General features: G+C 39.7%; 2 protein-coding genes and 1 long non-coding RNA gene across 6 annotated transcripts; 2 read left to right on the top strand and 1 right to left on the bottom strand.

Moving 5' to 3' along the window:
* The first annotated feature begins 11,302 nt into the window (after window positions 1–11,302).
* Window positions 11,303–19,888, top strand: ENPP5 (ectonucleotide pyrophosphatase/phosphodiesterase family member 5). Of its 2 annotated transcripts, none has more exons than XM_045543672.1 (4): window positions 11,303–11,360; window positions 13,621–14,484; window positions 15,977–16,153; window positions 18,549–19,888. In XM_045543672.1, the coding sequence occupies exons 2-4, from the start codon at window positions 13,656–13,658 to the stop codon at window positions 18,974–18,976; spliced, it is 1,434 nt and encodes a 477-aa protein (XP_045399628.1). In that variant the 5' UTR covers window positions 11,303–11,360; window positions 13,621–13,655; the 3' UTR covers window positions 18,977–19,888. The 2 variants fall into 2 exon arrangements, with proteins under 2 accessions (XP_045399628.1, XP_045399627.1); XM_045543671.1 differs by having other exon boundaries at window positions 11,324–11,482.
* Window positions 19,889–32,748: 12,860 nt separating this feature from the next.
* On the bottom strand, window positions 32,749–48,552 carry ENPP4 (ectonucleotide pyrophosphatase/phosphodiesterase 4). Its single transcript, XM_045543670.1, has 5 exons — window positions 48,326–48,552; window positions 47,564–47,746; window positions 38,764–39,622; window positions 37,966–38,136; window positions 32,749–35,974 (listed from the first exon to the last, which is right to left on the bottom strand). Exons 3-5 carry the CDS (start codon window positions 39,587–39,589, stop codon window positions 35,610–35,612), a joined length of 1,362 nt encoding a protein of 453 aa, XP_045399626.1. The 5' UTR covers window positions 39,590–39,622; window positions 47,564–47,746; window positions 48,326–48,552; the 3' UTR covers window positions 32,749–35,609.
* Window positions 48,510–61,402, top strand: LOC123632910. 3 transcript variants are annotated; one of them, XR_006733502.1, is made up of 4 exons: window positions 48,510–48,682; window positions 60,064–60,131; window positions 60,999–61,150; window positions 61,282–61,402. It is a non-coding gene; the product is annotated as an uncharacterized LOC123632910 (long non-coding RNA). The 3 variants fall into 3 exon arrangements; XR_006733503.1 differs by lacking the exon at window positions 48,510–48,682 and adding an exon at window positions 48,818–49,000; XR_006733501.1 differs by lacking the exon at window positions 48,510–48,682 and having other exon boundaries at window positions 59,843–60,131.
* Window positions 61,403–71,464: the final 10,062 nt, after the last annotated feature.

Here is a 71,464-nt window from a genome sequence, read left to right as displayed (position 1 = left end):
TACCTAAAAGGTTGGGGACCACTGCTTTAAAGCAACACTTCCTAGGTTCAAATCTCAGTTCTGATACCTCTGAGCTGTGTAAACTAGGCAAGTTGTTTAATACCCCTGAGCCAGATTCCTCATACATAAAATGGGGAATAATGTCAGTATCCACCTCACTAGGGCCATTGTGAGAACTAAAGAAATTAATAGGAGGAAAACTGCTTAAGCAAGTGTTTGAAACAGGCTTTCTGTCAATTTTAAATCAATGAGTAGCTGCCTTCAGTAGAATTTTGCCAAGCTCTACAGCAAGTCATGTTTCCCGGGTCCTGGAATACTGTCAGTGTGGAAGAATAGGAGTGGAATGCAGTCAGCAGACCACATCCAGGTCACTTTGGGGATTCCGCATGGCCCCTTGGTGAGCTTACACTGCAGTTGCACTTTTCTTTAGAACATTTTCACAACTTAGCTAAGAGCTGAAGCAGTAGGGAAAGTACAGCATCAATACATTTTCCCCACATCACGTTCAATTCAAATACCCACAGTCATCCTTGCCAGTTTCACTTGCTCCTTGTCAGATAATACCCATGGGGTTTCCTGTATTTTACTGAGCCAGTGACTGCACTAGATAACTCACAGTGGGAGCTATTTTACCTGCCTGATTGTGTGTGTGTGTGTGTTTGTGTGTGTGTGAGCATTACTTAAGCCCCTGATTTCATTTCTATCTTCTTCCAGGCATAGGTTCCTTCCCTCTCTAATGTTAGAGCATTGAGATAATGAATCTAATGTGCAGCACTTTGAAATTTCTCTGGAAAATTGTGAACCAATGAATAGGAGATATGAGAATCCTGAAATAAGGTAAGTCCTGCTTATTTGGGTTTTTGGCCCACTTTTATACAGAGGAAGATAATTCATCATTCGCATGTAAGCAGAGCTCCAAATAGGTTCATATAGTCCTTATCTGGAGTGTCAGAGCTATTATGTAGCATCACTTATAAATATAGAAATCTCTATGGCCAGCTCTGGGGTATGAAACCCATCACTGGCTGTTCTTCCCAACGATGCTAAGATCCCACAGAGGAAATTAAATGCCATGAAATGTCATGCCCTTAATCAATGGCATTGAGAAAATTGTTCTTCCCAGAGTAAACAGCAGGATAAAAGGCACCTCATGGGGGAGAGAGAAGAGCACATAAAAGGCATTGTAGGAGATCAGAGTTCTGGGGGAACTTTATAGGAGTGATGGTTAATTTTATGTGTCCATTTGACTGGGCTAAGGGTTGCCCAGATAGCTGGGGGCATCTGTGAGGGCGTTTCTAGAAGAGATTAACATTTGAATCAGTAGACTGAGTAAAGAAGGTTTGCTCTCACCAGTGTGGGGAGGCATCATCCAATCCACTGAGGGCCCAATATAACACAAGGCAGAGAAAGGGTGATTTTTATCTCTCCTTCTTCTTGATCTGGGACATCCATCTTCTCCTGCCCTTGGCTACTGGAACTCCTAATTCTTGAACCTTCAGTCTACAGGACCTACACCAGTGCCTGCCCTCCTCAACCTCCTGGTCCTCAGGCCTTTGGCCTTGGACAGGGAGTTACACCATTGGTTTCCTTAGTTCTAGGGCCTTTGGACTCAGACTGGATTACACCATCAGCTTTCCAGGTTCTCCAGCTTGCAGACAGCATATCATGGGACTTCTCAGCCTCCATAATCATGTGAGCCAATCCCCTAATAAATCTTTTCCTATATATCTACATGTATGTGCTATGGTTTGAGTATTTGTCCCCCTCCAAACCTCATGCTGAAATTTGATCCCCAGTGCTGGAGGTGGGGCCTAATGGGAGGTGTCTGGGTCATGGGGCGGATCCCTCATGAATAGATCAGTGCTGTCCCTCAAGGGTGAGTTCTCACTGTGTTAGTTCCCACAAGAGCCCAGCACCTCCCCTCTCTCTCTTGCTTCCTCCCTCACTGTGTGATCTCTGCACACACCAGCTCCGCCTCACTTTCCACCATGAATGGAAGCAGCCCAAGGCTGTCACCAGATGCAGATGCTCAATCTCGAACTTTTCCACTTATCAGAATCGTGAACCAAATAAACCTTTTTGTTTATAAATTACCCAATCACAGGAATTCCTTTACAGCAATATAAACTGGGCTAAGACAATATCCTGTTGGTTCTGTTTCTCTGGAGAACCCTGATTAATACAATAGGTGACATGACTTTGCAGTAATGATCTGAGAGAGAGAGAGAGAGAGATCCTGAGATTTTATTTTGCCTGCCCATCTACTGCAGAAAGAGTTACACACTCCAATTCACGCAGTTCCCAAGAGGATGTTCGTTGCTTCAGAGTTTGGCACAGTTTGTCCTGTTTTCCTTCCCCTGCCTTCCTGCGAGTTCACTTCACTGTTGAACACCATTCTGGGTGTGTAGTTCAGGACACAAAGAAATATGTTCACAAAGCATAGTTGGTGGGGAAGGCGGTGTCACAGCAGAATTGCCTGGTGACAAAGCCACCGGGGGTGGAGGAGTGTAAAGTAGTATCTGTGTTTGTGCTGTCTTTGCTGTATGTGCACCTTACACAGTAGACTGGGGTGGGGGATTGTGGACCACAGAAAGCTATAGAGTGGATAGTTAGAAGCCCAAGAATATAAATATTAATATTATAAATACCAGAATAATTCTATACACACACAGTCCCCAACTTACTACCTTTTGACTTTACAATGGTGCAAGTGAAACACATTCAGTATAAACCACACTTTGAGTACCCATACAACCATTCTGTTTGCCACTTTCAGTATAGTAGTCAATAAATTACATGAGATATTCAACACTTTATTATAAAATAGTATTTGTGTGAGATGATTTTGCCCAACTGTGGCTAATGTAAGTGTCCTGAGCGCATTTAAGGTAGGCTAAGCTAAGCTATGATGTTTGGGAGGTTAGGAGTATTAAATGCATTTTCAATCTACAATATTCTCAACTTATGATGGTTTATAGGGACGTAACCCCATTGTAAGTCATGGAGCATCTGTAGAGTTTTATAACTTGCTTTTCTCTTTTAATATTTGATCATAAGAGTTTCTACTTCTTATTAAATATTTTTGGAAAATGTGCTTTATCATGACTGAATAGTAGCCATTACATGAAGATACCAAATGTTCTTAATCATTTCTTTTTTATGAGACACTTAGATTGTTTCCCACTGGGGAGTAGTAGTATTAAAACTATGATGAATATTGTCATACCAAAATCTTTGTCCCCATTTCTGACAGGATAAATTCTTAAAAATAGAATCACTAAGTTAAGATTTATATTCTTTATGTAAATTATTTAATTATAACAACAAGCTCTATTGGAAAAATTAGATACTGACCCTAAATGAACCTAAAATTTAGCCGACAGAAGCATAATTGTTAGACAGAAATAGAGTAGTCAACAAAGTTTACAATGCCTAGGGTAGCAGATAGTATTATTTGCAGAGGGAAAAAAGAGTGCAGGCCATTGTGGTGAGTCAATTAATTGTAAATCGATTAAGCGACCTTCTGCTGCTTTTAGGTTTATAACCTTAGGAAGACATCTAGGCTTTCTAAACCTCAGTTTGAAAACTGGGGATATTTACCACATTAATGCACTGGAGTACTCTATATTGTAAAGTTGAATGTTCTCTCTAAATTGGTCTATAGATCTGATGTCATCCCAATCATTATCTAGGCCAGTATACAGCAATGGACAAGCTGATTTTAAAATTTACATGAAAAGGCAAAGGCCCTAGCATAGCCAAAACAATCTTGAAAAAGAAAGACAATGTAGGAGGATTCACACTGCCTTACCTCCAGACTTACTGCAAAGCTTTGGTAATCAAGTCAGTGTAGGACAGACATAAAGACAGATAGTGGATCAGTGGGCTAGAATTGAGTCCAGAAATAGATCCATACTTATAAGGTAAATTGTTTCTGACAAAGGAACCAAAGCAATTTAAAAGCAAAGAAAATACTTTTCAACAAACGGTGCTGGAATAACTGGTTATCCTTAGTTCCTAGGGAGCTAAGGTCATGTCCATCTGAAGATCAAGTCTGTCACCAGAATGCCTCTTTCATGTCCCCCCTTTGGGGTCTTAATGAGGTGAATGAAGTCTGGTCCTGCTATTTGCTAGTTGAACGATGTTCAATGAGCTACTTCATCTCTCTGAGGTTCTCTTTCTTAACCTGGCATAAGAAAGATCCCAGGGTTGTGGTGAAGACTAAATGAGTCAAGATATTGTATTGCTTGGCACAGTGCCTGGTATCTGGCTGCCACTAAATAATAAGCATTATTATTATAATTCTAGTAATATTATTATTTACTCGATTTCACACTCACTTCATCTCCCATGCAGACCGTTGTTCCAGCTTTACAAGCGTCTCTCTGCCACCCATCCCTTCTCTGCTCCCCCTACTCCTGCGCACAGCTGCCTAGTGGGGTAGATTTGTTATTTCCTTCAACGAGATTATAGCACCCATTCTGGCAAGTTTTTAAATGCCCCTCCAACTTTTCCCCTTGTTTTGCACACCACCGTTTTTTCTATTGACTTTGTGATTAAACAAAAATTGCAAACAAACTTGCAGCTTGTGACAATGACGTCACCTCCCTAAGGGATTGGAAAGTACACATCCACTCATACTGACATGCCTGTTTCTTCTGACTCTCAGAGCTGCAATTTAGTGACAGGTTCCTATCCCAAAATTGGGGTGGCACTGAAAACACAAAACCTGACAGCATGTACCATACAGTGCACTAGGAATAGGCCAATAGATGTAGCCAAGAAGAAACAGGAAAAGAAATGCATAGTGCCTCTCACTGTGCACTTAACAGAGAACCAAAGCACTTTACATCTTTCAGGAGAAGGGTCGTGATAGTGGATTAGCCTGGGCTACCTAATGAGAATGGGCAGTTCCTGCCAAGTGAGTTAGTCAAAAACTCAATGTCAGTCTCAATGCCAGTTAAACATTGATATTAATTAAATGTCAAGGTGCTAGAACACTATGCCACCTGGCACCACTGGTGATTCAAAAATTATCTTGATGGCTCTGGTCATGATGTGCCCCTCCTCAAGAACCTTCCACTGCCCCCCACTGCCCATAGAGCTGACTCCAAATTCCTGGCCCAGTTTTCAAGGCCCTACAGGATGGGGTCTCTACTCACCATTCCCAAGTGTACGTTGGCCCTTCTCACTGCTGTTCCACCTGCTCTGTGGAAATCCCACCTGCTGGAAACCCAGCCTCTCCATAACCCACTTTTCACTCCTCCACTGCCGTGGAATCCCAATGTCTTCTCCAGTCAGAGCTAATTTCTCTGTCCTGTGTATTTCTGTATCACTTTTGTTTGGTCCTCTCTTGTGGAAATTACTATATTTTGCCCTGAATTCAAATGTTTAGATATGTAGCTTTGGTTAAGCCACTCATTCTCACTGAACATAGCACATAAGTAGCCATGAGAAAAAAACTCACAGTGGTGACGTCTTCAAAATGTATTTCAAAAACTATGGAGCACTGCACAAATGTAAAATAGTCTCATGACTCCATTTTTACCCTGTGAATGAACATATGGGCAATTTCATAGAATGATCATTCTCAGTTACATCACTTGGTTAAAATAGGCCAATGAGGCCTTAGATGGCCAGTTAACACTGAACTGTATACCTCAAATGGGTCAATTTTATGTTAAGTGATCACATTTCAATAAAACTGTTATTTTAAAAAAACCAACAGGTTAAACTGCCGTATAGATGGGTCAGTAGGTTTACTCTGCCCTAGTACCATGAGTAGCTCAGCTGACTCTAACCGGTGAACCCAGACTCGTGTATGTCTTTGGTACTAAGCAAAAACAGATGAGTCAATGAGCAAAAATCCCTTCACACAGAATGGACTTTCCTATGAAATACAGTCCCCATTAGTGACTAGGGAAGGAAATAGGCCAGCAGAAGCGAGGTATAGGAGGAGAGAGTGCTTCGTGAAATCAGACCACAGGCGACAACACATGCAGAGGAATAAGGATAAAGGTGACTTGAAGAATAGCAAAGATCACAAGGATTGTATATTTCCTGTTAATTTTCTAGACAAAGGCCATTCAAACTTTAGTACAAGACACACGTGGAGCCAGGTGTCCTCTGTTGCTATGACTGCATACCTCCCTGGAGTGAACCGCCGCCGAATGACAGTCAAAACGCAGAACTGGCTTTGAGCAAATCATGAGGATGTCAGCTCTGGGTTTGTTCCCCTTCCTTCCTCTTTCTGTCTTCACTTTCCTCTAGAGGGGCCCCCTCTATTTACCTACTTTCAAAAGACAATGTCCATCTGCCTTCCTCTCACGGCTTTTCTCCCCAACGATTATGCTAATTGGAGTGAATGAGATAGACTTAGTTATACACACATGCACATAAATGGCTAAGAGAAGTGAATATGGCATCACTCCTGGGAGAAGATCCTTAAGACTAACAGGTTAATTTCCAATTATGAAATTGCAGCCATCCAGAAATGGAGCAGGCAGAACCCTCCCATGACTTAACTCCCACCCCTTCCATGCCAAGAAATCCATAAAGGCATAAAGCAGTTGCTACCTGCTTCGCTTGTTCACGAAGTTTAGTACTCACCAAAGAACTCGGTGTACCCTCAAGCTACAAAATAGGAGCAAAGGATGTCAACATTTACATTTTAAATGCAAATACTTAGATTGGAAAAAAAATTGTTTTTTGATCTGGGAATAGGACAATGTTTTTAGGTTCTTCCATGATGATAGTAAATTTGCTGAATTACGAAACCCATAAGAAGCCAATACTTTTCGAAATGAATAGTGATATTACACTAAGTACATTCAGGCTTCTAAGAGGTGATGTTATGTGCTTTACAAAGAACACATGGTTTGACTAAATGTTTTCACCCCATATACCACAAATACATGTGCAATTTTGTATTTGGCCTCTTCTGAAAATACATCTTACAAAATGGGCCTAAAAACCAAATACTAAAAGACAACTGCCCCTTCTGCTGTATTAGTACATCCTAGACTATTTAGTTATTCAACAAATGGCATTCAGTTATATCCCAGAAAATAATTTTTTTTTCCTGCATAGTTTCCAGACTTCATTCATGAGGTAAAAGGACACAAAAGCCAGCAGAGCAGGCTTCCAGAGTTCCTGCCCCTGCAAGCGCTCCCATCCTGCGGGCTGCACTGGGATGTTGTCACACACAGAGGAAAAGGACACAGGGAGTCAAACACTACCAGAGCTAATTCACAGACTTCAGTGGGGGACAGGAGGTGATCACAGAGCATATTTATTGTTGCATTGTTTATTAAGTTATAATTTCCCCACAGTAAAATTAAACAATTTCAGGTGTATAGTTCTCTGAATTTTGACAAACAGTGATGTAACCACCACAGCAATCAAGATTACATCACATAAAAAATTCCCTGTGTCCCTTTACAGCCAGTCCCCTCTCCTTACCCCTCAGCCCCTGGCACCCACCGATCTGATTTCTGTTCCCATCATTTTGCCTTTGTTAAGAACATCATATAGATGAAATCATATAGTATATAACCATGTGCCTGGATTCATTCACTTCACAAAATGCTTTTGAGACTCATCCATGTTGTTGCACGTATTAGTTCTTTATTCCTTCTTATTGAATAGTATTCCATTTATGGCTATACTATAATTTGTTTATGCATTCATGAGTTGAGGGACATTTTTTGAGGGTTGTTTCCAGCTTTTAGTGATTATGAATAAAGCTGCTATAAAAATTTATTTATAAATTTTTCAGTAAACATCTGTCTTCATTTCTCTTAGTAAATATTTAGGAGTGGGATTCCTGGATTGTATGATATATGTATGTTTAACTTTATCAGAGACTTCCGACCTTATTTCCATAGTGGTTGTACCATTCCCAGCAGCAATGCACGATAGTCCTAGTTGCTCTGAATCCTCTTCAGTACTAGATGTTGTCAGTTTCCTTGATTTGAGCCATTTTAATAATAATCCGTGAACTTTTGATATAGGCTAGGCTATAAAATTAAACTTTGTGCTAGCTATATGTAGGGAGTTGAATAGTATCCTTTCAAAATGCACATTCACTTGGGACCCCAGAATGTGATCTTATTTGGAACTGAGATCTTTGCATATGTAATTAAGTTTAGAGGAGGCCATACTGGATTAAAGTGGGCCTTAATTATGATGACTTATGTCCTTATAAGAAGGCCATGGGAAGACACAGAGACTCACCCTGTGATGGGGGAGGCAGAGATTGGAGCTATGCTGCAACAGATTAAGGAACACCAAAATCCCCAGAAGCTGGAAAGAACAAGCAAGAATTCTTCCTTGGAGTCTCTGGAGGGAGCATGGCCCCAACTCCATCTTCATTCCAGACTTCTGGTCTCCAGGACTATAAGAGAATAAATTTCTATTGTAAGCCATACAGTTTGTGGTGATTCATTAGGGCAGTCCTAGACAACTAGCACACTATGAATGCAATTTCCATAATACAATAACACAAAGAAGTTTATAATGTTATGTTTGACTTATACAAAGCTTTCTGAGGATAAAGGCATGACAATTATTTGTGTAAAATTAGTTCTAATTAGTACAAATATATCATTAGACACCTGAATTACTAATAGGCATAAAAATTCTTAGGCTAAGTTTTTTCCTATTCTATAATTCAACTCTGCATTCACTGGGCTGAAATTCTGCTAATGAGTCCAAATTAGTGAAGACCTACTATTTATTGTGAATTAAGATCAGTCCAGAACCAGAGTCCTGGTGGTTCCTAGCTATGGCTGTTAAATATGTGAGACTCACATTTTGCAGAATGTTCTACAAAAGATTAAGAGATGAACTTTGTTTTAGTTTAGTCATTTGTGGTGTAATATACTGGAATGCAACCTTAAAGATTTTTTACATTGTAGAATAATTTGTTCATTTTCCATATCACGGGGTCTAGTTCTAAAAATAAGACTTCAGTTGTTGAGCCAGTTTTGGTCATTTTGTAAAAAACAGATCATATTTCAGTTTTAGCATAAAGCTCTTGCAGCACCCGAGGAAGAAAATAATCCAGCCCTCAGATGTCTACATTACTTCCCCACCCTACCCTGAAACCTTTGAAAGAAAGAAGCTGATTCTTCTATTAGTCCATTATTCAGAAACATATTACTAGCTCAATTATAATTCCACTAATTCCATAATATATCAATAGAATAAAGGAACAGTTACAGCCAATAGCAATAATAGGTTGTGGCTTATGCTGCCATAACTTTCTGAGTACCTGGACAGAAATTGAGACAACAGGCAAGGCAGGAGGGCAGGTACAGATGCATAAGCAGGAATTCCATGTTTTTACAATCATTCTTCTATTTATACCAGATTTTTCCCCATTTACGACACGAGTTACATAATAATCCTATCAGTTGCACATTAGATTTTGTTATATGGAGAAGATCTGGGAGGTATCTGGCACTTTCTGAGCCTCTTGGGAGCCGTTTCCTGTGTTGTGTGCGGTAGCTAACAGCTCTGTGTGCCTATTTCACGGGGCTGGCTGGTGGACACAATCATGACTTCCACAGAAAGTTTGCAAAGCAAGACACGTCATCTGAACAGAGTCCAGCAATGTTCAGTGACCCATGTAAAAGACCCATTTGCACTACCTCTGCTCTATGATAAGTATAAGTTGTTCTTTGTTTGGGGAGAACACAGGGTTGGCTTATTTTGGGGGGACAAGAACTTACAAGTTTAGACCACCCTGTTCCAAGTTTGGGCAATTTCAAAGGATAAGGTTTTGGGAACTCAGAACAACGTGTACAACTTTATTGTCTTTGGGTCTGGCTAAATGCAGAAGCCAGCCTCCCTCTTAATCCCCATCCCACGTGTTGAAAACCATAAACTCGAGTTACCACAAACACAAGGCCATGGCAGAGTGCCCAGATGCCCTTCGGGATGGCATGACCCGATTAGGAGGTAGTGATGGTTGGGGTTGTGACTGTCCCTCTATTAGAAGCTGACAGAGAAAAAGCTATGACCAAAATGTCTGCCTTGTTTAATCAAATATCAGCAGGAATGTCTATTCACTTTATAGCTCCAGTACACCAGACATGCGATGTGAGCTCCAGGTAGGAGCCAAAGCCACTGTCGCAGATACGCTCCCAGATTTACCAGTTAATTAGATGTTAAAACTTAAATTGTGACAATCAAGCAGATGTTATTGCCCATTGCAGTTTGAATCAGAATTCTATCTAATTATGTCAGAATGAGGGCCGGGAATTGTGTAGGTGGACAAATCCTTTCAGAGCAGTTCAATGTCACTGCTATAGTTTATGGTAAAGACAGTTGGGATCAAATTGGTAAACTATGCACCTGCCCACATTCCCTCAGGCCTAAACATATCATTGATTATTTTTAAAAATCGAAAAATCAATCCACTACAGTACAGGAAAAGAAGAAACAGGGCCATTAACAAACCAAAAGTGTTGAAGATTTCCTGAAAGAGAAATCAGGCCTGAAGCTGGTAGTTTTGATGACTATTTGGTAGCAACACAAGAAGCAGAGTCTGGAGCCCAGATGCGACCCTGGAAGTAGCTGTTCAGCCTCTCTGCCTGCGCAAATGAAACCAAGCCTGAGTCTGGCTTGGTTCAGTTTGTGCATTTTCCTGTGCCATGCTAGGTATATCGAACACCTAAACTGCAAAAACTTGAACAAACGTAAGGGCTGCCGCGGTTATTAGATTAATAAATCCTTTCAGAGGTAAATCTGATAACACTAATTAATGAAGAAAAAGAATGAAAGAAAAATTCATCATCCCACCGACATCCTCAGGTGCTCAGGTCAGAAGAAAGGCCATGGTGTGGCCAACACCTATATGTAATAAGGGGTTGGGTGGGGAGGACTTGAGATAAGAGATCAGAGAATACAAAGTATCTTTAAAAAAAAACAGTGAGTGTAAGAGTATAGAACCACCATTGGGGTAGCACGGAATCATCTGTCAGCACCACTGGCCACAGCACCACTGCCGTGTGGGAGAGGCACTCTGCAAAGACTGGGTGTCACCAGGCAGTGACAGGCCCTGCTGGAGCGTCAATCGACCGTCCCGGTAGCCTCCCCACCTCTCTGACCTCCCAGCTGGGTCCCTCCCGGCCCTCTGTCCCCGCGGGCTCCTCCCCCCGCATCCTTCGAACCCAGGCAGCACCCGCCCCCGCTCCTGCTGACTGACAGGCGCTGCAGCCACTCCGCGGAGCCTGGCTTTCGCCCGGCGCCCCGGGCGTAGGTGACCATCTCCGCCGTAGCCAATGGGAGCCAAGAGGCCGGGCGAGCGGCGGGAGGCGGCGCGGGTCAGGTGCTCCGCGCGAGGTCGCGTGCAGGTGAGCTGCTGCGGTCCGTGGGGCGCCCCTCGCTCCCGTCTCCCCGCGGTCAGCCCCGGCCTGCGGGAGGGAGCCTCCTCCAGGCCCGTCCTCCCACCGCCCCAGACCGGATCGCCGCGAGGGTAAGAGCCCAGGGGGCGGGCGGCTTGCCTCCCGGGGACCCACACCGCCGCTCTGGGCCCCCAAGGCTGTCGCGCCCTCGCCTTGCCATTGCATATTTATCTAAAGAGCCCACGGAGGCATCTGCCGGCCTCGGCGGGCGAGAGGTCCGGGAATTAGGAACCTACCCTGCCCCGCGACCCTTCCTGGCGGAGAAGATGGGGCGATGCATCCCCTGTCGTGACGCCTACCCGCTCTACACAGACCTACTCCTTTACTTTTCCTCTTCTTCCCTTTTTTTTCCCCCCAGGTATTTCTTTTTATTTATTTATTTATTTATTTTTATTTTTATTTCAGCTTATTATGGAGGTACAAAAGTTCAGGTTATATATATTGCCCATGCCCCCCATCCCCCCCCCAGTCAGAGCTTCAAGCGTGTCCATTCCCCAGACAGTGCGCATCGCACTTGTCATTCTTCTTCCCTTTAATTGGCGCCCCTACCCTCCAGATTTCCAAAGCTGTGGAAGAAGGATTAGAGGGGAAGGAGAATTGGAAAGCAGCACAGAGAAATCTGGACCTAGATCTAAGAATTCCACTGCTTTGTGCATTTTCTGCATGGAAAAGGAAAAAAAAAATGTGATTTCTTTCATCCCCACCCCCACCTCTCTGTTCATTGCTTTATGTCATCCATGTGATAATAGTGTTGGTTCTTCTTGCCAAACATTCCTAAGCTTTAGACAGCACTGGATCTTTGCTTTTGTTGGTCCCAGGAAAGCAGTTCTCGCCTGCTTACCCCATTTGCTGACTTAATTTGCTAAGATAGATGAAAATCAGGTGTTTCATGTAGTTGATTCTCTCTCTTTTTAGCCTTAAATTACATTTGGTTGATACTAGCCTTCCTTGTATTAGGAAGGTGGGGGAGAAGGGAAGGAGAAGGAGGAACCACCATCCTCTGCCGGATATTTAGTAAACATACTTGCAGTTCCCTATTTGCAAATTCCCTGTTGCAACTATTTTTAATGTTCCTTCCAAATGGGAAAAGTTGTTGCCAAGCCAAAACCATTAAGAAATAGTTTTAAATTTAAATTTAATTTTTGAACCATTGTCTTTGAGGCCCCCCAGTACCTAAAACAATTAAAGTTTAAGTAAGTAATATCTAGATATGGTGAAATTACAGTTAAAAAACAAAGTAATTACTGCCCTCAGCTCATACACATAGTTTACACATAGTTTGTGCTCCCCAAAGCAAAGCAAGCCTGCCAAGCAGTTTTTACTTCTCTATGCCTATAATATAGCAAGGCAAAGCAGGATCTATTTTTGAGGTTTAAAAATATCTTCAGCATTTTCAAATTAGGAAGATGTCAAAAGCTGAGTTCAAGAGATTTCTTTGCCCAAAGTATGGTTAGATCCAGGTTTTGGTGGGCTTATAAATACCTTCATGCAAGAATGGACAGGAAAAGGAGAGAACAAAAGATCCTTGATGTGCACCCTAATGAGAACTGACAAAATTTACATGTCCATCGGGTTTATCATGTTGCCCCTTAGTAGCTTTCTTGAATATAATAAAAGGTTTTTAGAAATATACAGATTTAAAAAAAAAAACCAAGAACCTTGATCCAAAATGATTTAATCTTGGGAAGTACTCTAGTAATACTTCTAGCCATGATAAACCAAACATTGGCTTGGAATATATATAAAATATATATTTTTTAAAGCACCATCATTAAATTTGCTAATGATACTTTGTTGTTGCTAAGTTCCTACAGTTGGTTTGGCCATAGTGATAAATATATTCAAAGGCATTTGACTGTATAAAAGTTTCTGATTAGAAGTCAGAAGTCTGGGTCAACCTGAAAATGGTTTTGAAACATTGTATATAAATTATATCACATCTTAAAATGCTATTGGGGAGCTCATTTAAATAATTCCTTTGAGGAATATTTAGATAAATTGTTAGTAAAAAGCTTTTAAAATGCAACTAAACTTCATAGCTGTATTATACATGTAGCCTCAGGTCTCTTGTCCTGGAGTTCTGCAACATAATTCTTCCAGGCTTTGATTTATGATGTACCTGGAATTACTAAACACCATCACTCTGAGTTTGGGGTAAAGTGTACAAAACGAAAGTATTGCCATTAACTTCTATATGTTTATTCTACAGATTATCTTACACTGAACTGATCACGTACTTTGAAAATGACTTCAAAATGTCTCTTGGTGCCCTTCGTACTTGCTGCACTAAATCTTTCAACTACATTTTCTCTCCAACCAGACCAGCAAAAGGTTCTTCTAGTTTCATTTGATGGATTCCGTTGGGATTATTTATATAAAGTTCCAACACCCCATTTTCATTATGTTATGAAGTACGGTGTTCATGTGAAGCAAGTTACTAACATCTTTATTACAAAGACCTACCCTAACCATTATACTTTGGTGACTGGCCTCTTTGCAGAGAGTCATGGGATTGTTGCAAATGACATGTTTGACCCTATTCTGAACAAATCTTTCTCCTTGGATCACATGAATATTTATGATTCTGAGTTTTGGGAAGAAGCAACGCCAATATGGATCACAAATCAGAGGGCGGGATATAGTAGTGGTGCAGCCATGTGGCCTGGAACAGATGTAAAAATACACAAGAGCTTTCCTACTCACTACATGCCTTACAATGAGTCCGTTTCATTTGAAGATAGAGTTGCCAAAATTATTGAATGGTTTACATCAAAGGAGCCCATAAATCTCGGTCTTCTCTATTGGGAAGACCCCGATGACATGGGCCACCATCTAGGACCCGACAGTCCACTCATGGGGCCTGTCATTTCAGATATTGACAACAAGTTAGGATATCTCATACAAAGGCTGAAAAAGGCAAAGTTGTGGAATGATCTGAACCTAATCATCACAAGCGATCATGGAATGACCCAGTGTTCTGAGGAAAGGGTAATAGAACTTGACCAATATCTGGATAAAGACCACTATACCCTGATTGACCAATCTCCAGTGGCAGCCATCTTGCCAAAAGAAGGTAAGTCTGACCTGCGTGGGGACCTGAGGCTGGGTCTGCGTTTGCCCGGTGTGGTTAGGTGAATAGGGATTTCTGTTTCTGTGCCTTTTAGTAAACTTGCCTGTGTCATGGTCATATTCTGGGATTTAATCCTTAGACTCTGAAAAAACAAAATCTCTTTTCTCAGAGTCTAATTTTTTCCTAGAATATTGAAATTGATGCTCTCTCTACATTTATGGTAGTAGGTTTTAACCATATTGGAATCATAGAATACGATGAAAGCTACAGTTTCCCTTCTCAGCAAAAGTGAGATGCACAGGTACATACAAAATTCAAATACAATTACAGTGAATTCATGGAACCCTAAAGCCTTCTATAGACCCTTAATTGGGATCTGCTTCATAGGGAAGCAGTAGAGTGTAAGAAGGAGAAAGAGCTTTGGTTAATCTGAGATTTATTTTCCTTATTTATAAGCAGGAAAAGTAATAACGATACCTTGTACTTTTTAAAACCTCTCCTGGAATCCTCATACCAAACCTGTCACCTGGGCGTTGTCTCCACTGACATGGAGACAGGTATGATAGCCGAAAAGGTTCAACATCCCCAGGTCACAAAGTAAGTGGCAGAACATGACTCAGACCTGCTCTTCTGACTCACATTTTATCACCTCTTAGGATTGGTTTTAGGTCTCAAATGGTAGAACAAGAGCTTAAAAAGCTGGATATCTCACAATTGAGAATTCTATCCTCAATCCCTCAGAGGGAAATTAAGAGAATCACATGAAATAGCGAATGTTAAAATATGCATGTGCACCTACACACAGTTTTCAACAAATAAGTTTTTTCTTGTTGTTTAAGAAAATCACATTAATCCTTCAATTTCTCTTATAAAATTGCAATGGTGTTCTCTTGTTGGGGTGTGGGAGGCAGGGACAAAGTCCCAATAAATGGATTTGAAAAATAAGAAAAGAAATAAAAGACAGTGCCCAGGTTTGCTGCAGTTGCAGTTACAAGGAACACCTTGGCAACACCTCCAGGGTTTTGAGGACCTTTCCATTTTACAAGCTGCTTTCCACCCTCAGTCTGTCTTTTCCTAGCACCCACTCTCTACTTACCATGTTTTCTTGCTAGAGATTCTCTGTCCCTGCACTCATAACTACGAGAACCTATCTTTGTTTTTGTTGAAGTATTGTAGTACCCTTGACATTTTACTTACTGCCATTAATGAATATGTGTATGTATGTATGTGTTGAAGTCTTTAGAAATTAGAGATTTCTAGTTCTATAAAATGTCCTCTCTGAATTTATTTATGACAGAAGATTAATTATTTCTCGGTTTCCCCTTCCAAGAGTCTTTCCCCCGAGAGGAAGGGGAGTTCTGATGTGTCTGTCTGTATTTCATTATGTTCAGCTTGCTGGCTTTTTGCCTCAGTAGGGAGTCTGTTGCCCATGGTTGTTTATCTGAGTGTAGCAATGAGTATCTTGTTCCAAGTGCCTCTCCTACCTTCTCTTTAGGTAAATTTGATGAAGTCTATGAAGCACTAGCTCATGCTCATCCTAATCTTACTGTTTACAAAAAAGAAGAGATTCCAGAAAGATGGCATTACAAATACAACAATCGAATTCAACCAATCATAGCAGTGGCTGACAAGGGGTGGCATATTTTACAGAATAAGTCAGAAGACTTTCTGTGTGAGTATGTTATAGTATTTCTTCCCACTGTGCATCACTTTTTCGGTAAAGTGGAGGCTATGGATAATGTAGCAGTTCATTTACTGATGTTTTTACCCTCTGTTATTTGAATGTTGAAGGAACCATATTGTGTCCATACTTAACTATATAGAAATGCTTTTTTAGACATTGGTTCTTGGTATATATAAGAGACGTACAAAAGTGTCCCTTTAGGTAGAATTGGGTTCCTACCATGTTTCTTGTCTAAAAGAAAAGCAGTTGCCTGACAATGGCATTTGCAGTGTGTTTGTGGCTCATAGTACCAGGTGTGTGTATAGATGCATGGTTTCCAGTTCTTAAAACAGGTTTTAGCTACTGCTAATAAACTGCAAAACAGTATTTAATCATGCCAGGTAAACTGTATTAAGAAGTCCTTTAAAAATGATTTCCTTGACCATGAGAATAATTTCCGCTTTGCATGTTCAGATTTTCATGTATTGTGTAGGTAGCTCTTATGTTAGAGTGATTGCTCAAAAAAGGACTGCTATTTTTTAGGAGATTTTTATTTGACAGTTATCATAAATTTAAGGGGGCTCTCTAGAAATTTTCGTCTAGTGAACTACAATTACACAATGGAGTGGTCACCTCTATTTTTTGACAGAAAACCTTTAATGCTCCTATTTATATTTTCATTGATTCAACAAATAATTGAATATTGTCCCCCATAGTCCTTTTCGGCCAGAGTTCCACAAGATAATTAAGCCCTAATGTCCAAAAGCAGTGATTCTCAAAGTGTGTTCCCTGGCCCAGCAGCATCCAAATCAACTAAGAACTTTTTAGGAATAAACAATTCCTGGGCCAACCCAGACCTACTGAATTAGAAACTGTGAGGGTAGGGCCTAGCAATCTGTTTTTACATGCCCCCTAGGGGTCTCATACACACTGAAGTTTGAGAACCACTGTCTTTAGGCGTCCATTATTAAATACTATCTACTAGATCAAGCATTTATGGTAGGGGCTACCATTATAAAACAAAATCCCTATTCATAGGAAAGATTTTATATAAGTCATAATGATTTAATTTGAAATCTGATTTTCTAGTAAATGTGATAGGAGAGAATCATCTTTGCCTTCATGATTGGGAGTCCAGATCCCAACTTCTCATAGAAATGAAAACAGCAATCCTCCAATTACAAATTATATAATGGCGTAGTAACCTGTGAGATAATTACTAGTGATTCATAAATCCAGCATTATTTTTACTTGAATAAACTCAAAGAATCATGGCATTTAGAATGACTTCTTCAGACAGATTTTGCCAGGAAAACTTCAAATGACTTTGAGACAACTAGGGGTCAGTTCATGACTTCCAGAGAAATTGATTAAGGACTTTTTGGGAGGCTGTGTTTGTGTTCTCATTGCATATTTTCCTGTAGCAATTATAGGTGTTAGAGATTGACTTACTGTCATTCCTCTCACTACCTTTATTTTTTAAATTAAAAAAAATGTTTTTTATTGATACATATTAGATGTACATATTTTCAAGGCGCATGTGATATTTTGATACATTCATATAATGTGTAAAGATCAAATAAGCATCACCTGAACTAATTATCTTTTCTTGATGATAATAATGCCTATTGGTTTTCTTAGGTTGCTGTCTTAATAGCAGTAGCTCCTTTGCCTTGCACCTGGATGTTGTGCTAGGCACACATGCCTTTAAAATGTGGCTTTTGTTTTCAATTTGGCATTAATTTTGTATCACTTGATACATATGTCAGAAGACTCCTGAAGTTTTTATTTTATAGCCACACTAAAGTACACAATGCTAAGTTGGATCCTGATCTGAATCATCAAAGTCAAGATCTTTCCCCTCTACATACAAGTACTGACCTTTGTTTTTCAGCAGGCATTGTAGCTGTAACTATACGTTGGATTTTTGTGGTTGCTTTTGTTTTTCTTTATGTGTTGTTTTTCCCCTTTTATTAGTAATTAGGAGTTTATTGTCTTCATGACTAAGACTAATAGCATCTTTATCCCTTTATCTTCAGAACAATAATTGGAACATAGTAGGTATTGTATTTGCTGAATATTAGCTTGCCAGCCACCAGAAAAAAAAAAAAAAAAACCACTCTAATTATTTCCTGACTTGGCTCAGCTTTGCTCTCCACCCTGCTTCCTCTACTGCGTAAGGTAGTGTTGGCCTGTGAGAAGCATTTGTGATCATTTGCCTTTTCATTTCCTGAAGTAAACTGTGATGTTGACAACAGCACAGAATGTTTGTAAAAAATTATTTTATTTTTCCAATCAAATTAGATAAAATTTGCCTTTAAGTTCAGAGCTTGACCGTATAACAATTGTTTCCATTCTAATGCCATCTTGTTGGCTAACTTATTCATGCATTTTCTCTTTGCAGTAGGCAACCACGGTTATGATAATGCATTAGCAGAAATGCATCCAATATTTTTAGCCCACGGTCCTGCCTTCAGAAAGAATTTCACAAAAGAAGCCATGAACTCCACAGATCTGTACCCGCTGCTGTGCCACCTCCTCAACATCACCACCATGCCACACAATGGATCATTCAGGAATGTGCAGGATCTGCTCAGTTCAGTAACTCCAAGCCAAATTCCTTATACCCAGAGCACTACACTCCTCCTTGGGAGCGTCAGCCCAGAAGAATATGAGGCAGAGGAGTCATACCCTTATTTCATAGGGGTCGCTCTTGGCAGCATTATAGTGATTGTATTTTCTATAATTTTCATTAAACATTTAATACGCAGCCAAATACCTACCTTACAGGATATGCAGGCTGAAATAGCTCAACCGTTATTACAAGCCTAATGCTACTTTGAAGTGAAATTGCATATTGAAGTGGAGATTGCATAGTTCTGTCAGTGTTTAAAGGTTTCAGATTCTAAGAAATCAGATGCAGACATTTGCAGAGACTATCAAGCAGTTATATGCATATTTAGGTACAGTCTCACCCACACACACCCCCATGTACACACACAGACCAAAATACCCAGACTTGCAAAGGATTAGAGATATGAGAGTATGTCTCCATTGTTCTCTTTAGCTTGGGAAGAGATAAGATCCTGCTTTATTTGGACTTGGCACATAATGTTTATATTTAGCAGCTTTGCACTATTTAAAGTACCTTATACATTGCACTTTAAATTACTGTCCTGAGAACCTTTATTTGAAATACACTTTATGGATAATGGTGTCTTACAACTTGGTTGAAAACAACGTTTTGCGCCCATGTCACAGAATAGTACTTATTCGTTTTTCAAACTGGATGAAATTTCTAATAATTCCTGAATAATGTAGAAATCTATTTTCTTAAATCAGGACAACCATTGAAAATTAAATGTGACAACCTTTGTACCTTTAATTTTGGAGAAATGTATTCCCTACAGCAGGGTGCATCTGTGGGTGTTTCTTGTCATATTTCTTTCCAAAAAACATGGGTTTTTTTCCTTTGTTTGTTCCCCAAAAGAGATCCAAATACTGACAGATTCATTCTGTCATAAAATTAATTATTGCTATTTTCTGATTAGTCAAATTACTCTTATTTTTATAATAATGAAGGCACCACAAATATACATTTCTTTCCTGTGTAGGTCAGCCATGGCCTGAATAGAAGAGATCAGGCACCATCTCTGCAATGTTTTCTCTTGTCTGTAATTAATTTGCTTCTTTGAAAACTAAATCATTATCAATAGCATTAAAACTCAAATTAGATTTTAAAAAGTTTGTTTTCTTTCTGGCAGCATGTAATAAACAGAGCACAAGCATCTTTTAGATTTGCACATTTGAAGATCCAGAGTTGAAAAACAGCACAAATTATATTAGGTAAAATATAGGCCACTCAATTCTTGAGCTGTGTGGAACCTGAGAAATAAATTAGGCAGGACCTCATCTGAGATATTCACACTCTACCGAGAGCAATGGTAATGAGTGCCTATAGGCAAACACTAGCAAAATAACTCCTAGTGCTAATAGGTATTAAAACAGAGGAACTGTGATGATGTAGCCCTGTTTCAGAAATATTTGAATACCCACCTACCAGGTGCCCAGTGGAATCAAAGATGGGTCCAAGTCCACAAGTAGACTTCTACCTCCTGGGTAGCATTTTTCACCTGCCTGGTCATCTCATCCTGTCTCTTTCCAACACCGCAAGGCTGTGCTTTAGATTTCAAAATAATTAAGAAGTTTGGGGCCAGGCGCAGTGGCTCACGCCTGTAATCCTAGCACTCTGAGAGGCCAAAGCGGGCAGATCGTTTGAGCTCAGGAGTTCAAGACCAGCCTGAGCAAGAGCGAGACCCCGTCTCTACTAAAAAAATTAGCTGGACAACTAAAAATATATAGAAAAAATTAGCCAGGCATGGTGGCGCATGCCTGTAGTCCCAGCCACTTGGGAAGCTGAGGCAGAAGGATTGCTTGAGCCCAGGAGTTTGAGGTTGCTGTGAGCTGGGCTGATGCCATGGCATTCTAGCCTGGGCAACAGAGTGAGACCCTGTCTCAAAAAAAAAAAAAAAAAAAAATGTTTGAGAGAGCCATGATATTGCACATGGTTTCTTAGAGGAAAGAGGAAGCCTTGAAAGGAAAAGCTTTCCTTGAAGAAAATATAAAGCAGATTACAGCCACATAGCTGATGAGTAGATATTAATAAAATGGTATAACTACTGCAGAAAGAAAGGACAAATTGGATGTGAAGAAACAAAAGTGATAAGAGTTAAAAATATAATTGAATGTAAGTGCTTCTAAAATTAGGTGAATGAATTATTTTTTAAATGATAATACTAAAGGAATATTAGCACCTGATTCTCATTTCATTACAAAATCTCTTAATAGGATAGAATTGAACAAGAAGAAATGGCCTATAGACTAAAAACCAGAGAATTTAGATGGTAGTGGTAGCAAACTCCCCAGAATTTTATACGCTGGATTAGACATCCCAGAATACTTGAACACTCATGTTGGCTTGCTTTGTAGCTATGAACTTAACTGCATTATTGAGATGTCAGTATAATGACTAAAAGATGAAATTAGTCCATTGTAAAGCATCGCTGTTCAAATCTGTCCATTTAAATGAATTGTTGCGTTAGTAGTAAGAAAGCAAATTCTGTAACATTGATGAAAGCATTAAAATTCTGATGTAGGATTCGATTATTGGATGGTTTCTTTTACTTGCAGATCCTTATTTTCCTATAAACTGTCAGCAGGAGACTTTACCTGAAGGAAAATAAAATGTTAAGCTTTTCTGGAAAGAAAATTTCATCACTCATGCTTTGATAGCTTTTTTGTTTTGTTTTACTTACATGTCTTCATGGTCAAACTTTCTATGCAGTGAACACAAATTAGCATGTGGAAATAAAATTTAGACTAGCTAATCTTACAAATTTTAAGAATTTTTTTAAAAGTACAGAGGAACGGAGCTCCACCCTGCCCTCTATTTTTGCTCAACATCCTCCAGCCATTTTGTACAATTTATTACTTGATGTTTTTTAGTGTGTGTTTCACAATTTCATCTCCCTCTGCCACCTACCATGTAGACTTAAATTGCTTCACAAAATGCTTTCTGACACTGTAAGGTAAAACTAGCATCCAATTAGTTTCTTACAAGAACCTATTCTTTGTAGAAAATCTAATGAAAGACCTAGCTCTTCCACTTCTCATTTTTTTCCAGCAATTCATTAAATTAGGGGGACAAGTTTGATAACCATAGAGCTGGGAAGGATCTAAGAGATCATTCAACCCCTTGATTTAACAGGGGCCTTTGCACAGCGGTGAAGGGACTCGCATGACATGTTAGTGCCAGAGCTGGAAGCAGGACCCAGGTTTCCTGCTTTAGTTTGTACTCAAGGTCAAGCTGCGGTCTAGGCAGGTTTGCTTCTGGTTCATCCTATCCCAAGCACGAGGTGCAAGCGCGGCTCCCACCCTTGGCAGGGTCTGTACTCCAACTTTGACCTTCAGCCATGCAAGGCTCACAGCTTTCCTCCAGACTGGCCAACACCCCATGACAACGCCCCAGGACAAAAACCGTCCAGAATGCTGGACTCACTTCTCAGGATTTCAGTCTTCTCTGAATCTCACCCTGGTAATTCCTCATTACCTTGTGGGCAATTCGATGCTTTAGAAAAGACATTTAAAAATATGTTTTATTAATGACTTCCAGTCCGGACAAGATGACATAGACTCGCTTTTCCTTGCTTTTACGTGGTATTAACTATAAAACCTGGAAATGGTTCAAGAGGCTCTGAAGGGTGGTAAGACGGCTGAGAGCTGATTCGGGACCTCAGGGCTGGAGAAACAACATAACCGCAGGGCTGCCCGTGACCCCCACCCAACAGAAGGAGGCCACACAGAGCCTGCATTCCCCGATCCCAGTCTAGCAAGACAGCACTCACCAGGGTAGCCTTATTCCTTCCTGGATCAAAGAGGACTCTATAAACATCAGGTAAGCCCATATCACCAGCAAAGGGAACTAACATGACTAATGAGGAGTATTGATTGGGAGCCAGTTAAAAATAAGCAGCCAAGAACAGCATTCTCCTTCCCGCCACGGGGGCTGAGGCTGCCTTCCACTGAGAAATACAGAGGTGGGCAAGCAGAACCTACAGGAGACAGCCAGCTACAGCAGACAGTCTGGGGAACCTCTTTGTCTTCACAGGCTTGAGTGTCTTCTCTCCTACCCAGAGGCGCTGGGGTGAGAAGGCAAGACCTTAAAAAAGGACACAGTTACAGCAAGTGGCCTGGTCTGGGAAGCCTCTTTGTCCCCATGGCCTGAAACTCTCCTCCTCTTCCCAGAGATTTCATAATGGGCAAGGGGCACCAATAAGGGACTCCCATCATACCACTTCCCCACCAAGGGATACCGGGCAGCTGGCCCGGGGAACACCCTTGTGCCTCTCTCAGGCAGGACCCACAGAGACCAGTGGGAATCTCAGCAGCACTGCATAATCCAACAGATCAAAATAACGCCACAAAGGCTGTGAAAATTAAGCTGCCATTGGAACTATAGCCCACAAAAGTAGGTTAAGACCTACATGCTAAACCTAAATAGTGTGACTTCCTGCTAAAATAAAAAATTTAAAGGGAACCCATCATCTTCTAACATAACAAATAAGATATCCAGGATAAAACTGAAAATTACTTGTATACCTAGAACCAAGACAATCCCAACTAGAATAAGAAAAGATAATTGTTGCCAACACCAAGATGAATCCTATGTTGGGATGGTACAACAAGAAACAAAACGGCTGTCATAAAAATACTTCAACAATCAACTGAAAATTATCTTTAAAATGAAAAAGTAGAAAAATCAGTAAAGAAATAAAAGTTATTTTTTAAATGGAAATTATAAAACTGAAAAATAAAATTATAAAAAAGACTCACCAGATGGACCAATAGTAGAATTCAGTTGGTAGAAAATAAAACCAGTGAACTTAAATACAGAACAACAGAATTCACAACATTTTAACAAGCTTATTGTCTGTGGGACAATAAGAAAAAAAGCCAACATTCACATCACCAGGGCCCTAGAAGGGGAGGCTGAAAGATTACTTGACAAAATAATGGCTCAAACTTGAGTGAAGACACACATCTATAGATCTAGGAAGCTGAGCGAATCCCCAAATAGGATAAACTCAAAGAAATTCACATCTAGATGCATCATAAGTAAACTTGTGAAAAAGAAAAGAAAAATCTTGAAAAGTAGCCAACAATTCATTACCTACAAGGAACATAGGTATACTTACTGGGGAATTCTAATGACAGCAGATTTCTTATCTGAAGCCATGGATACCAGAAGGCACTGGCACAGTATTTTCAGTATTTTACTGTGGAAGACAGTACTGAAAAAAAAAAAAGTACTGTCTTCCACAAATTCTGTGTACCATGAAACTATCCTTCAAGAATGAAGGGAGGCTAGACATGGTGGCTCACACCTGTAATCCTAGCACTTTGAGAGGCCAAGGTGGGAGGATCTCTCGAGCCTGGGAGTTCAAGACCAGCCTGGGCAACAAATTGAGACCCCATTTCTATAAAAAATATATATATTTTTTAATTATCTGGGCATGGTGGTGTTCACCTGAAGTCCCAACTACTTGGGAGGCTGAAGCCAGAGGATCACTTGAGCCCAGGAGTTAGGGGTTGCAGTGAGCTATGATTGCACCATTGTACTCCACCTTGGGCAACAGAGCAAGACCTCATCTTTAAAATGGTAACAACAATAATAATAATGGGGAAATAAAATCATTTCTAGAAGTAGAGAAACCAAAATAAGTTGTCACTAGCAGACCTACTTTTAAAGGTAGTCTGAAGAAAATTCTTCAAACAGAAAGGAAATGGTTAAAAAAAATAAAGAATCTTGGAGTATCAGGAAGAAAGATGGAAAGAGCAGGTATGTAAGTATATACAACAGACTATCTTTTTTCACATGAATGTTATAAATCATATTTTATGTTTGAAACAGCAATTATAATACCATCTGATACTCAAGACAATATTTAAATGTGTGGAAGGTAAAGGGACCTAAATGGAAGTGAGGTTTCCACACTTCACTCTTAGTGGTAAAATGTTAATACCAGTAGCCTGTTATAGTCACATATAGACACTGCAACACTCAGAGCAGCCAATGCAAAAACTATACAAAGAGATACACTCAAAAACACTACAAATAAGAAAAAAATTAAAAATTTTAATGTAATATACAGAAAAGCAAAAGGAGAGAAACAGAGGAATAAGAACCAGGGGAAAAAATCTTACAAAAAAGATAATAAAATGACAGAATTAACTAAGGTATCAATAATTATCTTAAATGTAAATTATCTAAATACACCAATTTCAAAAGGCAGAGATTAACAGAATGAAAAACAGCAACAAAAAATGATGCTATTATAGTGACTTATAAGAAACTCACTTCAAATTGAAGACACAGGTGGGTCAAAAATCAAAGGATGGAAAAAGATGTGCTATGGAACATTATCTTTTAAAAAAGTAGGAATGGCTATGTTAATATCTGACAAAGTAGGCTTCAGAACAGAGAAAATTACTACAGACTAAAAGGGACATTACATAATGATCAAAGGAATAGTGACAAATTTATATAATATAATACATAATATTCCACCAGGAATATGTAACAAGCTTCACATCCTAACCAGCAGAAGTTCAAAATACATGGAGACAAAACTGATAGAACTGAAAGGAAAAAGATAAATCACGAATATAATTGGGCACTTCGACACCCCCCTTCCCAATAACATATCAAAATATATGGGCTGAATTGAAAGCAGTACTGAAAGGGAAGTTTATAGCGCTAAAGGCTTACATGAAATGAGGAAAGGTCTCAAATCAGCAACCTTAGTTCATACCTCAAGGGACTAGAAACCCCAAAATAAAGGAAGCAAAAGGAAGAAAACAATAAAGATTACAGCAGAAATCAATAAAATTGAAAACAGAAAAACAATAGAGAAAAATCAATGAAACAAAAACCTACTTCTTTGAAAAAATTGATAAACCTCTAGCAAAATTGACAAAAATAAAAAGAAGACACAATCATAATAGTGGGAATGAAAAAAGGGCTATCACTAAAGATCCAGCAGAAACTAGAACGATAAAGGACTATTAGGAACAACTTTACACTCATAAAGTCAACAGCTTAAATTTGAAAACCATAAACTACCAAAAACTCAAGCAAGATGAAACAATCTGAATAGTCCTACACAATAAATAATTGAATTCATTGTTAAAAAGCTATTAAAAAAGAAATCTTCCAGCATGGATGGTTTCATTGGATAATTCCACCAAACATTTTAAAAATAATTAACACCAATTTTATACAATGTCTTCCAGAATATTGAAGAAGATGGGAGCATTTCCCAACTCATTTATGAGGCTAGTATTACCAGTATTCCTCTGGTACCAAAACCAGCCAAAAATAATACAAAAAAAGAAAACTACAGACCAATATATCTTGTGAATTGAAACACAAAAATCCTCAAAAACATTAGCAAACTGAATCCAGCAATAAATAAAAAGAATTGTACATTACCAAGAGGGGTTTACTGCAGGTGGCAAGGCCAATTCAACATTCAAAACTCAATGTAATCCATCATATCAACAAGCTAAAGAAAAATGATATGATCATATCAATCTATGTAGAAAAAGCATTTGAAAAGACCCAACACCCATTCATGATAAAGAAAGAAAGAAAGAAAATCTTAGCAATTTAGGTGTAGAAGGGAACTTTCAACTTGATAGAGAACATCTTTTTTAAAACCTGCAACTAACATCTTAATGGTGACAAACTGAATGCTTTCCTTTGAAGATGGGGATCAACAGTAAGATGTCTGTTCTCACTCTATTCCAGATAGTATGGGAAGTTCCAGCCACTAATGTAAGACAAGGGGAAAAAAGGCATACATATTGGTAAGAAAGAAATAAAACTATTCCTATTATAGCAGGTGACATGATTATCTATGTAGAAAATCTCAAAGAATCAAAAAAAAAAACAAAAACTCTTAGAACTTATAAGTAAGTTTAGCAAGGTCTCAAGACACAAGATAGATATACAAATATCAGTCATATTTCTATATACTAATAATAAACATGTGGAAACTGAAATTAAAAATGTAACACCATTATAATCCCTCTAAAGGAGATTATATACTTAGGCATAAACTTAACAAAATGGGTACAGGATCCTGAAAAGTACCAAATACTGATGAAAGAAATCAAAGAAGACTTCAATAAAGACATGAACACCATGTTCATGAATTGAAAGACTCATCACAGTACAAATGTCAAGTCTCCCCAAATGGATCTATAGATTTACTGCAATTCCTATTCCTCAAACTCTTTGCAAGATTTTTTTTGTAGACAGAGACAAGCTTATTCTAAAATACATATGGAAAGGCACAGGCCCTAGAATAGGTAAAACAAACCTGAAGAATACAGTTAGGAGAAACATTATATTTGATATTAAGTCCTATTGTATAGATACAGTAATCAAGACAGGGTGGTATTGGCAGAGGAACAAACACATAGATTGATGGAACACAATAAGGGAACCCAGAAATATCCCCATAAATATTCCCAACTGATTTTTGACAAAGATTCAAATGCAATTCAGTGGAAAAGGACAGCTTTTAAAAAAAATGAACTTGAACCTCAACCTAAATCTCACATCTTATATAAAATATAACTCAAATTTTATCACAGACTTAAAGGAAGAATGAAACTTGTAGGAAAAAAATAGGAGACAATCTTCAGAACCTAGAATGAGGCAGAGTTCATAGTAGACTCGTCACCAAAAGCACAATCCATAAAAGGGAAAATTGATAACCTGGACCTTATCAAAATTAACTTTTCTTGTTCTGCGAAAGTCCATGAGAAGAGGCTAAAAAGACAAGCTACACACTGAGAGAAAGTATTTGCTTGCCACATATGCAAAAAAGAACTAGTCTATAAGATATATATAAAGAACTCTCAAAATTCAAAAGTAAAATACAAACAATCAAATTCAAAAAAAGTCAAAAGATTTGAAGAGACATTTTACCAAAGAGGATAGGCAGATGGCTAGTAATCTCATGAAAAGATGTTCGACATCATTAGCCATTGGGAAATGCAAATAAAAACCACATGAGATACCGCTACACACCTATCAGAATGGCTAAACTAAAAAATTAATGATAAGATCAAATACTGGCAAGTACGCAGAGAAACTGGATTACTCATATATTGCTACTGGGAATGTAAAATGGAATAGCCATTCTGGAAAACAGTTTGACAGTTTCTTATAAAAACTAAACGTGTGACTCAGCATTTGTACTCTGGGCATTCATACTAGAGAAATGAAAACTTATGTTCACCAAAAACCTCTACACAAACATTCATAGCAGCTTTATTTGTAATAGCAAAACACTGCAATCAATCTGGATATCTTTTAATTTGTTGAGTGGTTAAACAAACTGTGCTACAAATATGCCATGAAATATTATTCATCAATAAAAAAGAACAACTTATTGATGTGCACAACTTGGATTAATCTCCAGGGAATTATGCCATGTGGAAAAACCAAGGCCAAACATGTACACACTATAAAATTTGATTTATATAATAGTTTTGAAATTATAAAATTTTAGAAATGGAAAGTGATTATAAAAGGGCAACACAAGAGATTCTTATGGTATTAGAACTATTCAATATATTAGTCAGCTCTAGTTTCCATAACAAAATATCTTAGACTGAGTGGCTTAAAAAACAGACATTTGTTTCTTACAGTTCTGGAGGTTGAGAAGTCGAAGATCAAGATGCCAGGAAATTCGTTTCTTGGTGAGGGCTCTCTTCCTGCAGACAGCTGCCTTCTTATTAGACCCTCACATGACCCCGTGGGTGTTAATTCCCTATACTTTTGGGTAGTGCATGCACAAGTGCCAAGTGTGATCTCACAGGCACCAATGCTATAGTGTCTAAGCCAGGCAACTCTGGGCCAAGCCAGAAAGAAAGACACTAAGCATTGTCGGGTCACCAAAGCCAGGATGAAATTGGAGTAAGAAGTGTGTTGAGTGGATTTCAGGTGGGACACAAAAGATGTCTAATATACCCACACATATATGGATTCTTGATTTAAACAAAAGTGATTAACTCTATACATCTGTCTATCCTTGTGTCAATATTATACTGCCTTATTATAACTTTATAATAGTTTTTGACATCAGATAGAGTGTGTCCTACCATTTTATTTTATTTTTTCAGAATTATCTTGGTTCTTTGCATTTCTACATAAATTTTATAGTCAGCTTATGCAGTTCCATAAAAAAGAATAATACTTTGCTGGAATTGCTTAGATGCAATGAATAATTTGGGGAGAATTTCTATCTTTACAAATATTGAATCTTGCAACCTACAAACAGGATATCACTTTATAATTTTCTGTGCAAAGATTCTACATGTATTTTGTTAGATTTATTCCTAAATATTCCATGTTTGTTGATAAAAATGTAAATATGTTTTAAATTTTCAAATTGTCTTCTGCTGAGATATATAAATACACTTAAATTTTGCATATTGACCTTATTTCCAGCAATTTTGTTAAACTCATGCGTAGTTTCTGTAGATTCTTCTTTTTCTTTCTTCCTTCTTTTTCTCTCTTGTCTTTCTTTTCCTTTCTTTCTTCCTTCCTTCTTTCTTCTTTTCCTTCCTTCCTTCCTTTCCCTTTCCCTTTCCTTTTCCCTTTCCCTTTCTCTTTCTCTTTCTCTTTATCTCTCTCTCTCTCCTCTCTCTCCTCTCTCGCTCTCTCTTTCTCTTCTTTCTTTCTTCGACATGCTCTTACTCTGTTGCCCAGGATAGAGTGCAGTGGCATCATCATAGCTCACAGCAACCTCAAACTCCTGGGCTCAAGCGATCCTCCTGCCTCGGCTTCCCGAGTAGCTGGGACTACAGGCACGCACCACCACACTTAAGTAATTTTTCTATTTTTTGTAGAGACAGGGTCTCACTCTTACTCAGGCATTTCTCGAACTCCCGACCTCAAGTTATCTTCCTGCCTCGGGCTCCCATAGTGCCAGAATTACAGGCATTAGCTACTGCGTCTGGGCAAGAAGAAAGACAGATTTCTTATGTATACTATCACGTCATCTGTTTATATGAGTTTTATTTTTCAATACTTATTTCTTTTTCTTGCTTTATTACACTTGCCAGGACCCCAGTGCAATGTTAAATATAAGTGGTGGTGAAAGTGGATATCCTTGCTTTGTTCTCCTGATCTTAGTAAAAAGACATGGTATTTCATCATTCAGTATATTCTCTGTAGCTTTTGTGTTTTTTTTTTTTTCTCTAGATGCCATTTATCAGCTTTAAGAAGTTCCCTTTATTCCAAGTTGGATCAGTTTGTTTATTTAAATAGTAAGTTTTGAATTTTGTCAAATGTTTTCTCACATTTGTTGATCTGATAATGTTTTCCTTTTTTTCTGTTAATATAAATAACATTGATTTTTCAATGATCAAACCAATGCTGCACTCCCATGATAAATGCACTTACTAATGTGTATTATCCTTTTGAAATACTGTTGAGTTCAACTAGGTATTTTGTTAAGAATTTTTGTTTATAGGGATATTGGCCTATGATTTTCTTTTAATATCTTTGTCAGGTGTTGATATCAGTGTTATAGTGGCCTTATAAAAGAAGTTAGAATGTGTTCCTTCTTCCTCTGTTTTATTAAGAGTTTGTGTAAAACTGATATTTTTTCCTCAACTGTGTGATAGAACTTAGAACTAACCAGTGAAATCACTTGGACTACAGGCACATGCCACCACATCCAACTGAAAACATTAGTTTTATGAGGCAAATATAAACTGATATCCAAAACTGATAGTCACTTTGAGGCCTGACACTTTGTGGATACTGGTTTGTAACTGTCTCAATCTTTCTTTAAATAAAGAAATAGGTATGTTTCAGTTTTCTCTTTCTCTACTGGAGTCAATTTTATCCAATATTTTCCTAGGAATTATGTTTCATTTTTATTTTCAAATTTGTGCCAAATAGTGTACTTCTTACGAGTTTTTGAAATATTCTGATTTATTTTTTAACAAAACATCTGTGCTTTATGTCCTTCCACCACCCTGCCCCAGCCCCATTTTGATTAGGTTAGCATCCCAGCTCCTCAGCTGCCTCCCCATTTACAGGTGACATTGGGGACTCACCTTTATAGTTTTCTTCCTTCTGAATCTTGGCTTCTTGATTCTTCACTTTCTTGGAAATTCCTCAATGCCTGAGCACACATCTTTTATATTTGTCCAGATTTTCTAGTCCTCAGCAAGGGGGTCGGCTTGAGTTGCATAGTCTACCATTACTGGAAATAGAACTCCTACATGTTCCTTTCAGAGTACCAAAAAAAAAAAAAAAAAATGGCGGGGGGAGCCTTTGCAGAAATTTTGAGTATAAAAAATAATATACCCCCTCTTCAGTGAACATTTCAAACAATGTGTAAATCGATAGTACTGTGTCTGATCTATAGGAATTCCTTTATAAAATATGTACTTGTATAGTGGGGTTATCTAGATTTCTTTTGGGGTTAATTCTATACGTCCTTTCAACCACCCCTGTCTATGGCAGTGGGTTTAAGCACGGTGGATATGAAAAGAATAAAAGAACTCATATTAGCTGACTAGCAATTCAGATCTTTAACACAAGAGGGAGGTCTGAACTGGAGACCTGTATTCGTAAATCAGCATCATGCAACCATCAGTGGAAAAGCTCACTAGGTTACTGATGGTGGAAATGAGATTTCAGAGGTCAAAAAGATAAAGAAGGTATGTGGAAAGGTAGAAGGCCTACATGGCAGTTTGGCTTGCTCTCTGGGTGTAGATTCTGCCTTTGCCTCTCAGGTAATTTTGACATGGGACAGGAGTCAGAGGATCTAGTCATTTCAACACCAACAACTACCTACACACACTGAAACATTAGGATAAAGAATCAGCATGGGCCAGGCGAGGTGGCTCACGCCTGTAATCCTAACACTCTTCGGAGGCTGAGGCAGGAGGATCGCTCGAGGTCAGGAGTTCGAGACCAGCCTTCAGCAAGAGCGAGACCCCATCTCTACTAAAAATAGAAAAATTAGCCAGGCATCATGGTGCCCACCTGCAGTCCCAGCTACTCAGGAGGCTGAGGTAGGAGGATCATTTGAGCCCAGGAGTTTGAGGTTGCTGTGAACTAGGCTAACGCCACGGTACTCTAGCCTGGGTAACAGAGTGAGACTCTCTCAAAAAAAAAAATAATAATAATAATAATAATAATCAGCATGTGTGTGTGTGTGTGACAGGATCCCAACTGAATCATTTTCATTCTCACATATTCTCCAGGAATGGTTGTGGGGGGGCGTGTATGCACTGGCGGTGGGGAGGGGTTGTAAAGATATCCAAACACAGGCACCAAGGAGGCTGCGGGTGGGGAAAGAGGCAAAGCTGGCATCCAAACTCCTGAAGCCCAAGACCTGGAAGACAATTCTGGATCCAAGGATCTCCGCAGCAAGCGTTAAACCACAAGTACACATAAGTAATATGTTGGTATAAAGTTTTACCATTTTTGAAAGAACTCCCTTCTAGAGTAATGAAAGTACCTTTTATTCTTTTGTTTTCTTAGGAGTGTTCCCTGAATATCAAAATAGGAAATAAATTAATCACTGCTCTACTAGAGGGAACTTTGTTGAACCTATATGAAATTGGACAAGTCATTAAATACCTATGGCTATATACAAAGCAAAGTTTAAATTCCGTAACCCCTGCCCCACCTCCCTGTTTTATAATCAGCTTTTCCAAACTTCTTCCCTTCGACTGTAGGCCAATAAATTATAGTTCTGGAGGTCTGCAAAATTTATCTTGGCTTTCTTTGCAATGACATCCTTATGCTGAATTGTATATTTACAATTTTTTTAAAAAATTTGGTTAAATGTCATACACACTTAATCTGCATTGGAAAAAAAAACTAATGAATGCCTATATGGGTTTTTGCAGTATTACTAAGTCATGATAACATCTACCATAGTATGTGTATTTGCAAGAAGGAGACAAATTTAAAAATCAGCAATAACACTTCACTTTGATAATTACAGGAAGAATGTTTTGGTAGCTTTTATTCACATAAAATTTTTAAATCATAAAGTCATTAACCATGAATTCAAACAATATAGTTTAAATACATTTTAACTTAAGGCACTACATACAAATTCCTTTAAAGCATACTCACATTATTTTATTTACACACTATTTTAAAAATTGACAATAAACAAACATTTTTCATCTCATCTTTGTGCTTCACTTGTAACTTTATGGGTTAACAATGAAGTGAAACCCTCCAAATAAAAGGAATTAGGTGCAATCCTTAGAGCTCATCGGATGTGGGCAAGAGAGGGAGACGCTCAAGAACAATGCAAAGGTACTTTAATCTTTGAATGTTCCAAGAACTTATCTGCAAATTCTTATACCAAGCCTAATGGAATAACAATACAAAGCCTATAGCACAGAGCATTGAAACATTTTTTATTCTACTGCTGTTTACCAGAAGGGAACTGGTACATTAATAACAGCAGCAGAACTATCCTTGTGTCATACGCAAAAGTACTTATTCCGAATTAACTCACTGAATTAAGAAAAAACACTCAAAATTTTTCCTATTACCATGGAGTATTGTTGTCATAAAGAATTAAATGTTTCTTGGAGCCAAATACTTTCACAGAAAACATAGCAGCATATTATTTAATCACTTAACGAAATACACACCAAAAACATAATATAAAAGGCTAGTTTTACTAAAAGATTTTCTCAGTGTTCTACAGGAGTCATTGGCTTTAATAGTGATAGTTTTCTTAAAGATACAAATGAATTAATACAAAGTTCAACATAGTAATATATAAATTATACTTTGATTAAATAAATACTATTTGTTCTTATCCCAACAACATATACTTTTAAAAATTTACCTAATTCAAAGTTAATATTTTGAGAATGGAAGGAAAGACAAGACAAATAGGTAAATGTCTTGTGGAAAGGGCTAAGACACTGACGATATCTCTTCCTATTTCATCCTATCTAAAATCCACTCATGGGCTGGACGCCATATACACACTTCTGAAACTCATAATCACCAATTAAGCTAATGCAATCACTAAAACACACCACTGCAAGGACCAAGTATACAATATCCTAGTATTTTAGACACTTCAAAAATGTCCACTACAAAAAAAATAAAAAATAAAAAAAGACTTAAATCTGTCAATTCTATTCTTTTTTTTTCCTTAATGGAAATTAAAGTAGAATGGAACTTTTCTATTATATTATTGAAATCAACTATTAACCTTTAGGATAACTGTTTTATGTGAGGGAAAAAATCAGAAATAAAAAATTTCCAAAAAGCAGTATTAGTCCTATTGGTTTTATCTCATTTATTTATTTTGCTGTTCTCAATACAGTCAGCTCATGACCAGTAGCATGGATTATTTATGCAGGATGTGGAAATGCCTCTCAAGAACCCCAAATACAACAGGCACCAAATACCAGGCTCAAGAAATTAGCAGCGACTCAATACAAAATCTAGTTTGCCATAACAATTCAATTTCTTCATATTAATTTTGATGATTAGAAGGTACTACCTAGCAAAAGCAGGATGACAGTTCTTCACAACAAATCCTTGGCTTTGAACAAACATGTTAAAAGACATAAGCAGAGTGATTATTTCTGTGATCCAAATATTAGAGGAAAAAAAGCAGCAGAGGCAGCACTAAGGCTATTCTGCTACTTAATGCATGAATGGTGGGAAAGATCAAAGGGTACTAATTTACGTTTTAAATTTCGTAACTACTCTCTAGCCTAAAAAGTAAGACATAAAGTTCCAAAAATAAATACAAAAATCTCTGTTCCTCACTCTGACCCAATCAAAATCAGATCTGTACTCAGGTCATAAATTTTTCTACAGCACTTGGATACCTAAGGTTACAATAAACAACATATGCAAATGATAACAAAAATTAATGAATTTTTTAAGTTATGATTTTAACTTGTGACTTAGGAGAAAGTTAACAAATATGAAGTGCAAAACTAACCTTTCCTGAGAGCTGTGTTCCGTGGGAATGTGGAAGCCTGGCCACAGCCCACCTTTGACCTCCTTCCATAATAAGTTACACACCTACACACAAACACACTTGCACACGCACACACAACTAAGTAATTTACACAAAGGCATTGAGCACAAATGGAAAAAGCGCTTTTCTCTATTGTCTTCTGAATTTCTTATTTGTAATAACCTTCAAAAGATACAACTTTTGAGATTCCAACAGCTTAAGACGCAATGGTGACAATTCAGGCTTTTATCGCATGGTCTTAGTTGTTTTTTATTTTTTAATAGCTTTCCTTAAAATAATTTCTTCCTATGCTAGATCTTTTCTGCTTGGTTAATCAATTTTATTAACCATCACAGAGAATTTCCTATCTCAAGAGGTTACTTGGGATATAAACTAATTAGAGGTAAATATAAAAATATAGAAAACTTTTTCTCCCTGATACACAAAATTCACGAATTGCATCAAGACTTCTGTTGTTTTGTTTACAAATATATAAATTTATTAGAAAAGCATGCCTATGAAATTTTGGTATATTTTCATTTAAAGATGTATCATATCTTCAGTGCAAAAAAAGCCAAAGGGAATATTTTTCTCAAAAACTATTTCTAGTTAGAGAAATAGATGGGGTTAACTAATGATTTACTAGCAATTTTACTATGGTTAGGATTATTTGCTTTAGCAAATGCACCAAAACAAAACACAAGGAAAAACAAAACAAAATAATTTTAGCATGCTTGGTCTAAGTTCTTTGTCTTTCAAAGTATCCTTTTTCATAGTTGCAACACTATTCCTTGGATGAAGCCTTAGTTTTGTGATTAATCAAAGACAATTTGTATAAACCCCAGCACATGTCACCCAATTAAAGGATCATCATCATCTTCTTGTAGCTGAAGTCGGGAAAATGGCCGGGGTACAGATAGTCTATTCTGCATAATTATCATGAGGCATGTTAGCGTCGTTAACACCAAGAGTGCACCGATAACAATCCCAATGGCTTCTGGGAGATTTATGCACCACTGGTCAATTAACAAGCACTTCGTACGACCAAAGGTCCCATTATTGGGATGTGGTTTTAATCCCAGGATGTGGCACATCATTGGATAAATATCCACAATGTCAATTGTGCTGTGCTTGTAGCCTCTGTGAAATGCAGGTCCGTGGGCAGCTAGAAACGGATGCATACTAGGCAAAGAATTATCATAACCATGGTCACCTACTGAAAAAGAACAAAATGATGTTAGTAAATAAGATCAGCCCTTTTATCACAAAATAACTTGCTTCTAGTGTATACACACTAGATTCTTGCCAGTCTAATTCCCATCCATTAAGATTCTGTTTAGTTGGACCAGACAGGGGCCAGAAATAAAAATTTCTATTTCTTCACCTCAGCCATGTCCCCTGTTTCACACAGCCACACCCTTTTCCCCCAATCAGTCATGGCCTTAGACTTTCACATTACTTCTCAACCTGATATACACTTATCTTTTAGCCCTAGTCCCACTTACTGCACCTGTCGATCTCTAGCACTGTTTGCAAAAGCTACTACAAATGGCACCAGTGATAAGGAGAGTGGTCAGGCTGAAGATCCTGTATAACTGGGGACAGCAGCAGTAAGAATGGGGAAGAAGCGAATCTACAGCCTTACTTATCTAATTGCTCCCGCAATAAGAAGTAGGATGATATAATGTACCACTGGTTTAATGACAGTTAATAAACACACCAACATCAGGAGGGCCAGATAATTGAGAATGTTATAGAAGGGATTCTTGTATTGAATGTGAAGTCCAACCAGATGACTCTAACTTGTAACTCCAGTAAAAGTCTGACTCAAAGAAAAACATGTGATGGTCCCTCATGTAACTCCAATACCAGATTTCCTATTTATAGCTTTATTTTAACAAATACTGCCTTTTAATGTACACCAGTTGCATTTAACAAGCTCCTACTTTCATATTAAGTGTAGGTAACTGAGTGATGAGTATACTGATATTTTTATATTATTTTTAGTTGTACATTTGAAATATTTCACAATAGTAATAATGAATATGAATAATATGACAAAAGCAGAATATAGATATTATAATTTCAATAATGTTAAAATATGCATGTATTTATAATAGAAAAAAGGTTAGAAGGGAAAACTCTCATAATTAATTTTTTTTATATCTCTGTATTGAGGGATTATGGATAGTTTTTGTTCTCTTTGCTTTTCTGTATTTTCAAAGTTTCAATAATGAGTATATAACATAACATAAATATGAATAACTTCAAACTCCATGGACCCCGAGTCTGTCTTATCCTTGCTTGATGCTTCTGCTGATATAGATCAGGAATCTGTAAACTACAGCCCATGGCCAAATTCAGTCCTCCCCCTGCTTTTGCAAACAGACTTTCACTGGAACACCCATTTCAATTTGTTTTCATACTATCTGTAGCCACTTTCACACTATTAATAGAGTTCAATAGATGAGACAGAGACCAGCTGGCCCATAAATCCTAAAATATTTACTATCTGGCCCTTCACAGAAAAAGTTTAGTGACCCTTGGCTATACAGTACAAAATCAGATTTTTTTTTAAAAAACGTATTTAAATTGAATGTAAAAAATGGACAAATAAGCTTCAGTTTAGGTGAGATCTGTAACCTCTCTCCTATACATTTTCTCAGTTTTAGGAGAGCTTATGACGCATCTATTTTGTTTACTTGGTGGATATTTTTGTTTATTTACTTTGTTATTCTTGCCCAGTATTCTAAATAGCTGTAGCATTCAGGTAAACGATTTTACTATTAGGGAAAGACTTAAGGTTACTCGGACAAATTTTTTTTAACACACACAAGAAAAGGACATTTGAACTAGCTAATCTCTCCTCTTGTACTGTTTACTTTTCTCTTTTTTATTTTCTTTGTTTCTTTACTTCTATTTTCTACAAATCAAGATAACTACTCTTGAAATTACTGACAATAACTGCAGTTTTGGTAAGAAGGTAAAACTACGCCTTCACCCTTGAGGTTACCTAGCCTTCTAATCTAGGGGTGAAATTGTGGTTATTGCAAATTGCCACCAAATGAAGACCTAAGAATTATCTAGTTGGAAACTGAATTACTCTGTGTAAACATCTCTAAATCAAAGTACCTTCTTAACAGAATAGTGTCACAGTGTGTGATTTGTCCCTAGGATACAACAGAAATATCCTGAATAAATACCTACATTTTTGTGATGATTTATTGAGCGCAATTGTCCAGCCTTCATCAGCAACCAAAATAATAGGCTGAATTCTATCATTATGTTGGTAATAAAATCTGTTAGGAATGTCTTCTTTGAGATAAACATTCATGTGAGTGCTACAGTTTTTCAGTACATTATAAACTTTTGTTCTATCTGAAAGAAAAAGGAAATAACAAAGAAGAAAAGTTACAGTTGACTGATAACGGAAAAAATATGTCTAACTAGAATAACTGGAAATAAATTCTGGACAATGTCATCTATTATATCACTTAATTCTTAAAAGAAACCAGCACTAACAATATGACAATGTGGGACACCGATACATACACTTTTTCAACCATTCACATTATCTGTTTCATTTTGTGGATTATTCTGGTGGACTTTTATAGTTAGGGGATAATTTTCACGTTTAGCTTCCTAAGTAAACATGAACTAATTACATTATTACTAAGTATTAATTCCATGATTACCAGAAGAAAGGCATCTCACACTAAAATCCAAGACGTTTAAGGATAAAAATCTCCTTTTTGCATTAGGGTGAATAATTAAGAAATATATCAATAAGCAAAGAAATAATCACTTTGAACCTACATCATAAGCCAATTACTCAAAACTTATAAATTAGGAGGAAAAAACATAATATCCCATCTGAATAAGCATGAGTATGTGGTCCTGAACTATTATACAGAAAGCCAGAACTTCACTCTTTTATACAACTCTCCCTCCTCTATCAATTGCCCCATTCAAATAGTAGCATCCCTCAGCTAAGAGTTTACTTACTTATTTTGGGAAGTATTGCAGCAACTGGGCTCAAATCTATGAGAGTGTAGCTTGAATTATCGATGCAGAGATCCAAATTTATCACTCTGTCCTGAGAACACTGGGTCATCCCATGATCACTTGTAATGATCACATTCAGATTTTCCCACAATCCTAACATCTTGAGTTTTTGGACTAATTTGCCAATAAGATCATCTACTTCTTTCAACACTCTGCGCATGTGTTCTTTATCTTCGGGTCCGTATTTGTGGCCACTCGCATCTGGTTCTTCCCAATAGAGTGTTGCGAAGGTGACTGGTGGGCTCGAATTGTTTAGCCACATGGTAATATTGTTTAGTCTCTCCTCAAATGACACTGAGGAGCTATAATTCATAAAATAGGAAGGTACAGTATTATGAATGGGTACATCAGTACCAGGCCACATAGCAGCAGCACTTGATCTGTTTTCCTGAAGCTGATTGGTCACCCAAATAGGGACTGCCTCATTCCACCAAAAAGGATCCTTGTCATTAGAGTCGGAAAAGTGTTTCTTTGTGACTACATCATACATGGAATTAGCCACAATGCCATGACTTTCTTCATATAAACCCGTCACAATACTGTAGTGGTTTGGAAACGTTTTTGTGATAAAAACATTTTTAACATTCTCTACCAAGACACCTTCTTTGATAAAGTTCTGGAGATGAGGAAATTCATAGTTCTTCAGATAGTCAGCTCTGAAGCCATCAAACGACACCAGTAATAACTTGGGTGGCAAATTATAGGAGGCGTTACCTCTACAACCCGTTATAAGTCCAGAAAACAAAAGTATTACTAAAAACTTCATAATGAACACGTTGAAGGACAGCAATCAGGGTTCCTAAAATATAAAAACACAATTCTTAAGTAGTAATGCTATTTTATTTGGATTCAGTTTCAGAATCTCAGCCAATAGGAGAAGAGAATCAACATTTATAAACCTTTCATATGCCAGTTTTACCTATATCAACTTAAAAATTAAATAATTTCATTTATTTAAAGACAGCTAAATAAAGCTAAAATTTAAAAAAAAATACCTTTACTTGTATAATTTCCTATTCATATATGTCCTGCCCCATCCTTCACACTCTGAAGGGCAATGGGCCCTTCTTACACTCTACATAAACACTCCTGTTTGCCTGTCTTGCTCATCTGTGGCAACAGAAATTATTCTAAACACTTAATAAGAACAGATAAATAAATAAAAATGATTATTTTGTACAAAATACAAATGATGTCAAGCTGTTAGAGGCTCCAGAGAGGGAGATGATATTTCTACTGTAGTGAATGGTACCCTATAGTTCCTTTAACCAACAGAAATAGTTGGTGGAAATTCCACCACATTGGCTCATTACCAGTTCTTGTTGAAAAATATTGGCATAAAAAAGGGGGGTAAAAAATAAATGCTATTTCAGAAAAAGGCCTCCCTCAGTTCATACCTGCCCCGATATTCACATGAGGTTGACTGACAAACTGACAAAGCCTACACAGACTTGGATTCCACAGAAATTTCTGAAGAAATCCAACAGCTGCTGAAATGAATTTCACCACCAGATCCCTCTTAAACTTTGCTTTTACTGTCAAAGATACAACTGTTCTCCGTAATACCCCTGGCTCAGAGCTGGCTCAGTGATGACAAAAACAGCTTTGCCCTAATAATTCTCCCGGCGTTCAGTCTCTATCCTCTGTGGTCCCTAGGAAAACAGAACATGTGACTTTGGTGGAATGATTTGCTTCAGATGGGCAGAACGCCTCTTCCATTGTAACAGGAGGGAAGGAGGAAGGCTAGGCGAGCCAACAGGTGTGAGGGGTGGAGGTGACAGGAGCTGCATTCTTTGTGTGGCTGGAAGTGGGGTCAATTGCTGAGAGGGAGTAAACTGGGAAAAGGTTTAGAGGTTTGAGGAACACAGAGAATGTCTGAAAGGCTCAATGTAGAGAAGAGAAGAGAGTATGAGGAAACAGTAGGATTGGCGGGCAATGCTCAGAGCTGTCATGCATTTTCATAGGGACACAGTTGACTGGTTTTCCCTAGCAACTCCCAGCCCTGGCACAGGCCGTGAACAAAACAGGCAGCTGATCTCCCCCGGGCCTGAGATTCTGCCAGAAACTGAAGGGTGACTAAGGGAGTTGAAGATGCTGACTAAAGAGTAGCTGAAATGTGAGCTGTAGCATCTAAGCTGAAACTGATAGATTATAGGAGAAGTAGAAGTTTTTGGACTAGAGGTTCTGATGAAGTCAAAGAACTGATGTTTTAAGAGTAACTTTTAGGGCAAGTTGTAAAGATGTGGGGTTGTGGTTAGAATAAGGAGTGAAGTCCTCATTTCAGAGGAAGAAAGTCCAGGGGGGGGATGCTCCTTGAGGTCCCATACGCGAACAGCAGCGTGTTAACTAATGCGATTATTAAGTTCACAAGTCGTTTATTGTGTATTCTTCTTTCTCTCAGCTAGACTGCAAATACTTGAAGACAGAAACTTTCTTTCAAACATACCACCTAGATGCTCTGCATACTTATAGTCATTCAAATACTTATTGATTGAAGTTGTGACTCCTGAAAACAACAGTGACTTAAAATCACAAAGACACAGAATCTTACTTGTGAGGATCTCTGGGTCTGGAAAATATCTAACATTTTAACCTGAGGTAGGTGCCTGGAACATTTGTTGCTGGTGCTACTCAAGAAACCACAAACTGTACAGAGTAACAAAATCACACCACCTCTCAGGGACAGAGTGAGGATCCTATGAGCGGTAGCAGAGGCATGCAGGTACTTCCGCACACACAGCCCAGTCACACCTCAGCAACTTCAGCTACCAAGAATCCAGACAGTGCTACTTCCTTTTCGTTCAGTACTTTGTGTCCTCTGACATGGTGTTTATGCACACCTTAACTTCTCCCTCAGACAGCCTTAACTGGGTTCGATCAGATGATATCATGCAGGCTGCTGCTCTAGGTTCCAGCAATTTTAGAACTTATGTCAAGGGCACGCGGGTCTCCATGGAAGCTTGGATTAAGTAGATTCCCTGGTTTTTCCCTGAGTACAGCTACTTCTCCATACCCAAATATTTGTTTCCAAAAACAGAGTAGACTTAAAACAGTAAATGGGTGGCAAACTATCTTCTCATGGAGAAAAGATACTCCTAAATCCACTTTTAAAAAATATTCTTTATTTACTGTCCTGGCTCTCTCCCCGGATAACCATTCTACAATCCAAGCAATTTCTCTGCCTAGTTGAATCTGATGTCAGGTTGAATGCATTCTCTACAGCTCCAAATCTTTCCCCTTCTTTAGTTTCCTAATCCTTTAAAACAGCTTCACCATTCTCTCAGTCACACGGAGATCTCCCAAGTACACCATCAGTGGACACTCTAGTCAATTCTGTCTTCATATTGTCTAATACAGCCCAGTAGAGTAAGAATCACTGACGTGAGCTTGTTAAAAATGTAGCTGTCCAGTCGCTACACCTGGGAGATTCCAATTCAGTCGTTCTAGATAGAGGCCAGGAACTTGTGTTTGTAACAAGCACTTGTAACAGCTACCCATTCTTTTCCATCTCCACTGCTGCAGTATTTCAAGTCCTCAATACCTTCTGTCCAGAGCATTTTTGTCTTTTAACTCACCTTCCTACCTTGGTCACCTTCCCTTTTCTCACCCAACATCTACTGCCAACTTAATCTTTCCAGGCACTGCTCTCTTCATGACATGCCCATAATAAAAAAGAATCGTTCAAAGGGTCCTCCTGCCTATATAAAAAAATCCAGATAACTCAGCCTGGCATTTAAGACTCTCCAAGATCCAGGCCTAACCTTTATGCAAATTACTGTGACATAATTACAGAGATAACTGCCAACCTTAATTTCCATTCACCACGCTTTGCTGTTACAATTTTTCTGAAATGTATTACAATGGCATATAAAAGATAATTATCATTCACCTTAGTGACCTATAATAGCTCTTCAGTAATAATTTCTGTCTCCAGAATATCCTAAAGTGACTTCCTACACATGAAGTCTTGCTCAGCAAACACTCTTCTAGGTTATTTTACAAAAACTCATTCAACAAATATTTAAAATAACTAAGTCCATAATGCAAAAATACATATGTGTGTGCCATGTATCGGGGGACAAAGGCTTTATACTTTTCAAATATATAACACTCAAAACAGGAGCATAAATAACTAATAATAAATCAGGCTGTCCTCCTGGAAAGAAAAGACACGCTTTACACTTTCATCACCCTTGTTCTACAACACCAAAACCTCTATGCAACACTGTGCTCAAGATTCATACACCATCAAGTATTGTTTTTAAAACTAAGCCCTTAGAAGAATTACGATAAATGGAGTATCACAGTATGTCTAAAACGTTTCCAACAGAGTTACCTCTAAGAGCAGAGGGGTTCCAAGACAATTCAACAAATCTTGCGGGGACCACTGGATATCCACAAGCAAAAGAATGAATTTGGATCCCTACCACACACAAAAATTAACTCAAAAGATCAAGACTAAAACTGTAAAGCTCTTAGAGGAAATGTAGGAGTAAATCTTTGTAACCCTGGGTTAGGAACAGCCTTATTAGACACCACACCAAAAGCACAAGTGACAAAATGAGACAAATAAATAAACTGGACTTCAGCAAAATCAAAAAGTTTTGTGTTTCAAAGGATACCATCAAGAAAGTGAAAAGAGAGCCCACAGAATGGAAGAAAATATTTGCAAATCACATATATGATAAGGGATTTGTAACTAGAATACACAAAGAATTGTTACAACTCAAAAATAAAAAGTCAAATAATCCAATTAAAAATAAGCAAAGGATCTGAAAAGATATTTCTCCAAAGAAGATGCAGATGACGAATGAGCATATGAAAAGATGCTCACCATCATTAGTTACCAGGAGAATGCAAATCAAAACCACAAGGAGATACCACTTCATATCCAGGAGGATGGTTAAATCAAAAAGACAGATAACAACAAGTGTTGAAGAGTATATAGAGAAATCAAAACTTTTATGAACTGCTAGTGGGAATGTAAAATGGTGCAACCATTTTGGAGACATTCCAGCAGTTCTTCAAAAGGTTAAACGGAGTTAGCAGATGACCCAGCAATTATGCTACTAGGTGTATGTCCATGGGAAATGAAAACATGTCCACACAAAACCTTGTACACAAATGTTCACAGCAGCACTATTTGTAGGAGTCAAGAAGCGGAAACAACTCAAATGTCCACCAACTAATATATGAATAAATAAAATGTGGAATATCCATATAATAGAATATTACTTGGCAATAAAAAGGAATGAAGTGCAAAAGATCACCTATTGTTTGATCCCATTTAGATGACATGTCTAGAATAGGCAAATCTACAGAGACAAAGTATATTAGGAGTTACATAGGGCTAGGAAAAATTGGGGAAAAATGGGTAGTTAATGTCAGTGAGTATAAGGTTTCTTTCTGGGGTGATGAAAATGTTTTCAAATTGTTTGCAGTGATAGTTGCCTAACTTCCATAAATCTGTATACTTTAAATGAGTGAATTAAATGGTATCTTAATTATATCTCAGTAAAACTATTATGAAAAAAAAAAGAATAAAGTGAAATTGTAATCTTAAATGCCCTGACACAAAACAGGAAGCATCTTTGATATCTCATTTTACCTCAAAAATTGTGGTAATTCTGTACTCCGTAATACAGATGTGAAAATGTTTTAAACCACTTCCCATATGCAAAACAACAGAACAAAAGCTTGTGTGCACTCCTCTCCCACAAAATACAAATCAAAATCTTTCTTCCTCAAATGCTGGGGAAGCTCCAGGAACACATGTTATTAATCCTAGGGTTCAGTAATCCCATAGCACACTGCTAGCTAGGATCCAAGTGCCCCAGTCCTTGTCCTCAGGCTTAGCAGTATGAAGAAAGTGTTAGACTATAGACTCTGACAACCCAAAATAAGTGACTGGGACAAAGATCTCAATCAATAAAGGTTTATTAAGCCGAAGTTTGAGGATGTACCCTGGAAAAGCACAAACCACAGATGCATCTGTGACCTACGCTATCTGAAAGAGGGATCTGGGAACTCAGTATTTAAGGGAAGAGGGCATACAGAAAGAAAAAGGACAGGATGGGCAGTGGATGCAAATGGTTACATTCTTGTGAGACTTTAGTTAGTGCCCAGGAAATCTACATTTTATGTAAGATAAGGTGAATGTTAAGAAAAAAGGGTGGTAAAGGAAAAATCAATTATGCAGATGCCCCTGGGTAGGTGTAAGAATGTTTCATCTTATCCTGTCTTTGTGGGTGGTGCCAGAGAAGATAAACTTGTAATCAACATTATTAGTGTGGCATCTTTGTTTTAGGAGCTATACTTAGCCTACAGTCCCAAAGTTACAATTTGCATATCCTTGTTTATGAAAGGCCAGCAAAGAATTTCCTTATGAATGATCTGTGGGGGCAGTCCTTCATAGATGCCTAAGGCTCTGTATAGCCTGAGCAATGCCCTTCCGGAGTCAGACCGGGTATAAACCTGAATCTGCTTGTCACCAGTTGTACAATCTTGTACCCATCCCTTCACTTCTCTGAGCACGACTTTCCATGGGGATCTGCCTAATGCACAATGTTAGTAACAGCTATTCACCTGGAAGGGGGTGTTGTATGACTCAGCCACCAGGCTTGACCTTCCCTTTTGCATCAGGAGATGGGGGGCCCTGAGAGTTTTATTTCCCTTTACAACTCTGAAGTCAGAAGGATTTCAGAACCTGAGCTCACACTTAGCAGATGGATGATCTTGGGTAGATCTAACTTCTTCCAGCTTCAGTTTACAGTTACGTAAATAAAATGAGGATGGATACAGCTTACAAAATGCCCTCAAAATCAGTTTCCCTTTATCCATTCTAGTTACAAAGCTGTTATGTTATGGAAAAAGTCTGTTCTACAACAGACAAGATATTATTGTGAAACTATAAAATAAATTAGGAATAATTTAGTCTAATCTTCTTTCTTTACATATGATTTAGTGGAAGTCCAGTGACTGGCTGAGGTCAGAACGTAATTAGTAGCTTTCCCATGCTCACATCCTCAACAAGTTTACAAGTCTAGTAATAGCAAGTTAACAAGTCTGGTAATAATCTTCAAACTATTAACAGAACTTTCACTGACAGGACACCTTTCATTAGCAGTGCTGGATTCATGTCTGCCACATTCTGTTTCATTCTAACAGGGAGTGTTAAGCTATAAACAAACCACCAGTAAGAAGTTCTCAAATAGTTTTCAATGATGAAAATCAAGTTTTCAGGGAATGAAATTATTATATTATAAAACTTTGGGAGAAATTCTGTAATTTTTCACACTAAAAAAACATCCAAGGGAAGAAAAAAAGCAAAACTGATCTGGACTACATCCAAATATCCCAACAGCAACTGGAAGTATGAGGTACTCTTCAATTCAGGGAACAAAATAAATGTTGGCATGGATGTGGAGAGATAGGAACACTCATACACTGCTGGTGGGACTGCAAACTAGTGCAACCTCTGTGGAAAGTAACATGGAGATACCTCAAACAGGTACAAGCAGAACTACCATTTGATCCAGCAATCCCATTACTGGGCATCTACCCAAAGGAAAAAAAGACATCTACACTAGAATGTTTATAGCAGCACAATTCAGAATTACAAAGATGTGGCAACAACCCAAGTGCCCATCAATACGTGTGGATTAATAAAATGTGCTATATGTATACCATGGAGTTCTTTCTACTCAGCCACAAAAAACAGCAGTGATCTAGCACCTCTTGTATTATCCTGGATAGAGCTGGAGCCCATTCTACTAAGTGAAGTATTAAAAGAATGGAAAAACAAGCATCACATGTACTCCCCAACAAATTTGTATTAACTGATCAACACTTAGGTGCACATATAGTAGTAACATACATTGTTTGTCGGGCAGGTGCGGTGAGGGAGGGCATGGGTCTATACACAACTAATGGGTGCAGTGCACACCGTCTAGGGGATGGACACACTTGAAGCTCTGACTCTGGTGGAGCAAAGGCAATATATGTAACCTAAACATTTGTACCCCTGTAATATGCTGAAATAAAAAAAATATATATATATATATATATATATATATGTATATATATATATCCTCTACCTCCTCTGGGATGACTTTCTTGCCTGGATGGAATGCCTGTCAGTTAACTCTCACTTTTATTATTAGCCCATGTGAAGCTGAGAGAGTATAACAGTTACAGGATATGGTGAAAGATATTTGTCACCATTAGCATGTTTGTATGCTAATCTGCTCTGTAATACAATGAAACTCTTACACAGCTCTAAAATAGCTGTATTGTCTATTCATACAACTTAGGCAGTTATGTTTAGATTATTGTCAGCTACTTTCTTAGTAGTCTACAAAAAATATGTAACTACTCCCTAAAAAACTTTCTTGGTCTTAAAAATTCTAAGATTCTAAAGTATTCTATTTTCTACCGCACACAAAAGTTTCTAGCATGTTCAAAACAGTTACAATTATCTTACTTTCTATTAATACATAGTAAAACATTCCCCCTCCATTACTCCTTGTGTTTTTAATCAAAATTTCTTTATGATTATATTTTTTAACTAATTTAAATGCAAGGAGGTCTCAAGGAGGTGGGGGGTGGGGGGTGCCCTTGAGCGCAAACACAAACAAGGTGCTTCTAATTTCCTTAAAATGGATTTAAACAATCTCAGGAAAAAAGAAGGGAAAAAAAGAAAACCATAATACTGAAACCAGCAGTTGATTTCCTACAGTACCTGGCAAGTCTTCAGACTTAGGCTCTCCAGATCGCCTGACAATTAAGCAAAGCCCTTCAGGAGTCAGACTCGATATAAACCTGAATCTGCCTGTCACCAGCTGTACAATCCTGGACACGTGCCTTCACTTGTCTGAGCCTGGCTTTCTTCATCCGCTAACTGGGATGCTATCATCTCATAGGGCTGTTGGAATAAGAAAAGGAAGAGTTGTTCGTAAAGTGCTTAACACAGTATCTAGCCATGTAAGAGCACTTAAGTGGTATATGTTATTGCTTGGTTCGCTTGTTTCCTAGAAAATTAGTTTTTACATAGAATCACACATAATTAACATAAACTCGATTCTAATATTCAGACATACGCATGTCGGTCGATGCCTTGGAGAGGGTTCCTTTAAAATCAAACGCCATTCTCCCAAAGGGCCGGCACCTGGCGCCCCTCATCCCAGGCCCACCTCGGCCCCCGGCACCCACTACCGTCCGGCCAACCTTCCTCCCTTCACCCTCGACACCACAGCTCGCCTTCCCAACCCACGACCACCTGCTAGATCTTCCTTCCTCCTCCCTTACCGGCCTTCGCCTCCCCCCGGGCCCACCACCTCCCTGCCTCTGTGGGTCCCTCCGCGGACCGCCCGCCGCGCCCCGGCGACGCGCGTGTGGTGGGGGGAGGGGGAGGGGCTCATCATCTAGTTTCAAGGCCCCCAGGGGACCGGGGAGGGGGCGGCATTTCCCTCCGGAACGGCCGGCACGCGAGGCTTGTACTCACCCGCCGCCGTCGCCGCGTCTCCTATGCAGGGCGCGGAACCCGGCGCCCGCGGAACCCGGCGCCCGCGGGGACCTGGGGGCAAGGCGGGGACCTGGGGGACAGGGGCGAGGCAGAGCGCTTCCTGTGGTGCCTGCGCAGTAGCGGGCGCCGCCGCCGGAGGCTGCGCTGCCGGGGACGGGGGCGCTCCCAGCGCGCGCAATGCGGGGCCGCGACCGCGGAGCCGGCTCCGAGCCGGCCGGGACCGGGCCGCAGAGTGTGAGACAGGTCCTTGGATTGGGTGCCGGAGCCAGCGTTGAATGTAATATCCCTTCCGATTGGTTAGACAGGTGCCCTGGCGGGGTCGAACCTCGGGAACAGGTTTGTTCCTTTCTCCCACCACGCCCCTTTCTTATCATCTTAGATCTGAATGCCTTTCAGGAGACCTAAAATCCGGCCAGTCCCAGAAAGGCCCCTGGCCATTCCCAAACCGTTGGCCTAGTGCCACTCTCTGGTTAATGTGCACCTGGCTGCTTAGGTGGCCGCTGAGAAAACGACTTTGGCTGCACCAGGGTCCAGCACAAGTCTAGAGAAGCTTCAGCCAGTTCCAGTGAGTGGGGATGAATACAACGTGTATCTACCAAAGCCGTCTGTCTGTCTCATTGGATTAATGAGCACCTTTACATGCGAAATTTACAAGTAAGGTTAAAAAACGAAAACAAAAAAGCCCAGTCCCTGCGGCAGACTATTAGTAATGGGTTACAGCTGAGAAATGGGGAACTTCTTTTGACAGATGCATCTGTGGTATTGTCCTCCTGCCTTTGATTGGAAGATTAGTCATACAGTCGAATAGTCAGACAGTCGAATAATGTAACTTTTAACTTTATGGCACAAAGAGAAGTTACCAAACCAAAGTAGATTTATTTGTTAACACTTGGGTTACCCAGGCACACTTGGCAAAGAGAAGATATTGTTTTTTTTCACTTTGTACCTGCAGTACCAAACACAGAACCTGGAATAGAAGAAGTACTCATTATTGAATGTAGTGGAACGTTTTAAGGTGTTGCAAGTTCATTCCCCCCCCACCCCCTTAAAATGCAAGCTCCAGGAGGGTATATTCTTTCTTGTTCACTACTGTATCTCCACCAAGTACTCAAAAAAGCATAATTAAATGAATTAAGAATATTAGTCACATGTAATGTCCCCAAGTGTTAAGGATTTAATAGCTATAAACCCAGTACCTGGATTAGTAACCTGCAGTAGCAGTCGGTAGATATTAAAGTCTGTAGTTGAGCCCCTTGGTCTGAGCTTTACAGTTAGCCATTACCACAAATCTGGAAGCAGTTGTAGGGACAATTTGAGGCTAGATGTATTCCGTTGATTATTAGTTTGTGCCTTTATAAATTTCAGTTGTAAGCCGCAAGGCTGACCTGTGCATTGGTGAATTTGGGCATCTTAGATTCACGGGCTATCAGAGCTGGTAGAGGTCAGATACCTCAGTCTCTAGAATCTACCAGACCTGAATTTGAATACTCTACTACTCACTAGGTAAGCAGTCATGGGCCAGGGGCTCAACCTATTTGAGTGTCCATTTCCTCATCTGCAAAATGAGGGTTACATTACCAACCTCTTAAGGTTATTGTCATATGAATGAGAAAAAAACAAGTACTCAGCATAGTATCTGACACATGGTAAGCATTAGCAATTATTATCATTATGACCAGAAAAATGTTCCCCAATTTTAACAATAGTTAGAGTAAGGCCGAGTACTGGAGAAATTTGTATAATGTCCAATTTAGCAAAACTTAAATTTTCTGGCATTCAGGGCATATGATTATACATATCCTGTTTTTTCATTCACTAGGTGCTTAAAGAGAAGGCAAAGTTGACTGCCATATAGGTCAAATGTATGGTGAAGATAGCAGCTGAATCATCATCAGGAGAAAAGGGCTCCCTTTATCCACTGCTGCTGCCTGTGTGGCTGGGTCAGATCAGGGAGTCCCATGCAGTCTGAGCTCCTCCTCTGTAAGATAAAATGGTCAAGAACAGAGGGGCAAAATGACACATAAGGACCTTTTGGCACCAAACTTCTGTTATCTTCCATATATTTACCGTTTCAGCCATAACTGAAATCCTGTTTCAAATGGGCTTAAATAATAAGGATATTTATCATCCTGTGGAACAAGAAGTTCAGAGGTAGAGAAGACTTTAGGAGTGGTTAACTAGCAACTCAACAATGTCATCATGCACTGGTTTCCTTCTAACTTTCTAGTTGGCTTTTAACAGAGTTGGCTTCTGGTTTCTTTAGTGGTAAAGGTAACTACTTAATAGCAATAGGAACCATATGATTCATTTTTCACTTCCACTGGGTGATAAAACTGACTTCCAGGTTTCCTCTTTCTCTCAGAAGCCTCCAGCAACCGTCTTCTTCAATCACTTTGGCCAGAATTATGTCACATGCCCAAATCTAAACCAGCAAAGAATATGGAATTACCAGTGGAACAATTCGGTCCCCACCTTCAGCTGAGGTCTCTCCCAAACTACACTTTCCTTTTCAATGGGAGTGAGGTGGAATGGGCGCCAGGAAGCCCACCACTATAGTTTCATTCTAGGAATTTAATGATAATAAAACAGTAGTAACATAAATTCTTTATTTCCAATGTGATTTTTTTACATAAATATTATTTTATTTCTGTAGATAAGATAATAACATTCATTTCCAATGTTCTTTCAGCTCAGCTTCAAAAGCGGAATTTTATATAAATCTTAGGAATATGAAGAGCCTTTAAACCCATTTTGTGTTAGAGACTGAAATGGACTAGACACAATAGCAATAGTCTAAACCCGTCATTTACAAATAAATAGGTGATGGAGACCCTAACTACCCTGACTTAATCATTACACATTCTTTGTATGTACCATAATATCACATGTGCCTCATACGTATGTACAAATATTATGTATCAATAAAAAAGTAAAATAAATTCACAAAAACTAACTATAACTAGAGTCTTTTCCTCCATAGGCAATGTCACATTTGGAAGCAGCATGTCAGAGGTAGTTTGTTTTTCTCCCATGTACTAGACTCAAGATTTAGCAGTTATTCATTAACACAATGTATTTTACAAAATCTTACCCTGTTTTCAGAATTAAAGACATAGCTCTTTATGCAGTTATTTGTCTTTTAAACTCCTAATTGTGATCCGTAATTTATTGCTGGAAGGAGTAGGTCAAAAGTTAGAAGTTTACAGGAAAAAGGTTTCAGAGCAAAAGTCACACCCTGCCCAAAGACAAACAATTCCTGTCCATTACTCGTCTCTAATTAAACAACACCACAACTGAAACTAGGGAATCAAATTTCAAATCACTAGTATTTTAAGGTTCATTTTTCAATATATGTTAGATGTTAAAGAAAACATACTACAAGTTTTATCTTAAATATAAGAGGGAGAAGGACCTTATGAACCATAGCACTTTAGTGATTTTGAAAGCTTATTTAACTAAAACTCTCCACCTACTCCATTTTCAGCAAGATTACATTTGAATAATCTCAATCAAGTTAAGATTGTAAACTATTTTTAAATACTCCTTTAAAGAATGATCTTGTATAATCACCGTGAACTATGTAGTGTTATAATCTTCTCTCTAAGGGAGTTTTTTCAAGCATTTAATAAAGTTGTGAAAGAAGCCGTATAAATTCTTTTGAGGCTTTCCTATGTGGAGGACAATGTGCTCCATTTTTCCAAAGATACAAAAATAAGTAAGATTCATTTCCTGTCCTCTAATCTAGAAGAGCGAATGGAGAAGACATCACTCTGTTGTTTTTGTCTGCCCAGACTTCATTCCTCCTTCCTCTAGTGGTTCCTCTTGGAAAGCACCCAAACTTCACTGTTAGTCTAGGGGAGTCATATGGGGCTGACCATAACTCCTCTCATCTGCAGGGTGGACTCCTAAGGTGACCAACTGTCTTGGTTTGTCCTGAGCTGAGGGGTTTCCTGGGGCATGAAACTTTTAATGCTAGAACAGAAAAGTAACAAGCAAATGGGGGTGAGTTGGTCACCCTGCTCCTACCCAAGCCTGGCCTATTAGAGCTAATTCTACTCCACTGACCACAGAAATTGGTTCAGTGATGGTGACATGCCCCAGACCAGGCCAAAAAGACTCCATACCGAAACTTCTGTTAAAACAATTGAGAAAGAGTCAGCGTTTCAACAGCAATTGCTAAATAAGCAGAATACAAGGCAGGAGCTGCTGGTGGTCATCGCCGCTGCTGTAAAGGGAAAGTCTACCTGGGAATGAAGCCAGCATAGAAGAAAGAGGGGCCAAGAGTTGGAGCCTGACACGTGAGGACATGGAGCACTTGATCCAAGTTTCCCTGAAGCTCCATGCCTGAGCTTTTCAGTTTCCAAGACTAAGTAAATTCTCTTTTTGCTTCATCTAGTTTTAATTGCGTTCCTACCACTTAAATCTAAAAAGACGATAAACAAAGTGACCATGTGTTTACACTATACCCTCAAGTCAGTACTGTAAGAGAGACCCAAAAGAGGAAGAGGTTAAATCACACAGAGGTTAAATGCAACTTCAGGAGTCAGGAAATGGATTCAGGATGAGCTGGTGTTTGATTAATTCTTGCAGGTTAGATGGTGTACTAGTTTCCTGTGACTGCTGTAAACAAACTTAGTGCCTTGACCAATGCCGATTTCTTACTTGCAGTTCTGAAGGTCAGGAGTCTAGAATGGGTCAGCAGGGCTGTGTTCCTTCTGGAGCTCTTGGGGAAATCCATTGCCTTGGTTTTTCCAGCCTCTAGGGGCCACCTACATTTGACTGTGACCCCCATTCTCTATCTACAAAGCCATCAGCAAAGCATCTTCTAATCTCTGTTTCTCTCTCTGACTCTGACTGTCCTGCCTCCTTCTTCCCAAATAAGGACCCTTATGATACACATTGGGCCCACCTAGATAATCCAGGATGATAAACCCCCTTCTCAAAATCCTTACCTTAATCACATTGCAAAGTTCCCTTTTCCATGTAGGGTAACCCACACCTTCTAGGGATTAGGATGTAGACAACTTTGGGTGGCCATTCATGTCTGGCTTAGGCAATAGCATCAGCAAAGGCACCAAGACAAAAGTGTGTTAGTCCTTGAAAGTAGTTCAGTCGTCCTTAAAAAATAATTATATTTTTGAAGGAATCATACTTAATTTAATAGGTAGTGAGGTGCAAAGTATTGCGATTTTTGTATTGTAGAAATAGGACTGAATACAACATTGTCCCAACCCTCAAAAAGTTTACAATCTAGTGGGGAGAAAGACCTTTCTATGTAGAGTGATCACGTCTGCCTAGGATAGTTTTAGGTCATACCTGTTATCTGAAATAAAGACTTATGGTGCCCCCTTTTACCCTCAAAATATCTGGGACTGGATGATGAAGTTTATGTTCACCCTCCCTAAATGTGATCTTCATCAATATTTATTGAATATTACCACGTAGAAGCTCAGTGTTAGGCCCTGGGGAAAAGGAAGAGACATAGGCAAATTTTCCACGTTCGAGATGTTTACCATTTAGTTTTAGAGCTAAAGATCTTTATAACATGATAAGGCAGCCCAAAAATTATTTGGTCAACAAAGCAGCGGCATAGATGGTAAGCAAGAGACACAGAAAATATGTGCCACAGACAACAAGAGCTGTAAGGTGCCGATAGACGTCCCTGCAGCCTGGGTGGGCTGGGCGCACTGCAGCCCGTGAGACAGACTGGCTGGTGCTGGTGCAAGTGTGGTCAGGTTTGGGGAGCACAGGGGGGCACCAGGCAAGGTGGGGGGACCCGGATCACTTATGAGGTGTTAATAGAGATGGAGAAAAACATTACTATCTTGTGCTTCGTTTCAGTATTTCACTGAATACAAGACACTCTGTGTTAAGAAACCTATTATTTTATATACCACTAAGAAAAATTGTTGTGAGTCAGCCTTAAGATATATTCTGATTTCAGAGATGTTAAAATGTGAAAAAAATGTGTTTTTGAGAAGCGGTGAAATAAGATAATATCTCTTTATAGAGTCTTGCTAAAGTGGCTCATGTCTGAGCTTAAATGATTTGTTTAATTTCTTTCAGCTTTGTTTTTCATTATTTAGTGTTTCTAATTTGATCATTCTACAGCTTTTCTTTCAAGGATATTCATATCTCTCTTAAACTATAGGACTAAATATATATATATATACATATATATATATATAGCAATTAATAAACATTCTTCCTAACAGTGCGATTAAAGGAATTCTCTTTATCCATAAATCCCCTCTCAGGTCCTACCTGAAATCTCAGAATTAGGATATTAAAAGAGCTGTACATTTTGATTGGGTTGAGTCCAGATAGAGTAATATATTAGTTAATAACACATTTGCATGCATTAGTTTACTGTTTTCCAAACTTGCTGAATCACAGAATTATCTGTGGCTTTTGTTAAAAATATCCCAAGTCCGGCCGGGCGCGGTGGCTCACGCCTGTAATCCTAGCACTTGGGAGGCAGAGGCGGGTGGATCCTTTCAGCTCAGGAGTTCGAGACCAGCCTGAGCAAGAGCAAGACCCCGTCTCTACTAAAAATAGAAAGAAATTATATGGAAAACTAAAAATATATAGAAAAAATTAGCCAGACATGGTGGCGCATGCCTGTAGTCCCAGCTATTCGGGAGGCTGAGGCAGAAGGATTGCTTGAGCCCAGGAGTTTGAGGTTGCTGTGAGCTAGGCTGACACCATGGCACTCACTCTAGCCTGGGCAATCTGTCTCAAAAAAAAAAAAAAAAAATCCCAAGTCCCCCTGCTGAAAATTTGGATACTGTACACATTATGTGGTATCTGAGAACTTCTGTTTTTCACAAGCACTGGGTATCTCATGATCAGACATGTTCAGGAAGTGTCGGATTAGAGAGTGATTAGTAACCTGGGATCCTACACAGTGGAGTGTAGCAGATGGGACACTGTCTCAGTTTCTTTTGCATTGCTATAAGAAAAAATACCTAAAACTGGGTAATTTATAAAGAAAAGAGGTTTACTTGGCTCATGGTTGTGTAGACTGTACAAGCATGGCACCAACATCTGCTTCTGGTAAGGAGGGGCCAGGGAGTTTGCAATCGAGGAGGAAGGCTAAGGGGGAACAGGCGTGTCACATGGTGACAGAAGGAGCAAGAGAGGGAGGAGGTGGTGCGAGATTCTTATAAACAACCAGCTCTGGTGTGAACTAATACAGTGAGAACTCATTCATCACACCAAGTCATTCATGAAGGATCTGCCCTCATGACCCAAACCCCTCCCACCAGGCCCCACCTCCAACAGTGGGGATCAAATTTCAACATGAGATTTGGAGGGGTCAAACGTCCAAACCATATCAGACACCATGGGGACACTTAGATGGGAGGAGGGGAGAAGTTATTGTACGAAACATGGGGACTCTCAGCACTAGGTAGAGAACTCAGATTGGCAAAGGGCAATTTGAGGTCACTAAATGCTTAAAGGAAGGAAGCAGATCTAGGATAATAATTGAACTTCGAATTTCTTGAGTGCTTTACAGCCTACAAAGTGATTTTACATAAAGGTCTTACTTGGTTTTCACAAGTGGTCTGTAAATAAGTGTACTCTTCATACCCATGTCATTCCTAAATCACAGAGGTTAAGGTGTTCACCTAAGATTCTATGGGCAGTGTCAGAGCTGAGCCCTGCAGTGTAGGCAGGGAGCCCTTCTCTCCTGGTGCCCAGCCAGCTGCTGTCTTTACCACACATCTGACCTACATGGCAGTCAGCTTTGTCTACCAGCCTTGTCTACCAACTTTGTCTAAAGAGTAGTCTTTAAGCAGCCCTGCACCTAGTCAATAAATAAACAGAATATGCATAATTATACCCCTGATTGCCAGAAAATTTAAGTTCTGCCAAATTGGACATTGCCTAAATTCCCCCAGTACTTAGCCTTACCCTGACTCCTGTTCAAATTGGGGAACATTTTTGTTGGTCATAATGATAATATTGCTAACACTTACCGTGTGTCAGATACTGTGCTGAGCACTTTACTTGCTTTTTCTCGTTCATTCGACAATAACCCTAAAAGATTGGTATTATAAGAGGGCCAGCTTTGCACATGAGAAAGTGAAAGCTCAAATAGATTGAGGCACTGATCTATGACTGTGGGCTGGTAAATGGCAGAGTGAGTATTCAAATTCAGGTCTGGCAGATTCTAGGGCTTGAACTACACGACCTCTACTCTCCCTTCCAGCTCTGACAGCCCACGGATCTAAGATGCCCAAATTCACCAATGCACAGGCCAGCCTTGAGGCTTGAAACTGGAATTAATTTATCTAGGCACAAACTAATAATCAACAGAATTGTCCCTACAACTGCTTCCAGACTGTGGGGTCTTGGTAATGGTTATACTAATGGGGCCAGGGACCAGCTCTCTTAGAGACTGAGGCACATGCTCTAATAATACAGGTATTTTATAGAAGAGGATGAAAAATACAGCATGACTTTTTATAAATATATCCATGATTTTCAGGTAATTTTACATTTGCTTTTTAACTGCCTTGGGCTGTTTTAGGCTAACTTCCAGCCCCAAAGATACCTATCTCCTCTTCTTTGCGGTGAGAAAAACTGCCTGGGCCCTGTCCAGTTTCTCATCTGTCATGAATACAATCTGACTTACTTCAGTTAACCCGAGGCACCTGGATGTAGTTGTATTTTTGCTCCAGGTTACAGGAGCCCTGGGCATTGCAATCCTTTCTGACAGCCATTAAAAATAAAAGATATATTTGTTCCATTGGCATGATATTTTAGAGATAAACAAAAGGCTACTTCTGTTGCAGTCACTCTCCTAGGAGTACAAAATCAGTTAGCAGTAATTTGTGTTAGAGCTTTCTGAAGGTAAATACATACAAACAAAATGGAAAATTTTGAAAAATATAACTCTTTATAGGAAAACTCAAGAATTAAAAAAGGAAAAAAAAATGATCATTACAAAATTATAGGGCTGGAGGGAGCGCCAAGTTTGGAGCAGCTCATGCGTGCTGCCTGCCCAGGCGTAGGCTGTGCCCTAACACATTCTGCAGACCCAGGAACACATTATGGAACATGACATTTGATAAAACAAAAATATTTGGTAAGAAGAGAAAGTCAGAATCTGTTCTCAGACCCAGGGTTTGGCCTTAGTGAAAAAAGAAGCAGATTTGTGGCCCCTTTTCTTTCTTTTTTTTTTTTTTTTGAGACAGAGTCTCACTTTGTTGCCGGGGCCAGAGTGAGTGCCCTGGCGTCAGCCTAGCTCACAGCAACCTCAAACTCCTGGGTTGAAGCGATCCTCCTGCCTTAGCCTCCTGAGTAGCTGGGACTACAGGCATGCGCCACCATGCCCGGCTAATTTTTTTTTCTATATATATTTTTAGTTGTCCAGATAATTTCTTTCTATTTTTGGTAGAGACGGGGTCTCGCTCAGGCTGGTCTCGAACTCCTGACCTCGAGCGATCCTCCCGCCTCAGCCTCCCAGAGGGCTAGGATTACAGGCGTGAGCCCCTGCGCCCGGCATGTGGCCCCTTTTCTGGGAGCCAGTGGAGATGTGGCTTCGGGCCATTCAGGTTTGGATGACAGTGGAGTCATTACTGAGCACACTCGTAACCTCCAGGCCCAGCTCCCCAAATCACACTTGGCATCCTGGTTTCCAACCACTCCTCCACCCTCCCTACCACAGGCCCAGATGCTCTCCAGGGCCACCCGCCATGTATGGTCCAGCCTCTCGGGAGTCAATGGAGTCACCAAGCCGCTCACCAAAGTCGCCCATCTTCTCACTTGGCTCTTGTGAGCTAAGTGGGCCTCGCGCTCGGGCACAGGGGAGGCAGCACAAAGGAAAGTTTTCAGGCTGGTTCTCCCGAGGGGAGTTTGGGGAGAGTTTTCAAGGAGCTTAGGTGGGAAAAAGGGTGATTCAGGTGGAGGTTTTCTTGTGCCAGTGTAGTTCTATTATACACTTTTTCATGCTTCAGATATCTCATTAGCATGTTAAATCTCCACTCCTGGGTGTGATTTTTAGCATTAAAATGAGATTATAATAAGGAAAAAGGCAGGGTAAGGTTAGTATGGGGAGGGGGTCTATTCTGGCTTGAGGTGATTGATTCGATCCGGATAGGTCCGGTTTCTTCACAGCCAGGTGTCTTATCAGCTTGTGTCAGTGTTTTGCTTTAGTGGCCTTGAAAAACATTACTCAAGAGACAGATGGTTCAATCCTTTTTTATTACATAGGTATGAGTCGAATTCTGGCAGTTAAAAAACTATTTGTGTCGCCCTCTGGGCACAGCTGAGTTGGGTTACACTGAATTCCGTGGTCAGGGCTGAGGGGCCCCGTCCCGTCCCTGTTCTGCCTCACTCCCCACGCAACTCGTCTTCAGCACCCAGATGCTCTTGCGTCCATGAGCTGTTTTGCTATCATCCTTGGATTTTTGCCAGGGTCACCCACCGATCTGTAGAATCCCCCCAGCAACTCATGGACTTCATATTACTCTCCACGTCTTCCATACACTCAGCGACCTCGCTCAGCGCTCATGCTGGGCTCAGAGATTCATGGAAGTTGTCCACCTGTATTAGTTTGCCGGGCTGTCGTAACAAAGCACCACAGACAGGATGGCTTTAAACAACAGAAATTTATTTTCTCGCTATTCTGAAGGCTAAAAGTCCAAGATCAAGGTGTCAGCAGGGCTGGTTTCCTCTCAGGCCTCTCTCCTTGGCTTACAGATGGCCTCGTCTCTCTGTGTCTTCCCCCTGTGCATGTCTGTGCCCTAATCTCCTCCTTTTATAAGGACATTAGTCAGATTAGGGCCTGCTGATGTGTGACCTTATTTAACTTAATTACCTCTTTACAGGCCCTATTTCCAAATACGGTCACATTCTGAGGGACTGGGGCTTAGGACTTCAACAAATGGATTTTGGGTGGAAGGGAGAGGGACACGCAATTCAACCCATAACACCTCCTACTAAAAGAAGTAGCTGGTGTCCTTGCCAGCATGATTCACCTGCTTACAGCCTAGGGGTAAGTGTTCCACACCTGCTGGCCAGTGTCACATAACTGCTTTCTGGCAGAACCCGCTCACTTGCTTGGGTGAACAACCTTTGTCCTAAAGAAACCTCTGACTTCCTGACTCCTGACATCACTTGCTTGCAAAGCTGTCCCACAACTTGTTTTTTATGTCCTCCAGCAACATCTCGGGCCACCTCCTCTTCTTCCCAGGATCCTGCTGGACCCCTTCCCTGAGCTCCTTGCTCTCCTTCCTGCTTCTTCCTGTCTGGTCTTCACTCAGCAGCCAGACTGGTCTTTGCTCAGAGCTTTCGAGCTAGAAATTCACTTCCTGTGGCTCACTCGCTCACACCCCAGGAATGGTCTCTTATCATATGCAGAATTCATCCGGGCTCCCTGCCGTGGGGGAGGAAGCCCACACGTCTGCCCTCTGCCCTCCAACTCATGGACTCACACGCATCACGTGTTCTCATTTCTTCTTGTTTCTCAAAGGCATGAAACTCATTTCTGCCTCAGAACATCCGTCCCATTCCCACTGCTTGAATCACCTCCACACAAAGCTTAAATGTCTCACTCCCCATATTCATTAACTCTCTAGTTAAATAGAAATTGTCTCTGTTAATAGGTCTATACAGTTATTAATAATTCCAAATGTTTTGGAAACTGCAATTTTGTGAAACTTTAAAATTACAGGGATAAAATTTGTATTCATTAATGTTCTTTTCAGGAAGAACTACATTGACGCCACCTTAGGCAGATGGCATTTATCTTATTTCTCAAAGGCCTACGGAAGAGGTAAGAAACAATTTTCAGAAGCCCATTCTTTTGTTTAAGGATCTTAATTATGAGTTCTGCTGAAACGAATTATGTGACTATAGGCAAACTAGTTAATCTCTTCAAGTCTCTTGTTATTTTCTTCATGAAATGGAAAAACTGCTGTTTGCCAATCTCAAAAAGTTGTGTGGCACTCACATGGGGTATGCTCTGAGAATGTTCTGAGAAAGTATTGAGAAAACCCAAGAAGAGAGAGCTTGTGTAAGTCATCGGGCTACTTCACGCTCTATTGAATATGAGTTTCTCCACGAGGGAGAGGTGGAGAACCATGTCACTGATCCTTTCCATGGCATTCTGGTTGGAGTTCGTCCCAACCTTGTTTTTCTTTCTTCTCTGATTTTCACTTTTAGTTTATGTCACCTAATCCCTGCTGGAATAAGGTGAAGTTTCATATAAATACATTTTAAAGCAGCATTTGCCTTTTGCATACTTGAAGCATGCTTTAAAAATTTAATTTAGAAAGTCAACTACACTTTGAGCTCTGTGATGTATTTTTTTATTAGCCTTTTGTTTTAAACCTATAATTTGAAGATGGCTGGAGTCCATTTGCAAATAAGGAAGCAGAAAACATTAAGATAACCTGGGATGTGAATTTATTCTCCCATCACCTCACTCTCCATTCCCCCACCCCCACACACTTTTTTTCTTTTTGATTTCTCAATATGTCTAGAATGCACCTGGAATGAACCCCAAAGTGTGTCTTCCCTAAGAATGGTATAATGGGTGCAAAGGTTATTTCTAAGGGTATAGAAGTTTATGAATGACTAAAGAAAAAGTCAAAAAGGACCTTGAAGATTAACAGATTTAAACTGCACTTTACATTATTAGATAAAATTGGTAGGAGGCCATTATTTGCACTGAGCTCCTCCACTGGGCCCAACAGACCAAACCACAATGGAGTCACTCGTGCCAAAGCTGCATGTCACGGAGCCGAAACTGAGCTGTTGATCTGACCTTCTGAGAAACCAGGAGAGTGAGAGGTAATAGCCAAATCCCCAAACAAGCCAGTTTTTGCTGACACGGTAAGGACGTTCCCTTTACTTTAACCTTTACAAGAAAGTAACTTTGAAACAACAAATATGCTCTTGCTTTCTGTTTCTGCTTTCCACAGCTTTTTGCTGCCTCTAAAAACCAACCTCCTCTGCTCATCGGAACACTCATTCTATTTTACAGAATGAAGTGTTGCCCAGTTCTAGAATCACAAATAAAAGCCAATAAAGATCTTTAAACTACATGTGTCATAATTTTGTCTTTCGACAGTATATAAGGAGCCTTAATTATGTGCTTAGTTCTACGTAGCAAATTCGAAACATTCATTCTTTTCCTGAGGACATTATGACACTACCAGATTATTTTGTGCTTCTTAGAACGGCTTTCGGAGGCATGTTTGTATAATATATGCCTCTTGGGTACTTTAGAAACTTTCTAAGCAGTGGAGCAGAAAGAGACTCATAACCCAAGTACCCTCTATCTGAGCTGATCCCTGTGTCTGGATCAGTTAAGCTGGCACAGGGTGCACGCCAGGTCAGTTAGCTGAGCACAGACATTTTTCTCCTCTGCAAGGAGCATTTCAACCCCCTGAAGCTTCCACAGGGTATTCTTTATTCCATGGTGGATGAGGTGAGAAAGATAGGAAGCCTCAATGTAAATGTTTCCATTCAAAGCATTCCTGAGGACCCATCACGTGCATAACTCTGTGCTAACCCAGGTGATAGGAGAAGCAAAGAGTTTGCTCCTGCCAGGACCTTGTCATCTAGTTAGCCATTAACCCACCTAGGAGACGGACTGTCACCAAACAAATGCCTGCATGGTGTGGCCAGGAGCATCCTCTTGATTAAATGTAGAAATAGGCTGTTTCCTGGTCTTAGCAACACAACAGAGTGGCTTGGATGAGAATGAAAGCGTTTTTTCCTGTTTCAGTAGTGGAGGAAAACAGACTTGTCAAATGCTACAGCTGGGAAGTCCCTTTGAAGGTATGAAAGTCCCTCCCACTTGCTGTCCAGGTGAGGAGGCAGTCAACCAGAGAGGGGCGTGCCCAAGAGCTGGGCTTGTTACCATCAGACCCGGAACTCTACCCGGGCTTCCACTGCAAGTCCTGAGCTCTAGTCTCTCTTCACTCCCTCATAAGTAACCCTATTTTTAAGCAATAGCTCAGTGTTCTGTGGCAATTGTGCAGAATACACCTCATGGTCAGGTCCTGAAGGTAGACTTTGGGGTATTCTCACCAATGTTCAGGCAGCCCAGTAGGGTATAGTGATAATCACTATCAATCAGGGTTGAATTGTATTCTTCACATAAGGCAAAGTCGAGGGTGGAAGCTCTCTGCAGTTGCTTCCTATCTGGTAGCTCACCCTGCTCCTCGTCTACCATGCCATGCTTGTCCCACACCAGTGCACATGGACCACAGTATTCAGGTCATGCACATGGACCACAGTATTCAGGTCAACAGACAGAGAAGAAAAATGCCACCAGCGATATCGGTGGTCAGCTGGCACTGCCTCTGTGGCTGGTGCCCAGTGGCTGTAGAGTGTGTACAGAAAAGAACTGAAAGGTGGTAAGTGACTTAAACTCCTTCCCCAGCAATCAAACAAGTGTCTGGACCATGGTTCTCTGCCACTCCTGCCTATGATGTCAATTTATGTGGCAAAGGTACTTGACAACGTATGTCTTTGCCACACATTTCTCTCCTACTGTGTGACCTGCTATATCTTAGGACAAAGCTAGTTAACTGGACCTGTTCGCAGTGGGGAGGAAGATGCTAAGGAGATGAGTCTCACCCGCCAGGAGGGGTGGCACACAGAGCCCTGCACTGAGGAAGTCCACTGCGGGCCATCAGGCTCCAGCTCTTGGTCTGGGATTCCAGGGCAAGAGACATGGTAGAGCAAGGACAGACCACCAAGTTAAGAAGATCTGACGTGCTGAACATTTTACCAGCAAAGTGAAATTTCATGGACCCACTGATTATATCTAAGATACAAAATCAAGACTGGACCTTGGAGATACAGTAAAAACCAGGAACAAGGTTAAACTGAGACCAAAAGCAAAGTTGACCTGACACTGAGTTACAGAGTGCTAGGAAAGAGCTTATTAAAATTCTTCTTAATGCCAGCTTTGGTTCTAGAGAATGAGGAAGGGGCCAATCTACGGCAAAAGAAGGGATGAGAGGTGAAAGATGAGGTAGGCAGGCCACGAGTGACTACAGACACACTGTGCTTGAATGAGGCCTGTCCTAAACATGGTCTACTATCTCCCAAACCTGTGCTCTCTGTTCTATTTCCACTACCGCTGCTCTTGGTTATACCCACATTGCCACTCCCCTGACCTTGAATTGTCACCATTGTGAGCTGTCCTGGTCTAGACCCTGAGACGAGATCCCCAGATTTATGGAACATAAAAGTGGTAAGAACTGGAAGAACAGGACATATAGCAGTCACAGGTCCACAGCAACCATGTTGACAACTGTTTTGCAGGACAATATAAACCAATGATCTGGGTGGTTACCTTTAGAGACCTGAGTGAGAGGGAGCCTGAAAGTGTGTGTCTTGTTTAATTTTAGAGACAAGGTCTTGCTCTGTGGCCCAGGCTGGATCACAGTGCAGTGGTACAATCACAGCTCACTCAACCTCGAACTTCTGGGCTCAAGCGATCCTCCTGCCTCAGCCTCCCAAGTAGCTGGGGTTGCAGGCACGTGCCACCACACCTGGCTAATTTTTCTATTTTTTTGTATCGTTGTGGTCTCACTATTTTGCCCAGGCTGGAAAATGTGTGTCTTGAGGCAGGAGATAGGGTGGGCAGAGGGAGAGTTTTATATTCTTTCATATTGCTTGAATTTCTTACATTGTGATTGTATTTATTACATAATTTAAAATAAAAAGTATATAAAATGATTTGTAAAAATTAGAATAACATGATGTTTATGAATGCCACCAGTCCACCTGGGTTCCAATAAATTGCTGCCCCTGTGGTCTTAGCAGTGAGACTGAGGAGTGGCAGTTCAGAAGGGTGTGAATCTGCAGCTAAAGCAGCTCCTGCAGCAGGTGCAGGGCAGACGGCATCGCCAGCCACCCACTGATAGCACCAAGGTGCAAGCAGCCCCAGGGCAAAGTCAGCGAGCTGCATAACTAAGGACAAATTCCAGAACCTGTCCATGTCTCAGTTTCCTCATCTTTAAAATGGGAGTCGGGGCAACGATATTAGTCCCGGCTAACTTGAAGCATTTTTGTTTGGTTTGGTTTTGCTTTCTCCTGGCTACTTGGTATTTCCGCGCGTTGCAGCTCTGACCTATTGACTGGAGATTGAAACAAGGAAAGGTCAAGGGCAGACTGTGAATGCTGCATCCAAATTTGAATGAGTTAACAAACTGATGCATACGGGAATGACCTACTTCTGCCTGGTGTCTCTGGACAGGACCTAAATATCATTGTTTCCAGGGAAAGTAGTCGGCAATTTGTCAGAGTGGCCAAAGAGAGGTCTCAGCCCTGTTTTTTACTGGCTTATGTATTTTAAATAACTACAGGAAAGCATTGGAGGTTTTCCTTGAGGTATAAATCTCTCCCTCTGGCTTTTTCAAAGGCTCCATGAACAAAATACAGTCAAAATGATCACTGTTCTGCCAGTCATGTGTTAATGAGGAAATGTGCATTTTAATAGTTTTCCTTCCCTCTCCCCACAGAGATAGGACAGGAAATGCCCACCGGAAGGCCATTGTATTCACACATCCACCCTTAATTGAATGGGTGAGCTAGAGTATACATTTTGCAATTTAAAAAATTATCTTACTATAGGACTAGAATATTTTTCCTGAGTTTTAAAGGCATTCATGATCTTTGTGTAGCATACAAACATATATAAAGTAAGTAAAGCAGTCTAGAAATGTATTAAAAAAAAAAAGAGAGTAAAATGCTTCCACAATCCCACCACCCGGAGATACGGCTAATGACAGTTCTGGGTGTGTCCATTTCTGAAAAGCATGTTTTCTTTTAAATATATTTAAATTTTTTTACAGTATAAATACATCAGGGAAACCAATAGCTGTATAGTGTTCAATGTACAGTGACAATCGAGCAAAATACTTAGTTCTCCTTTCCAGAAAGTTCTGCTGTCAAGGGAGGTTGTCTTCCTGAGGCCCTCTGTTACAACCAGGAGGCGGCAGTGCATAGGAGTATCCCATAATATTCCTGAACACTTGGTCTGGCATTTTATCTGCCCCCCCCACTTGCTGCAGGGCAAACATCCTAAAGGCTGAGAAGAGGGTTGACACTGTGCAAGACTAGTGCCTAGTGCTGCTGAGTCCAGTGGGATATACTCTCTACCTTCTTCCTGGGGTTTTATGTTTTGATTTGATTGTTACTGGCCTGACTTTTAGCCATTTTCTGTCCCTTTCTCTAATAAACTCTAAAACTTAAAACTTGGGGTAGAACCTGCCCTGTAAATCCGGTGAAGTTTCTAACCATCTACTATGTACCTTCTGCCCATGCCCCACCCCCACCACTTAGCGCTGGTCCCCCACACCTGGTCACTGGGCTCTGGGAGTGTCTCAGGGCCAGCTCAGCGCTGGCACCAGGCCCCTGTCAGCAGACAAAGAACAATCAGCACGTTGTTCTCAATCCAGTTCACAGAGCAAACTCTCTGGGCCAGGCACAAGCTCCCTCAGCTCTGCAGCTCTCCTGGCTACTTTGACTTTCTAATTGGCTGTGTGCTGACAGCGGGCTGGGCAGCTGGCGGGAGGAGAGGGCAGGAAGCGGTAGTCACACTCGCAGTGCAGAACACCTTCCACTCCCTGTCCAGGCTGGTGAAGAGCTCCCGCGACATTAATGCTTGCACGGGCCACGCTTCCTCGCCACCTCCCATAGACAGAGCAAGTGGAAGGACCGCCAGCACAAATCGGATTGTCTGGCACACCATAAGGACTCCCCAGTGCTACTTTTTAAGTATCAAATGTGAAGCTTTTTCCCAAAAAAAAATATTTTGGTATCTTCCGTAAGCACGTGCTTAGCCTGCCTATAAGGTAAACCAGCTCAGCTGGCCAGATATACACACAGCAGAATTTGGGAAACTAGTAACATTTCCATTCACTAGTAGCATTTTCATTTCAGTTTCAGTAAGATTTGATAAGAATTAAAATGCTTTGTGGCAATGAGATCTTATTACTGGGAATCTAAAATTGAAGTTCATTCTATTTAAATGTGAACTTACTGACTGATCACACTTAAAGTATCTCTAAGAACTGGAAGAAAAAGATGCCTATGAACCTTACGAAATTTGGCCCTACACAGCATTTTTTAAGACAAACTATATTTTCTTTGCAGTTAAAACCCCTTTGAAGATTTTTTGACTTACAGAAATCAAAGATGTAGTTATGTCACAAATATTAAAATCACCAGGAGAGAATTTAAAAAGTGCCATTGGCCAGCCCCCCCCCCCCCCCCGCTGCCCCCTCCCCCTTGTTGATTGAGTTGTCTGGCATCACTGTAGCTTTAACAGCTCCCCATGTGACCCTAATAAGAAGGCAGTTTTGAGACACCAGTAAGAGCTTGGGTACATCCCATCAGATGGCTCAGCACTAATTATGCAACAACTGACATGTCAGTGGTGTTTCCACCTGAATTCAATTAACAAAAAAGGTTACCATTTCAGATTAACTCAGCAGAAAGATCATGGATTAAATTATAATAGAACATACTAGACAGACTGATACAGAGAATTGTAGACATTTCTAAGTAAACTATGTCAACATGTTGAATCACCCATCAAGACATTTCATGAGGGTACTTGGGAATCATGCATTGCCTGGAATGGTGAAATTCCAGTCTGCACGTAGCTCTCCCCTACTCTCAGCCACTCTAGTTGTGACTGGCTACCTCAGTCCATGTTGATCTGTGTTTTTCAGGAGGGATAGAGCGTCTCTATAAGTAACGGAAGGTCCAGCATGGGCCACTATTTGCAGGCCTTTGCCATAGTTGCTTTTAGCCCGAGCACACTTGTTTCTTTCCCCGCATAACTGGTGAGCGACAGAGATCTGCTCTTGCCTCCCCAAGTGTACATCAGAGGCAGCTACCCCATGCTGGGGTGACGGTTACAGATACAGGCAGAAGTGTCTCCTCACTGCTGTTGTTTTTTTCTTTTAAACATTTTATTATGAAAAATTTCAAGCATCCAGAAAAGTTGAAGAACACCCATATGCCCGTCATCCAGATTCTAAAATAAGCATTTGCTGCATTTGTTTTACCTACATATCTAACCATCTACCCATCCATCAGTTCATCTTACTTTCTGATGCATTTCAATGTCAACTCCAGACATCGGTACCATTCACCGCCTAACATTTCAGCATCATATCGTTAACGATAGTTCAGAGTGTGCTTAGAGTTCTTTTTGTCTTCAAATAAAATTTATAAAGAATGAAATGTACAAATCTTGAACATACCATTCTTTGAGTTTTGGCCAATGCATAGACCTATGTAATCCAAAGTCCTGTCAAGATACAGAACATTCCTTCTCCCTCCCCGGAAAGTTCCCTCATGATCCTTCCAAACAATCTCTGCATTTGAGATTTATCCATGTTGTTGTGTCTCACTAGTCCATACCTTTTTATTAGGAAGCTTTGGTCCAACATCGACCAAGAAAGCCTCAAGGTAGGACTGGAAGCAGCTTGTATCCAGGCTGGGTCACAGCAGTTCTCTCTCTTGGATCACCCATGTGATGAAAGTCAGCAGCCATGTCAGAAGGATGCTCAGGCAGGTACATGGAGCAGGCTAAGAGGCAAGGATCTGAGGCCCTCTGTGAGTAAGCTGTCCTGGAAGCAGATTCTGCAGCCCCAGTCAAACCTCCAGATGACTGCAGCCCTACCCTACATGACTGCGACAGCATGCAAGAACCTAAGCCAGTATTCCATGATATAGAAATAGTAACCAGCATTGCATGGTATGGATATAGTACAACTTATTTATCCACTTACCAGTTAATGGACACCTGCACTATTTTCATTTTGGGGCTATTATGAATAAAGATGTTATGAACATTCTGGTACAGTTCTTTTGGGGAATATATGTTTTCATTTCTTTTTGACAAATATCTAGGAGAAGAACTAGATCATAGTGTAAGTATATGATAATTAAATGAAATAACCTGCTAGATCTTTGCCCAAAGTGGCTGTACTATTTCATATTCCCAACAACAGTTTCTGAGAATCCAGGCACACAAACATGCTCACCAACATTTGATGTTGTCAGTCTTTTTAATTTTAGCCATATGGGTGGGGGTGTAGTCGTGTCTCCTTATAGTTTTCATTTGCATTTTGGTTTTGCTTTCTAGCTTTTAATTTTCTATTCCATGTGAGTTAACACCTGCCATGTGCAAAATATTATGCAAAATTTAGTAGGGCCTTACTACTCAGAGTGTGGTCCATGAATCAGTAGTATCGGTATCCTCTGGGAGCTGGTTAGAGATGTTGAGTTCCAGGCCCCACCCCAGCCCTGCAGAATCAGAATCTGCATTTTAACAAGATCCCCAGATGATTCTTATGGACATTCAAATTTAAGAAGCTCTCCATTGGGGCATATAAAGGCAAATATGGTATGGTTATTACCCTCAAAAAATGGGGCAGGATAGAGGGACTTGATATAAGTAAGGTGAGGTTATTATAATAGATAGAATATGATGCCTGCCCCAACAGACATGTAAACAAAGTCTGAAAGGAGACGGAGTGATCAGAGAGGGCTTCATGGGGAAGACCTCACTCTCCTGGCTCATGAGTGATAGATGGGGAAGAAAGAGGAAGATTTATGTATTCTTAGCTCCACTGGAGGAAGCTTAACTTGGTAAAGGTAGGAGTTAGATAGGGGGTTGGCAGTGGGACAGAAAGAGCAGTTTTTGGATTAGGGTGACAATCCAAATAAGAGAGAAAGAAACTAAAGGCCCTAATCAGGTACACTGTACACTATAGATAGATAAATAGATAAATATCTTCATTTGTCCAAGGAGACTTCTTAGTGTTTAGTTGAGCTCTCAGGACATACAGCCAGTAGGGCAGATATAAGGTGCTGTGATTATCAGCAATAGTGGAGCAGTTTCTTTAGCAATAGTAAAGAAACTGAGAACAACAAGCTATATTTAGGACACCAAAGGAGCCGTGAATGCTGGTAGAGAGTTGAGCAGAAATATAATTTTATGTTTATATATACAAATGTATATACACATACACAAAAGGGAACCATTCTGACTTTGGTGTGGACAAAATTTAGATTTAGAGAGACGCCACTACATATTTTGGTTTGAGTGTTATGAGTGCTAGGAACTAAGACTTGGGATAAAGTTTTATGAGTACTTTATTCTTATACGTAGGTAATAAGATGAACCAGGGCAGGAATGAAACACATTCAAAGCTAGTCTGTAGACTGACTCTAGAAAAATGTCATAAAGAGAGAAAAATAATAACCAAGAGGAAAACTTATAGAAGGGCTGCAAAGGACTTTTGTAATTGGCATTGTTAAAAAACGCTTCTCTTATTTGTTTTTGTTTGTCTAGCAAGTCTAAGAAGACACTGTCAGAATTTAATAATTGTTTCCTCTAGGAAATTGAGCTATTATAGAGTGTGAAAAGAATGTAGGCTTTGGAGTCAAACATCTTTGGGTTCAGGTCTGGCTTCTCTGCTTATGGTCTGCTTGACCTTGGGCACATTACTTTATCTGAAATTCAATTTCTTCAGGCCTAAAACAGAAAAATGAACTGCCTTATAAAGTAGTTATGAAGGTCAAATGTTCCTCATGAGCTCTTTTCTGGATTTGTTTTAAAACATTGTTGCCACCTCACACTGATTCTAATGGCTATTATCAGAAAGAGGAAAGATGACAAGTGTTGATGAGGATGTGGAGAAAAGGGAATTCTCACACACTGTTGGTGGGAATGTAACTCAGTGTAGCCATGATGGAAAACAGTATGGAGGTTCCTGAAAACTTAAAAAGAGAGCTGTCATATGATCTAGCAATCCCACTGCTGGATATATATACAGATGATATGAAATCAGTGTGTGAAAGAGATGACTGCAAAGAAAATCCTGTCATTTGCAGCAACTTGGATGAAACTAGAAGACATTATCTTAAGTGCAATAAGCCAGGCACAGAAAGACAAATACCACATGATCTCGTTTACATGTGGAGTGTAAAAAAGTCAGCTGAGAGTGAAATAATGGTTACCAGAGGCTGGAGGGTGGGGGACTGAGGAGACAAAATTTTATGTCAAAGAACACAAAATTTCAGTTAGACAGTAGGAATAAGTTCAAGAGATCTATTGAACATCATGCGGACTACAATTAATAATAATACATTGTATATTTAAAAATTCCTAAGGGAATAGATTTTAAGTGATCTATTAAAAAGTTGATCACAAAAAATAAGTATGTGAATTGATGCATATGTTAAGTGGCTTGATTTGGCTATTCCACAACATATTCATGTATCAAGGCATCGTGTTGTGCACCATAAATATATACAATTTTAGCTTGTTAATCTAAAAAATTAAAAACAACATTTAAATGTAAGAGTTGTTAAATGAACTGTAAGGAATAAGAAAAAGAGGAATTGAGTTCTAAACTAACATGACACACACAGATAAAATATTTTTAACGTATGTTAAGAATTTGAGGCACCTTATCTTCAAAGCAAAATGATTGCGAAATGGAAAAAAGCCATCAAGCTGATGAACCTGTTAACCACAACTTTTACCCAGTTCTCGCCCAAACCTAAGGAAACAGCTCCCCTCCAGCATGGGGGTCAGTGCTGAGAGCAGGCAACAGTGCCCCCTGGTGGACTATAAATGCACAAAATATCCAGCTTTTTCAAATCCTGAAGGTGATTTTGAACTTGATCCTTCTTGCTTATTGTAAATGATTAACTTTGATATAAAACATGTTTCTTTTTATTGCATTATCTATCATTCTGGGTTTAATTATAGATGTTCCATGTTTTTCCTGATTCTGCAGAACTACATTTACAGAACATAAATTTTAAGCGTTTTTCAATGATAGAAGAAAATTTTAACAGTGGAAGTTCAGTATCAGCTGTGTAGAGTACCTGGGCCCTAATCTTAGTGTTATAAACAACATGAAAGCAGCCTGAGCCATGGCTTTCATATCTTCAAAATGGATTTGCTAATACCTGCCTTACTGCATTCCTGTGCAAATCTTAAAAAATATTGTGTGTAAATATCGTTTGAAGGTTGAAATTGCTGCAAATGTAATTACCATGATTTAGAGTAGGTACCAAGGTTATTAAAAGAAATAACTCCCAAAATGCATA

The sequence above is a fragment of the Lemur catta genome, chromosome 2 (genome assembly GCF_020740605.2).
Source record: "Lemur catta isolate mLemCat1 chromosome 2, mLemCat1.pri, whole genome shotgun sequence".
Taxonomy (NCBI): domain Eukaryota; kingdom Metazoa; phylum Chordata; class Mammalia; order Primates; family Lemuridae; genus Lemur; species Lemur catta.
Note: the sequence above shows the minus strand (reverse complement) of the source record. Positions and strands in the feature narration are given on the sequence as shown.

What these genes read in the sequence shown, in the direction of transcription:
- ENPP5 (XM_045543672.1), top strand. Translation starts at nt 13,656, where the DNA reads ATGACTTCAAAATGTCTCTTGGTGCCCTTCGTACTTGCTGCACTAAAT. An exon ending in AGCCATCTTGCCAAAAGAAG is followed by an intron (nt 14,485 to 15,976) that starts GTAAGTCTGACC and finishes CCTTCTCTTTAG; the next exon opens with GTAAATTTGATGAAGTCTAT. An exon ending in TAAGTCAGAAGACTTTCTGT is followed by an intron (nt 16,154 to 18,548) that starts GTGAGTATGTTA and finishes TTCTCTTTGCAG; the next exon opens with TAGGCAACCACGGTTATGAT.
- ENPP4 (XM_045543670.1), bottom strand. Translation starts at nt 39,589, where the DNA reads ATGAAGTTTTTAGTAATACTTTTGTTTTCTGGACTTATAACGGGTTGT. An exon ending in TGCAATACTTCCCAAAATAA is followed by an intron (nt 38,137 to 38,763) that starts GTAAGTAAACTC and finishes TTTTTCTTTCAG; the next exon opens with ATAGAACAAAAGTTTATAAT. An exon ending in CAATAAATCATCACAAAAAT is followed by an intron (nt 35,975 to 37,965) that starts GTAGGTATTTAT and finishes GTTCTTTTTCAG; the next exon opens with TAGGTGACCATGGTTATGAT.